Here is a 60,948-nt window from a genome sequence, read left to right on the forward strand (position 1 = left end):
TTTAAATGATCATATATATCAATATATAATGAATTGAGATTTTATCTATATATCAAAAGAAAGCGCTTGAAGTATAGTTTCTAACACTTCAAACTGTTCATCATTTCGATGTTCCTATAAAAAGGTTATAGGCATTTTACTGTAGACTATCTTGTCAAAAAAAATGGGCCGCGTTTTTGGGCACACAGGGGCCCCTCCAGGTGCGAATGATAACACCAAAATAAGAAATAATTTTATATGGGAAGTTTTGGGCAATGTTGGGCGCGGACCGTGACGCTGAAGGCGTGAAGTTGAAATAAAAGAGACGAGGAGAGAGAAAATAGCCTCATTCTTTTAAGATTAAGCCTCCCCTCTTATCCTCAAGTCATCCAAGGGTTCTCATACTACCTAAGGTGAGTTTTCAATTCGATTAACATTAGAATAATACTTCCAAACATCAATTCTAACAATATTCCATCTCAAAATTGCTAGATTCTCAACAAGAACTCAAGAACAAGGTCTCTCCGCTAACCTAGAGTTTTGCGATTCAAGGTAAGTTTCGTAACCGCTTTCAACCACAATTGTTAGAAGGGTTTATGGTTGATATTTTTTCCTAGAAACTACTACAAAACTTAGATTAGCAATGAACCCTAGAAAGAGAGAAGAATCAAACCTAGGGTTTCTATATTTTGGAAATCTTGGAACTTCTAGTATTGATTTTTAAATTAACTATGTATAGATTTGTTTGGTGGGTTGAACTCATTGGATTTGAGAAAAAGAAGGTATTCAAAAGCAAGGAATCAAGGTGAGTAGAGACAATGCTTTTACTAAAGTTGTCTTCTCACAAAGATCATGACATGAGTATTTGTTGGACTGTATAGGAAGTTAATGTGGGCTCTGAATAGAACGAGTGGACTCACATTATTCATTAGAATTATAGAAAAGATCTTAGATGATTATCATGGTTAATAACTCGAGAATAGTATGTTGTTCAGTAAATCATGTCTCATGCATCCATGACTTGCATATATTTCTTTAATGTATAAACTACTGAAATTTCTTTTACATGATTTTATGGAGCTGTTTTGATGAGAACTGTGAAGATATATCATTGTTTTAAATTTTGTGATACAAGAATCACTCAGAATAATATTTTGAGAGTTTCCTTAGATCTCTGAGAATGGTTCATAGCCTATAGTAGTTTATGTTACCCTAAAACTAGTCGTACCAGAATAGGAGATTAGTGTACTGTTGGCTCAGGCACTATGATAGAAGTGCCCTGGTAAGGCACAAGAACACGAGCATGCAAGAACCTTAAACTGTGAGGCACCACAGGAATGAGGTCCAGGCAATCAGGCTGGGATCGTCCATCATACTAATCATATGGTGACATTTTCAGAATGAATGTCAGAATCAATGGAACTCCCCAGAAAAGAAAAGAAAATGCTTTAGAAAATTTACAAGGATTATTATGCAAAAGTTTACATATTTGTCTATTTGAATTTTATATTTTTTTTCCAGAAAATAAAACAAAAGAAAAAAAGAAGAAGAGAATTTTCAAGATTGACATCAAGAAGATTTTTACAATAAATATGAGTTGTCTGTTTCAACTCTTTATTAGAAGCTTTTAGAATTTTCGTATATCATGCATACATACTTCTTTTGGAGTCTCGTTCCGACTTTAGTAGGAGGATTGCTTTACTTACTGAGTACCGTAGTGATGTACTGACGTTCTCTTCATGGGAACCTACATTGACCTATGTCAATGTGGGCACAGATTTTGTAGGTAACCAGGCTGCGAGCTAGGATATTCTCCTCCCATTACCAACAGATTTGGTGTGCTCCATTTTAGTTCGTGGAGTTCGTTGATTCCAAAATTTTATCTTACTATTCAATATTTCTTAGAGGCTTCATAGACATAGTTAGAACAGAGTCATAGGCGTCCACTTTGCATTACATTTGTTTTTCAATGTATTCCAGATAACATAATGAATTTCTTTTCATACTATTATTTCGATTAAAGATTCAGAAAAGAATTTACTTTAAATCATATCGAATTGTGCTGAGATGCATTGCATAACAGAAATATAACAGAATAGAAAAGCCAAGATGGTTCGCTCGGTCAAGTTAAGGCACTGAGTGCCTACGACTTGGTTAGAAATTGGGTCGTGATAATATGTTAGTCCCTTTGCGCTTTAAGTTGGCCTTTTCGTGGGTTTGCCCTTAAAAGGACATGTAATATTGCAATCTTAAGGTGGACATTTAAATCCTTTTGTACCTTAAGCTGGTCTTGTTGCGGTTGGTACTTTTATATGTTGTTGAGAATTTGTCATTCTATATGTTGCCATGGATTTGTCCTTTTATTTGCCATATGAACCTTTTCGCCTTAAGATTAGGCCTCCGACTTTCTGGCAAGATGACAGGATGAGTATCCCTCCCTTCACACTTTGAGAGTAATCTCTCCGGTATTCGAGCGAGGATAAGTATCTATCCCTTCACACCCTAAGTTATCCCTCTGATTTTTCGGGCGAGAATGAATGTCCATCCCTTCACACCCTAAAATCACCTTTGCATAGAAGTTTAACCTTAATTGTTTGGCCAGCAAAAAATAGAGGGGAACAGTAAAAGGAAAAAAAAAAAAAAAAACCTATGTGGTGCTCGCAAATCAAACTCGAGAGTTGATACAAAGGCTGCTGTGTCTTGATATTAACAGTTGGAGAAAACGCAGCTATATATAGCGAGCAAATAGCAGTTGTCTAAGGAAGTAATGTCGATGTGGGATCAAGTGTTATAATTTATCTGCTAGAAGGACTTTGACTCTCAAGGCGGCAAGTATTTCCTAGTTACATGCAAACTGGAAATTGCTTACGAGATAAAACGAAAGGGAGAATAGTAGAAGGCTCTGTTGGAGACTTGGAGTCAAAAAGGGAGAAGTCATTCGTGGGTCCCGCATACGTGCATATATTCTTGGAAGATAATATTCTCATTTTAGCCAACTATCAAAATTGTTGCCTCCACCTAGATTTACAATGTCAGGCCATTTGTCTTTAGCTAAAAAGATTTTCTATCTTGGCATAAATGGTCAAAGGTGTGTAGTACTATATATATGCTGCCGGGCAAAACAAGTACTCTACGTGAGTAATTTTTGTGTGAGTACACTCGGAAAGATATGATAATTATATGGCGTTTCTTTTGTGATAAATGTTGCAAAACCGTACTTCGTTAAAATGCAGGCAACTAAACCAAATGTGAATTTCAAGTGATTGTTTTATGATACTTCAAGCCTTTGTCACGGATAATCGATAATTCAATACTCCGATAAGTCTTGAAGTAGGGGGTATTTGTAGGCATTTAAATTATATTTTAATTCAAGACAAATTAGTCCAAATATATATTATGGGCTAATATAATTGAATTAAATATATAAGTTTAATATACATGGATTGAATAAACAAGTCCAAATTCATTAGGCTAGCCCATTTAATTGGGTTGCGAATGATTAGCTACTTTGTCAAGCCCAAGAAGTCATCTTATTCTAGAGGCTCAGTTTGGTGCCACAAGTCAAATGATATGGCACGTCAAGTCAAACGGAACAACCGATGGGATCATGCCATGTGTCAAAATGACAAGGCATGCCAATACAAATTAAATGGCTAGTGAAACTATGCCACATGTGCAAGTGACATGTTCTAACCAATCAAATGTGGTCTTGTCACGCTTCAATCTGATTGGTCGGAAAGAGTTTGTTTTCATCACAACTCTTCTCTTCTACAACTATAAATATGGGTCTTCATAACTCAGAAAAGACACCAGAAGTTATAACAAGAAGCAAGTGAGAGCTCGTGGATCAAACGCCACAAATTTCTCTACAAGTTTCAAGCTTTAAGCAATCAAGTTCAATAATTCAAGTTCAAGCACAAGAACGAATAACAAATTAAGGTTCAAGGAGTACAAGTTCAAATCAAAGTTCGTGCTAGTTGAATTAAAGATCACCGTTCGTGGCAACAAACATAGATTCAAGATCAAGCTCAAATGCCCTTGAATTTATTTACTATTGGAAAGAAGAATCAGAGGAATCATAGAGACTGTAACAGTCAAATTATTTGAAATAAAATACTACGATTATTGCAATATTTTTTGGTCTCGATTATTTTTCTTGACGCAAATTTATTGTCTACATAAAGCTTAGATCATTGTGCTCGGTGAAGGTTGCAGAACAAGAAGTGAATATAACAATTGGTTATTTTTTTATTGAATAAAATAGTTCTATGGTTTTGCTTTCAATCAAACTATAAATAACACAATCTCTTGTATTTCATGCCAAAAACACAGGTTGAGTAGTACCTGTTACAACCCTATTTAAAATTTAATTTTTGAAATTTATTTTAAATTAACTTCAGACTGAACCTTCTCATCTTTGCTTCCTCTTCTTCTTAAAATTCTTTGATTTAAGGCCTTGTTTGGATGGTTGTTACCTATTGTATTATTTTGTATTGTATTGTTACTTTAAATACAATGTTTGTTTGATTGTTACTTACCTTTTATTTTATCATATCGTTAAATTCATCGTTACATAACAAGAAAAAGTGCAACTTTATGGAACGATGAATTTGGTGTGTTGGTGTCGTTTCCTTGCTTTTTTCTCTCATTTTTCCCTTCTTTATTATTAAATAATTATATTTTATCATTTATCCTTTTTTGTATATAATAATTCTACTGTTTGACCAAAAAATATACACTTTTGATTAAACTAATTAATATTGTATGACGAAGGGCTAAACATAGTTAATGATAATAACTTCAGATCTATAATCGATTAACACCAATCACGCAAAAGCAGTGTTGAGAGAAGATTAAATGTGATGTACATTCAATGTTTCAAGATCATTAATGATGGGGGGAATATCAAGCAATAAATAATGATAAATGACATTAAAGTAAATAAGGAGAATGATTCACCCAATATTAAATGAGGTGGATGATTCTTCTTTCTGACAATGATAAATGATAGACAAATACTAGAATGTTGGGACCCTTCTTGGATCTAATGGAAAAAGTGTGGAATAGTAGACAATCTAATATCTTTAGAAAGGTAGTGATTGTCTTTAATCTAGAGAGAAAGTCTACTTTTCAAAGAATGTTCTTATCATAGAATACTACATATATCTCTTTTTATATTTATATGGGACATTCCTCAGTCAACCCTAAAAGTATAGACACCAAGAATATTCAATAGAATATTCAATAGAATATTTTCCTGAATATTCTATTACAAAAACTAGTTGTTAGTACTCGACCTCGGCCGTTATTGACTACTCGGCTACGAGCCCCGTTATCTACTAATTGACCTCAACCATATCACTTTCTACGATACCGCTTCGTGTCAAATCTTAATGAAAGCAGATTTTGACCCATACAGTTAGTCCATCCGCTTATTGATGTCGGCCCTGGACGACCTCGATGAGCGGACTCTGTCTGTCAAGCTTGAGAAGTTTTATGCGAGCATGTCGAGTAATAGCGCTTTATACAGGATGGAAACATGGCCTTTTGTGATCCACAACCTAGGGGCACATCGTTTCATCGTGACGTTATGTCATCATGCATCATTATTATGCATTTTCCCGATACCCTGTGTCGTTTCCTGTGTCTTTGCCGCTTCGATATTTGAGCTGGGTAACTGTGGTTTGCTTCCTCGATATTGATGCCCTAACTCTTATAAATGGGGATATTAAGTTCTTATGTTCACTCTTTGCTTTCTAAAAATCGGATTTTCATACCCCCTTCTTCCTTAATCAGAATCTCTGCTTCCTTGATTTTACTTCATACTTATGCCTTCACCGATTTCGGTGGTTCTTTCTACTCGACTCTTCTACATTTGCACCCTCTCTATTCATAAACAAAAATGGTTAATGTGTCTTCTAATTTTGGGGGGATACCTAATCCTGCTCCTTTGGCAGTGTACATGGCTCCCAATGACCGTGGGGCTGCCATTGCCGTAGAAGATGAAAGCTTTCCTATGGTGGAGGAAATAATTCCCCATAGTGATAAGGCTAGAACTGACTTCTCAAAGCTACCCGAGGATGACCCTGAGGCCATAGAGTTCGAGATGGACGGGCTGCCCTTGCTAATTTCAGGGCGAAGTTCAAAATTCCAGTCCACATCGATCTGGTCCCAGCTGGACGTGATGTGGTGCATATTCATCGCCCTGGATATTGCGCGTTCTATGCATATCCATTCTACGTGGGATATTCTTTCCCATTCTCCCATTGGCAGAGAAGTTCTGTCGCTACTACGGTGTCTGCCCGACTCAGCTTTCTCCTTATATCTACAAGCTCATCCTCATGCTGTCAAAGTATGCGGAATTGGATGGCTGTGGGGTCTCTCTTTGCCACCTGATGTACCTTTTCACGCTGAGTTTTTATAGAGGGATGATGTTGCACCTTCATCACCGTAGAGGCAAAAGTTTGGTAGTAAAGATGGACGATAAAGCGAATCGTCGATTCTGGTTTAATTACTTCTTTGTCAAGACTGAGGACGTGGTGGCGAACGCGAACGGATTTCCTGAGGCATGGAATTACGCTCGTAAGTGTTTTCACTAAGTGCTCATTTTGCTTATTCTGGTCGCAGTCTAACCATTCTGTCTTTTTCTCCGTCAGTTGAGACCAAGCCCCCTCCATTGGTCTCAAATATTCATGAATGGGTTAGCCAGATCTTGCCCCACACAGTGGGGAATCGTGGGTGGCCGGCCTTTTTCCTGAAGTTCGGGCCGAAGCTTTTAGCGACTGTTGAGTTTGTCCATTCATATAGTGACTTTTTACTTATACCATTCTGGCCTTGTGGTCGCGAGTTCATCATGGCTTTGATAGTTGTCGTTCTAATAACTTTTGCAGGAGGGTCTTCGAAGAGGCGAAAAGCTCCTGCTCCGGCATTCCGTAAGAGGAAAGCCATTTCTGTTGCGGTGAGACCTGCTCGGTCGTCGACTACTGCAATGGGTGTCTCAACTTTGCCTCTACTTCATCTAGTTGATGAGGACGATGAGGAAGGATCGTCGCCGACTGATGATAATCTGCTTCGCCACAAGAGGCGATCTGTCGGTATCGGCGAAGAAAGTGCCTGTGTGGGAAGTTAAGTGATGGATAGTTTTGTCATCAGAGAAACGACGACTGTAGATCTCAGAGTTGGTGCTGAGCAGACGTCCACGATCCCGCCGCAGTCAGGGGCCGAGGGATGTACTTTTCTCTTTGAGGTCAGAATGGCTTTTGAAGGATCGTCGACGCGGATACCCGACGCCTTACAATGGGGTGAGGCATCAATCTCTTTACCGACAGAGGGCCCTTCCTCTCGAGTTGACAACAAGGGCAAAAGTTTTGCCGAAGAGGATTATGAGACGGGCTCCGATATGGACGCTGAGGAAGTTAGGATGATGGGGGAAGGACTTACCCGGCTTGAGGTGAGGTTGGAAGGGAGCACGCGGACCATTGCGATCCCTTTGGACCGGGACCTAGTAGTTGATACAAAGGACGTGGTCCCTTCTCTTGGTCCACTCTGTTCCAATATGGAGGGTAAGACCCTTGAGAAGTTGAAGGATTCCACTTTGTCGAAGAGCATAGCCGGCCTTGCTCTTAGGGTATGTTTGATATTCTGTTTCCTAATTCGTTTTTATGTTGATTTTGACTTTGTTCTTACCCGCTATGGCTTTCTTTTCAGACCGTGATCTTGGAGATTGAAAGTTCCCGCCGAGAGGAGAGGCGTAAGGCTATCTTCCAAAAGATAGAGCGGAAATATCGCGAATATCGTGATAAGCACCATCAGTTTTGCCTGGGAGTTGGTGGTAGTAGCATCTTTCGGGCCTTCCAAAGTGAGCTAAAGGAGAAGGATGACGAATTGGTGAAGGTCATTGGAAAATGTAGTGAGCTCGAGGGGGCGTTGAAGGACAAAGAGGAGGAGCTCGAAATGAGTAGGGTGGTTGAGGCCCAATGCGCCGACCTTCAGTCCCGAGGGGTTTCGCTGCGTGCCGAGCTGGAGGAGTGTTAACTTCGAGCGGCCGTTTTTAGTGGCAAGGTTGCCAAGAAGGTAGCGGATTTGGAGAGGGCAGACTCAGCCCAGTTATCAGCTGTGCGTAGAGCTGCAGCTTTAGAGGACGCAATCCGTGTTATTCATTCTGAAATGAATTGCGCCATGGAGACGGCTAGGCTCAGAGAGGAGCGGCTTGATGAGCGGATTGGGGAGTTAGAAAAAGAGACTGTGGACCTTAGTGATCGAGTTATTACCCTCGAGGCCGAGAAGGCCTAGTTATTAGTGCATTCGTCCTCCTCCTGTACTGTTTTTCCTGATGTTCCTCGGGATCTGTATGAGGAATGGATTCACACCGAGGCCCAGCTGGAAATATACAAGGATATGATGGGGACGGGGCTGTTTCGGAAGCCAACTTAGCGAATGCACGTGCTAAGGAACGTGAAGCTTGGTTTGCTTGTGGCTATGACCCTGCCACACCACAAGCTGGTGATGCTGAGGAAGATGTGGAAAGGATTGAGCAGGATGTCTGGTACGATGATGAGTATCCCGACGATGAAGATGGAGAAATGGGTGGAGATGATGCTGCTGAGTTAGGTAGCACGTAGTTGTTTTTCTTTCTTTTGCTTGTAATTCTTGTACATACTTTTGCTGGCATCTGTTTTAGCTTTTATAAGGAATATATTTGAAATAAGAAATGTCGTTTTAATCATAAATATTAGGATTGGGCCATGGTCGTGGATTAGCAGGTGTTAATTGGAACGAGGCCGAACGTAACCTGTATTGAGTTGGTTTGAGCGAGGTCGAATGTGAGTCGATTCGAACAAGGTCGAATGCGAGTTAGTTCGAACGAGGTCGAATGCGAGTTAATTCGAACGAGATCGAATGTAAGTTAGTTCGAACGAGGTCTAATGCGAGTTAATTCGAATGAGGTCGAATGTAAGCTAATTCGAACAAGGTCGAATGTAGTTTAATTCGAATGAGGTCGAATGTGAGTTAATTCGAACGAGGTCGAAAGTAGTTTAATTCGAACGAGGTCAAATGTGAGTTAATTCGAACGAGGTCGAATATAAGTTAATTCGAACGAGGTCGAATGTAGTTTAATTCGAACGAGGTCAAATGTAATTTACTTAATTATGGCCGAGGGCCGGGTTGATATTGAGACGATTTTGTTCTAGCGAGAACATGGGCGGACTTCATACATTTGTGTTTTGCTCATACTTGGAGAAATTTACATGTTTTTTGGGCTGGCATTCCAGTCCCAGTCTATCTAGTCCCTTTATTGGGTGACCTGGAGACGTGTTGAGAGGTTGGGCAATGAACTAACCGTCCGGTGTCTCTTTCCGTTCGCATTTTGACTTGGAAGTGTGCCCTTTGTCGCCTCGTTAAAAACCTCCTCGAGAAAACCCGATTGGGACAAAACTCAAGTGAGGGAAAAAGAGTGCGACTTGAAGGACGCTTTTTCATAAAAGTTGAAATACTTGAGGTGGGTGACATTCCAGTTGTTTGGAAGTATTTTTCCTTCCATTGTTTCTAGTTGAAATGACCCTTTATTTGCTGATGTCATGATTTTGTATGGGCCGTCCCAATTTGTCCCTAGTTTGCTTTCCCGCGAGTCTTTACTTGCTTGTGTTTTGGCCTTAAGCACGTAGTCCCCGACCTTGAGTGGTCTAATCTTGGCTTTTTTGTTATAATAGTGTTCTGCCTGCTGTTTTTGGGCGACCATCCTTATGTAGGCCATATCTCTCCGTTTTTCGACTTCATCGAGCTTTTGCCTTCTGCTTTCATCGTTTCTCGGCCCGCTCTGATGGGAGTATCGCGAACTGGGCTCTCCGACTTCAAATGTTATTACCGCATCAGTTGCATAGACTAAAGAGTAGGGTGTCCCTTTTGTACTCGTCTTTGGCGTTGTGCGATAGGCCCAAAGCACTTCTGGTAACAGCTCCAGCCATAATCCCTTAGCGTCCTCAAACTTTTTCTTCATGATTTTCAGTATTGATTTATTGGAGGATTTTGCTTGCCCGTTGCCAATGTGGTGGTATGGTGTGGAGAGTATTCTTTTGATATGCCACTTCTCGAAAAGTTTGGCGACCTTTTTTCCAGTAAATTGGGGTCCGTTGCCACGACTGATCTCTTTGGGGAGGCCAAAGCGGCACACAATGTTTTTCTATATGAAGAAGGTCACTTCCTATTCGTGTATTTGGGCGAATGCTCCTACTTCTACCCATTTTGAAAAATAGTCAGTTAAAACCAAAAGAAATCGTACGTTACCTCGCCCCGCAGGGAGGGGACCGACGATGTCCATTCCCCATTTGATGAAAGGCCAAGGGGAGGTGACCGAGTGGAGATACTCGCCCGCTTGATGGATCATTGGGGCGTATTTTTGGCATTGATAGGGCATGATACGTGAATCACTAAGAAGATGACAACTGGAGTGTAATAATTAAAAGATGCACGAGTTACATGAGGTACGAACAAATCACTCACGAGATGAAAGGATGCAGTTGCTCGCGCCTAAATTGTTCAATGAAGAGACACGAATGAAATGAGTTAAGACAATAAAAAGGGAAGATTCACGAACCTCCAATTAATGAGAAAGAAGAATCGGAACTGTTACAGAATCTTCATGGACAGTTACGATCGCCAATTATAACGGTTCATTTAATGTCATTAATGCTCATAATGACTCAGACATAAAAGGAATGAAATGTTATATTAGTAAACCTCTATATAAGGGAAGAGAATTTCACTTGTAAAGGCACGTTCTGATTCTTACTGGAATACAATTACTTTCTTTTGTTTTCAATCAATTATTTCCATATTTCTTGTCACGTTTATTTCCTTTCATATAATTGAGAAAGTATGTAATTTCTTGGTTATCAGTAACTCGAGTTCTTCTAAAAATAGGCTTTGACCGAGAATCTTATTTTTTGGTTAAACCAGTAACGACACCCTCACGACCATTATGAGAAAAATGGAAGAAATGGAAAATGAAAACAAAATGCTTCGGTATCAAATGAGAGAACACTAAGAAAGAGTCGACAAAATACCAGGTGTCCCAAAACTCTTACCAAAAAGAGACGCTAGTCGGTTCGTCGAACAACCCTACAGTGATGAAGCCACCTCACATGCCATACCCAAGACGTTCAAGATGCCGCCTTATCTGAAAATTTATGACGGTACGACCGACCCCAAAAATCATGTAACTCACTATGTCACTGTGGTAAAGGGCAATGATCTCGCCAAAGAACAAGTCTCCTCCATCTTGTTGAAAACGTTCGGTGAGACCCTTACCGGGGGAGCATTGACTTGGTATTCACAGCTGCCCGCACGCTCCATTGAAATATTCGAAGAGATGGCCGACAAGTTCGTAACTGCCCATGCTGGGTCTTAAAAGGCGGAGGCAAGAATGAACAATATATTTGCCATCAAACAATCACCCGGAGAGGGATTGAGGGACTTCCTCGCTGGATTCAACAGAGTAAGGATGACCTTACCAAATGTATCAGAAGGAATGGCTGTAGCAGCTTTCCAGAATGGGCTGAACAGGAATGGCTCGAGGGTGACCAGAAAACTATTAAACCGACTTATGAAATATCCTCCAACCACTTAGGATGAAATACATAACGCCTACTGTGCCGAGGTCCATGCCGACGAAGATGACCTGAATGGGCCAACTCATCGATTGACCTCAGTACAAGCCGAAACCAGGAAGGATTGAAGAAATGATGCCAAGAGAGATCTTGCAGCTCCACAATCCAACCGAGAAAGGCATCAACCATATGTCAGAAACGATATCATTCCCCTCTCCTGCCACGAAGAGATCCCATCTAGGCCAGGGACAGGGACTCACTGGAACGAGAGAGGTATGCCCCCTTTACTATCCGCTCACAATTTTTGTGTGTCACCCTCAGAAATAGTCTATGCATTGGAGAAGCTAGGACCAAAAGTAAAGTGGCCACAAAAGATGAGGTCAGATCCAAGCACTAGAAAATCAGATGCCCTCTGCGAGTTCCACCAAGAGTGAGGTCACAAAACTGAGGACTGCATCGCCCTAAGACAGGAGGTCGTGAACATGCTTCATCAAGGACACCTCAAAGAATTGTTGAGCAACCGAGGAAGGACCAACTTTTCCCGAGGATGTGAACAACACCAGGGACCTCCGAAACAACCCTCACTGACTCACACCATTCAAATAATCATCGGGGGCGACGACGATGTTTCGATCAACAGCGTAAAGTTTGCCACAACCCACAAGCTCAAACGATCAATCACTCATGAACGGTACGACGAACTCGAAGAAAGTATCATCTTCGATAAGTTAGATACCCACGGTTTGGTTTTCCCTCACTATGATGCCCTCGTTATCACTTTACGAATATTAGATACAGATGTAAGATGCATTATGGTGGACGATGGGAGCGGCGCGTGCATTGTCCATCCTCGAGTACTTGCACAAATGAAACTCGAGGATAAGATAGTACCGCACTGCATCATGCTAACGGGTTTTAACAATGCAGTTCAATGAATATCCGGGGAAATCACACTCTCTCTCCTGGCCAGCAGCGTCATTCTCAAAACCATATTCCACATCATGGACCAGGATACGACGTACAACGCCGTAATAGGTCAACCCTGGATACACGCCATGAGGGCTATCCCTTCCAGCTTGTACCAAGTTATCAAATTTCCAGCCCCGTGGGGAGTATTCAGCATACGAGGAGAGCATCGCACATCCCGAGAATGTTATCGCATTGCCCAGGATTGTACATAGACCCAACAAATGAAGGGAAAAATAGAGGATGCATAGCAATTAATTGTGTCGAGGTCGAGCTGTGATGATAAGGCGGACGTCATCAGAGATCCCGAAATAATAGACCACACGGGATCAACCATAGAAGACCTCGACCCCGTCCAACTTGATGAAAACAACCACAGCAAGAAAGCCTACGTCGGACGCAAGCTTCAAGAACCAGGTAAATTCCGTCAATTCTTAACTGCTAACGCGGACTTGTTTGCTTTTTCCTATGCAGACATGCCAGGTATCCCAAAGGAGGTCGCCATACATAAGTTGAACATAGACCCGTTCTACCCCCCGGTAAGGCAAGTTAGGCGAATGTTCAATTCCGCAATAAACGATGCAATCCGCAAGGAGGTCGAAAAATTGTTAGAAAACGGCTCCATCGGGGAATCAAAATATCCCCAGTGGGTCGCCAATGTGGTCATGGTAAAAAAGAACGGAATGTGGCTGATGTGTGCAGACTTCACGGATTTAAACAAAGCATGTCCCAAAGATTCATTCCCGCTACCTCACATTGACCAGCTCATTGACGCAACGGCCGGGCATGAACTGCTGAGATTCTTAGATGCCTACTCGGGCTACAATCAGATCCTTATGGAAGATGAGGACCAGGAGAAGACCACCTTCATCACCCACCAAGGAACGTACTGCTACAGGGTGATGCCCTTCAGACTGAAAAACGCTGGGGCGACATACCAAAGGTAAGTGACCAAAATGTTCAAAGACCAACTTGGCAAGACCATGGAAGTCTACATAGACGACATGTTGGTCAAGTCCAAAAAGAAAGAATATCACATCGACCACCTGATAGAGGCCTTCGACATACTCATGCGATTTGGGATGAAACTAAACCTTGAGAAATATGCGTTCAGCGTAACTTCAGGAAAGTTCCTGGGTTTCCTAGTATCACAAAGAGGCATCGAGGTCAATCCCGACCAAATCAAAGCCATTGAGGAAATACCAGAACACTTAACCAGCAAAAAACAAGTTCAAAAGCTGACCGGCCACATCGCCGCCTTGTCGAGATTCATACCACGATCATATGATAGATGTCACAAGTTTTTCGGCATGCTCAAGAAGGATAACGGCCTCCTATGGACATCCGAGTGCGTTCAAGCCCTGAAGGAGTTAAAAGCCTACCTATCATCTCCACCGTTGCTTGCAAAAGCAGAACCAGGGGAACGTCTGCTCGTCTACCTCGCCGTATCCGAAGTAGCGGTGAGTGCAGTCCTAGTTCGAGAAAATAAAGGCATGCAATATCCTATCTATTATATTAGCAAAACCCTAGTCGACGCCAAGACGAGGTATCCCCACCTCAAAAAACTGGCCTTGGCCTTGGTCATAGCTTCATGAAAGCTTAGACCCTACTTCCAATGCCATCTGATCTCGGTAATCACAACTTTCCCTTCGAGAAGCATCTTGCATAAGCCAGAGCTATCGGGAAGATTAGCTAAGTGGGCCATAGAATTGAGAGAGCATGATATTACATATTAATCGCGGACGACGATAAAATCACAAGTCCTCGCCGACTTCAGCACAAAAATAATGCTCGAAGTCGAAAAAGAAGTCGCCCACATTCTCTCCAAACACAAGATCTATGGATTTTGTACACCGACGACGCCTCCAATGCATCAGGGGTCGGACTGGGACTTGCACTCGAAGTCTCGACAGGCGAAGTGGTTCGCCAGTCCATAAGGTGCCCAGACATGAGTAACAACGAGGTCGAGTATGAGGCCGTGATTGCAAAGTTAAGGCTAGCACTCAAGTACGAGGAGAGGCGGGCCATCCTACGCTACGACTCTCAACTCGTCATCAACCAAGTCACAGGGTCTTTCCCGATCAAAGAGCAAAGGATACAAAAATACCAGGCCAAAATATGCAGACTATTGCCCGAGTTCGACGAGTGCCAGTTCGACCAAATCCCTCGAGCAATAAATATCGAAGCAGACGACCTCGCCAAATTAGCGGCATCAACTAAAAGCATAACTAGAGAAGGAAACGTGGTCACCCTCCTCCACTCATCAATAGATCAAATCTAGGTAAGGACAATAAATCTAACATGGTACTGGCGCAACCGTATTGTTACATTCTTGTAGGACGACGTACTCCCAGATGATAAAAAGGAAGCCACGATGCTCCGGATGCAAGCGGCCAGTTACAACATCATTCACAACGACCTATACAAAAGGATGTATGGTGCCCCTAGCGAAATGCTTAGGCCTGAATCAGACACGGCGCGTACTGGAAGATGTCCACGAAGGCCACTGCGGAGCTCACTCAAGCAATCGAGCTCGGTCAGATGTCTCATACGGGCAGGTTACTACTGCCTACCATGAAAAAAGAGGTCGCAGACTTCATAAAAAATGCGAACAGCCACATATAATTCCACGTGTATTATTTATTTTCTACCAATACAGATAGTCCCCCCCACTTGTCGAATATTCTGCAATTGAATATTTGGGAAGTGGTACGTATTTATGGCGGGAATCTTTTGCCACCATTTCCTATGTATCATTATGTCTTCTTTAGAACTAACACATCGCATGTCACTTCCATTTAATGTATGTGCCATGTGGCCTTCGTCGATTGGGTCTGCGACTCTTCAACGGTTTTTAGAGCTTTCTTGCGGTTGCGTCAGTCACAAAGTGATTGTTTCATTATGACGTTTCCATCATGACTTACTTTACATGACAGTTGCTTTTTCTTATAAATACCTTATGTGCTTTTAGTTTCACGAAACCTTCAATCTACAGTGTTTTTCTTCTTTAATCGTTCTTGTTCTTCATCACACATTATTTTCTTGTATAACCATGTCTTCATCAAACCTCGATCCTCGTAGAGTAGTAATTGTAGATGAACTTCCCCCTTCAACTACTCATGTTAGGAGAAGAAGAGGTGGTAGATTATGTAGTTTAGGATATGTATCTATTCGTGGTTCTACTTCCCAAACCAACATTGTTACTCCTTCTTCTTCTAGGACTAGGGCTTCTTCAATCCATAGATCTTCTGCCAGAAATAGGGAATCAAGTGAACCCATTCGAGAACCAACGGTTGATGAAATCGTTCCTCAAGAATTTTCTTTCTCTACTGATCGTGAATCGATTAGGAACCAAGTTACTTCTATGACTTCCCATGATCGTGCAGATGTCTATCCTTCCTAGATTACTAATGGATTGATTTCTCTTGTGCGAAGAGAATGCCACTAGAAATCTGATTTTCCAGTTTTAGTTCCTGGCTCAAACCAAAGGATAACTTCGTACCATGCTGGTTATTCTTTTGTTTACATATATCCTTTTACCTTAGGTTTCAGACCACCTATTGACCCAGCACTCATAGAATTTTGTCATTTCTTTAACGTTTGCTTAGGATAGATTGGTCATATTGTATGGAGAGATGTTGCATGTCTACGATACCTATCTAATTTGGCTTCCTTACCCTTTACCTTTCAACACTTGCTTCATCTTTATCCCCCTAAGTTGTTTCGTTCAGGGGTCTTTACTCTCGTGACCAGAAGCAAAAGGGTTTTGGTTAGCCCTGAAGATGATAGAGATCGTGGCTGGTATGCCCGTTTCGTTGCTACTCCTACAAGTGGTTTGGTGGGTTAGGAGAACATGCATTTTCCAGAAAAGTGGAATTTTGCGCGTAAGTATCTCTCTTCTTCTTTTATGAGGGAAGAAGAAACTTACGATCTCGTGGATTTTTTTCTTTTCTTTTTAGCAACCATGAAAGTTTTTGAAGAAATACCAAACTTCCGTGCTTGGGTAGAGAAATTGTTGTCAGTTTCTCCTATGGAAGGAAGGTCTTGGAAATACCTTTCTCATAGGTTTGATTGGAAAGTCAAGACTTATGGTATCATTCTCTTTAATTTTCCTCCTTTCTTTTGTATTTACTTGGAGGTTACTAACTTTTTCCTCTACTAGGGTTTCCCATTCGAGGTGTCAGTGCCGCATCTATTACTTCATCAAGACTCTTTTTTTCCCTTGCTCAAGAGATGATTTTAAATTCTTCATCAAAGAGAAAAGCGGAGGGAGCTCGTGGCTCGGAGGGTGAAGAGTAAAAAGAAGAGGGTCCTTTAGTGCGCAGGCCTCGGGCTAGGAGGCGCATTATTTCGGATGATGAAACCACCCCTCCTCTAAGTTCAGTTCCTGTGAATGAGCCTGAAAGTGCTACTTTAGTGAGTTCTGATGAAGAGAAGAATGTTGCCCCTCGTGACTCTACCGATCAATTGTTTTCCCGTGGTTTTGATAGTGAATATCTTGGTCCTGTTTCCGAAGAAGTACCCCTTGCCTCTTTTCCAATGTCAGTTCCTATTAATTCTCAAATTTTCGCACCTGTTGTTGCTGCTACTGCTCCTCCCATGGTTGTTTTAACTTCCTCAACTGTCCCTATTGCTACCACTTCTCATGTTGAAGTTGGTACTTCCAGTAACAATAGGATGATGAAAAAGATTACCATAGAAGTCCCCGAGGACGGTAATCTTTTGAAAAAATCCGGTCAAGCCGACGTATGGCTAAAACCTCTACTTGGCCCAGTTGAGAAGTCGAAGTTGGAAAGCCACAGTTCCTTGACGTGGATGAATGATATTGTTCATTCATCTTTGAAGGTACAAGTCTTAGCTCTTTCCTTTATCATCCTCGTGATTTTTATCTTTGTTTGATAATCACTTCTTCTTCTTCTTCTTTTGTAGATCAACTTGATAGGCACAGAGCTTATGAAGATAATTGCCCACACTGAACAACTAGTCAACGATTATCGTACGGAGTCGGACAACTGGAAGGAATAATACGAGGGTTTTCAGTTGGAGAAAGAAGTTTTAAATGAGGAGAAGTGTGCTTTGGAACAACAAGTAAGAGTGATGGCGGCAGAATTGGCAATTGAAAAAGCCTTTTCCAGTCAAGTTGGAAAAAGATAAAGACATCCTTGAGTCTTCATTTGCAGATCAACTTTCCAAAGCTACCGAAGAGATTAGGGGTTTGAAAGAACTCCTTAATCAGAAGGAGACCTATGTCGGGGAGCTTGTTCAAACACTCACTCAGGCTCAAGAAGACCTCCGTGCCTCTACTGATAAAGTCCAGTTCTTGGAGAGATCTCTCGTCCCTTGAAGGCTTCTTATGATGCCTCTTTGACTGAAAGAGAAGAGTTGAAGGCTGAAATTGAGCAATGGGAGAAGGACTACGAGGCTCTCGAAGATAAATCAACTCTTGACGTAAGCTGTGCTTTTCTGAATACGCGCCTCGAGACTTTGATGGAGGCTAGCCAGGAAGGCTTTGACTTGAATGTTGAGATTGCAAAGGCTAAGGAAACTATTGAAAAAATTCAGCAAAGTCAGAACTTTTCCTCACCTGAGGTTGGAGTTCCCGAAGGTGATGAACTTACTCCTGGTGAAGTTGGTGTTCAAGCCTCTTCTGCTCAAGTCGAATCTTCTCCCGCTGCCGATGATGCCATATTGGATTCTGCCTCTCCCGATGCTGATAGTGTTACATTGGATTTTGCCCCATAGCGTTCTTAGTTTGTTTCTTGAACTTTTGATGGGAAGTTTGTTTTTTTTTTTTTTTGAATGATTGGCTAGTTTTTACCCCTGGTCTGTTTTGGGGTTTGTAATCAAACTAATACCTTGGTTTTAACTAAGTTTATACTTAGTTTTAGCCAGGTTTATTATATAATATTTCGTTTGAGTTTATGTTTTACTCTTTGACTTGCATTTTAAGAATGCTTTAGTATTTCATTATTTTGGTATAGACACGAATTTTATAAAATAGGGCCCTTCTATAAAAGACACTAATGAAGAAGACGTTTCAGCTTCATATTGGTGTAAGTATATGAATAGAAGTAGGAAAATACATGTTTCGAAGAGATTTCTTGAATAATTTGAGGAAATTTCATATTTTGAACTTTCAAATTATATAACACTTTACGTGTATTCAAGTAACTTTTTGTACAACATCTACAACTCTTTCATAACTGTTTTCCTTATAACATATTTCATAAAATTCTAGGGTATATTTTGTAACCCATGACTAATCATTGCCCTTAACCTAAGTACTTGTAGGATCTTATAATTTACATCCGCGAGTTTACACTTTATCAAAGCTTATTATAAAGGTTTTTGAATCAGGCTTATTTTTTGGCTCTTGATTAGCTCTTGATTTTTTATTTTGGGGTTGATCCAGGCTGGACTTGAATTCTGACTCTTTTAGTCTTCTTTTGTCTTCTTTGACTTTCAGTCTTCTTTGCCTTCCATAGTCCCCCAAGTGTTAGAGCTTTGAAGTATGAAATCTCGAGCACTTGATTATTCCTTCCATGTGATCCATTTCCTGAAAAGGAAAATACATACGGGACTCAGAGGTATATTTTTAGATGATGACTGCTTAACCCTTTTTATTTCCATCAGAAAGGTTGTAACCCAGACCGAAAATAATTTTGTATCCCGCATGTCTTTCAGGTCTAATATCATCATTTGGTGGGGGCTAGCTTTTTGCCTATCATCTAAAATTATTAGTATAATTTTACTGAACAAAACAAAATCGTAGTTAAGTGATACCTAACCGTGGAAATTTCCCTTGCTTAGAAATAATATTTCTTCAAATGAACAACATTCCAATTCGAAGGTAACACCTTGTTTTCTATGGTTTCTAATTCATAAGCACCTTTCCCAATGATACCTCGAACTTTATAAGGACCTTCCCAATTTGGGTTCAACTTTCCTGCTCCAACTATTTTTGTTGATTGAAAAACCTTTTTGAGAACGAAGTCCCCAATCTTGAAGTATCTGAGATGAGCCTTCATGTTGTAGTATCGTTCAATGGTTTGCTTCTGTGCTGCCATCCTTATTAGAGCCGCTTCTCTTCTTTGCTCGAGTAAATCCAAGATCGTTCTTAACTCTTCATCATTTGATTTTTCTGTTGCTTGTGTGAATCTCGTACTTGGCTCTCCTATTTCAACTAGGATTAAGGCTTCTGAACCATAAACAAGTGAAAATGGTGTTTCTCTCGTGCCTGTCTTTGCTGTTGTTTGATAAGCCAATAATACTCCCGGTAACACCTCGGGCCAATTGCCCTTTGATTCTTCTAATCTTTTCTTCAAATTATTAATAATAATCTTGTTTGTTGACTCATCTTACCCATTTGCCACGGGATGATAAGGTGAGGAAGTTATTCGTTTGATTTGCCAACTTTGAAAAATTTCTGTGACTTTCGAGCCTATAAACTGTGGGCCATTATCACATACGATTTCTTTTGGCACTCTGAATCGGCATATAACATTCCGCCAAATAAAATCCATTACTTCCTTTTCTCGCACTTGTTTGAAAGCTCCTTCCTCTACCCATTTGAAAAAATAATCCGTTAATACTAACAAAAATCGTACCTTTCCTTTAGCTTGTGGCAAAGGACCCACTATATCCATTCCCCACTTCATGAATGGCCACGAAAAAATAACCGTGTGTAATAATTCTGCTGGGCGATGCATATTATTTCCATATCGTTGGCATCTATCACACTTTGCTATAAAATGTTCTGCATCTTCCTCCATTTTAGGCCAGTAGTATCTTGCTCTAATTAGAGTTTTTACCAAAGATCTACCTCCTGTGTGATTTCCACAATGCCTCTCATGCACTTCTTTCATCACATATTTTGTTTGAGCAGGTCCAAGGCATCTTGCTAAAGGTCCACCGAACATTTTTCGATATAGATTTCCTCGAATTAAATAGTAACAAGCAGCTTTTCATCGAAGAGACTAAGACTCTTTTTTGCCTCCAGGTACGGTTCCATACTGCAAAAAATTAACAAGCTCGTTTCTCCAATCCTAAGTCAGATTATTGAAACTTACTTCATTTTTATCCTGGTCCAGTGCTGAATGAGCTAAATGTATTACGATAGCATTTTCTGCACTTGTTATTTCCGCAACTGATGCAAGATTAGCTAGTGCATCTGCTTCTGTATTTTCTTCCCTGTGTATTTGCACAATCTTCCATGATTGGAATTGCCTTATCAATTCTCGTGCCTTTTCTAAATATTGTTGCATCCATGCCTCTCTAGCTATGTAAGTCCCCTGCATTTGATTGACTACCAGCTGAGAATCACTTTTAATCACGATTAGCTCTATGGAGAGTTCTCGTACCAGTTCTAACCCTGCAATTACAACTTTGCACTCTGCTTCATTGTTAGTAATAAGGTAATATTTAATTGCTTGTCTTATACTTTCTCCCGAAGGTGGAATTAAAACAATACCCAAACCTGCTCCTTTAATATTTGAGGAGCCATCAGTAAATAGAGTCCACATACCTGGATTATATCCGGTGAATATTTGTAATTCCTTTTCTACTTCAGGAACTATTTTTGTGCTAAAATCTGCTACAAAATCTGCTAAAACTTGTGATTTTATTGCAGTTCTAGGTTGGTACATGATATCATATTCACTGAGTTCTATTGCCCACTTGGCTAATCTACCTGACAATTCTTGTTTATGCAAAATATTCCTTAAATGATAAGCAGTTATTACAGAAATAGGGTGACATTGAAAGTAAGGTCTCAACTTTCTAGATGCCATAACTAATGCTAAAGCAAGTTTTTCTAAATGAGGATATCTAGTCTCAACATCCAATAAAGATTTACTGACATAATAAATTGGAGATTTTTTACCTTTGTCTTCTCGTATCAAAACTGCACTTACAGCCATTTCTGAAACTGCGAGATAAACGAACAGCCTATCACCATCTTTTGGTTTAGCCAGCAAAGGAGGATTTGATAAGTATGCCTTCAAATTTTTGAGGGCTTGCTAGCATTCTTCAGTCCAATCGAACTGATTTTGCTTTTTTAGCACTGAAAAGAATTTGAAACTTTTCTCCGAAGACTTAGAAATAAATCTTCCCAGAGCTGTTATCCTTCGTGTCAATCTTTGTGCCTCTTTTTTGCTCGTGAGTATATCAGAAATTTCTTCAATAGCTTTGATCTGTGCAGGGTTTACTTCAATACCTCTATTAGATACAAGAAAACCTAAGAACTTACCTGAAGCTACGCCGAAGTCACACTTTTCTAGGTTCAATTTCATATTATAGCCGCGGAGGATCTCGAAGGTATTTGAAATATTTTGAAAATGATCTTCCGCTCGTGCAGATTTGACTAGCATATCATCAATATATACTTCCATAGTCTTTCCGAGGTGTTCTTGAAACATCTTGGTCACCAACCTTTGATATGTGGCTCCAGCGTTTTTCAAACCAAAAGGCATGACTTTATAACAATAAGTCCCCTTGTCCGTAATAAATGAAGTTTTTTCTTCATCCAAAGGGTCCATTTTTATTTGATTATAACCTGAATACGCATCTAAAAAACTCAATAGCTCATGACCTGCGGTAGAATCAATCAATTGATCTATATGCAGTAAAGGGAATGAATCTTTTGGACAAGCTTTATTTAGATCAGTATAATCTACGCAAACTCGCCATTTTACCGTTCTTTTTTGGAACTACCATAATATTAGCTAACCATTTAGGATATTTTACCTCACGTATTGAACCGATCTTTAAGAGGTTTTGTACCTCATCATGAATCACTTGATTTTTGAATGAACCTTGCTTCCTCTTCTTTTGCTTGGCAAGTACGTATGATGGATCTTCATTCAATTTATGAGTCATCACCTTCGGAGGTATACCTGTCATATCCAAATGCGACCAAGCAAAACAATCTGCGTTAGATTTTGAAAATTCAACTAACTTACCTCTCATTCCTGGGCTCAGCTTTGCTCCAATATAAACTTTTCGATCTGGCCATTGTTCGAATAGCACAACAGCTTCGAGCTCCTCAATTGTTGTTTTGATGTTTTCATTCTCCTCTGGTTCTTGAATTACATCCGATATCGAATCCATATCAGTTTGCTTTGATACATTTTCATATAAGATTTGATTTACTACGTCTTCCACGAAATCCTCATTTGTATCAATGCTTTCCTTGTGTGACTGCACCACTGAGTTAATATTCTTAGAAGTTTGTTGATCTCCTCAAATTTGTTGAATTCCCCATTTTGAAGGAAACTTAATAACTTGATGTAACGTAGACGGCACAACATCCATGTCATGAAGCCATGGCCTCCTAAGAATCATATTATAGGCCATGTCCGTGTATATTACTTGAAATTTCGTCTCTTTGATGACTCATTCCGCGAATTTAGTTAACATTATCTCACCCTTCGTAATAACGGTTGAATTGTTGAATCCAGATAAGGAATGTGCTTTTGGTATCATCTGGTCGCCAATTTGCATTTCGTTCACCACTCGCAATAAGATAATATTCACGGAGCTACCTGGATCAATCAAAACTCGTTTTACATTAGTATCATGTATAAGTAAAGATATTACTAGTGCATCATTGTGAGGAATCATTAAGCCATCCTCATCTACATCATCAAATGGTATACTATCTTCTTCCGAGGTTTGTCGAACTCGCTTTCTGTGGGTTACTGTGAATTTCGCCGTCTTTTTCGCAGTTGTGTATGTTACACCGTTGACTTCTTCTCCCCCGCTTATCACGTTCACTGTTCTCTTTGGAGATGGAGGTTTTGGAGGTTCTTGTATATTTTTCATGTAAGATTGTTTACCTTTCTTGCTGAACAGGTCTGACAAGTATCCCTGCTTCAACAAATATTCTACCTCACCTTGTAACAGTTTGTAATCTGATGTTCTATAGCTGTGGTCATTATGAAACTCGCACCAAAATCTGGATTTCTTCTGTTTGGGTTTGATCTCATTTCCTTTGGCCATCGCACCTTATCTCCCATACTCCTTAAAACAGCTACCAACTCAGAAGTACTGATATTGAAACTATAGTCTCCAATCCTTGCATTTGCGTTGGTATCCCCATCACGCACATATCGATCTTTTCTGAACCTAGATGATGATGAACCTGAATCTCTGTTCCTCAATCTATGGTCAGATCGTACATTTTCTGGCTTGGAATGTGCGTCTCGCCCTAAGGGTCCTATATAAGGCTCGTACCTATTTTTACCGGACCTCTTTTCAGATTCTGACTATCTCGATCCTGTTCTCTCATCAACCTTTGACTGAGCAACGATGTCTTCTTCAATCCGTAGCTTGGTACTATACCTGTTATATACGTCATTCTATGTTGTGGCAGGGAATTCTCGTAAGCTTTCTTTGAGCCTCATCGTGGCTTCTAAATTTTTTTCGTTTAGATTACTCGCGAATGCCATGGTTGCCCAATTATCATGTACTCTTGGTAGCATCATTCTTTCACGCTGGAATCAATCTACAAATTCTCTGAGCAATTCTGTATCTCCTTGCTTCACTTTGAAGATATCTTCCATTCTTTTTTCAACTTTTTGAGCCCCCGAGTATGCTTTTACAAATAAATCTGCAAGCTCAGCAAAAGAGTCAATAAAATTTTCAGGTAAAAGAGAATACCATGTTAACACCCCTTTCGTGAGTATTTCTCCAAACTTTTTGACCAACACTGACTCAACTTCCTGCTTGGTTAAATCATTGCCTTTTACTTCTGTGGTGAATGCAGTGACATGATTACGTAGATCGATTGTTCCATCATATTTTCGGATGTCATGCATTTTGAACTTCTTGGGAATGGGCAATGGAGTCGCGCTTGGTTTCCAGGGTTGATGCGAATATTTGTCGATATCCACTCCGTTAATCACAGGTGGTACGCCAGGTATTTGCTCGATGCGGTCGTTTTGTTCTTTTACCTATTTCTGCAAAGTTAGTAGTAAAGTTTATAAATCAGGTCTATTTGGTGTACCTAGTCTCCCATCACGTGACTCATTAGGAGTTCCCCCGTTTCCTGAATTAGCAAGCCATGAGCGTGGAATTTCCATAGTTGCAGTATTATTTGGGGTAAGAGTTGGTGGTACAGTTAACAGTCCCCTCACGAAAGCTTGGAGAGCATTATTCACGTGCTCAACGATCAACTGGTTCACAGCATCCTGCTCAACGGTCTGCTCATCTCCATGTTGTTCATTCGTGTGAGTAGCAGATCTTTCAGGTGTTCCTTTTCGAGAAGTGCGTGGAGATCCCTGAGGTAATAGAACTGGAGTTCCTTCTACCTATTGGTTGTTGTCATTGATAGTTGACATGATTTGGTTGTGAGAGAGAAAGATTTGGAAAGTAAAAAGATTATCAGATTCCCGGCAACGGAACCAATTTGTTTAACCAAAAAATAAGATTCTCGGTCAAAGCCTATTTTTAGAAGAACTCGAGTTACTGATAACCAAGAAATTCCGTACTTTCTCAATTATATGAAAGGAAATAAACGTGACAAGAAATATGGAAATAATTGATTGAAAACAAAATAAAGTAATTGTATTCCAGTAAGAATCAGAACGTGCCTTTACAAGTGAAATTCTCTTCCCTTATATAGAGGTTTACAAATATAACGTTTCATTCCTTTTATGTCTGAGTCATTATGAGAATTAATGACATTAAATGAACTATTATAATTGGCGATCGTAACTGGCCATGAAGATTCTGTAACGGTTCCGATTCTTCTTCCTCATTAATTGGAGGTTCGTGAATCTGCCCTTTTTATTGTCTTGATTCATTTCATCTGTGTCTCTTCATTGAACAATTTAGGCTCGAGAAACTGCGTCCTTTCATCTCGTGAGTGATTTGTTCGTACCTCTTGTAACTCGTGCATCTTTTAATTATTACACTCAAGTTGTCATCTTCTTAGTTATCCATGTATCATGCCCTGTCAGCCACATATAATTCCATGTGTATTATTTATTTTCTACCAAATACAGTTACCTGCAATATTAATATTGTGAGTGATACCTGTTACTGAAGGGGGGGGGGGGTCGTGATGCTTGACCGTTGCTGGTGCAATGCAAGTCCTTGCATTTTCTCTAACTGCCTCCATAGTGGGCTTGTTGAGGATACCGGTCAGCGTATTTGTCAGCCAAGCTTCGAGTAGCTTCTTCACCGCTGGTGGCGCCTCTTCCGCTATGGACGTGGAAGCTCCTTTACCGCAGGATGCTGTGATACTGCCATGAGGGAGGGGTTATCCACTTCGTCGGGGAGATGTGTTAGGCGTTACGCCTTCGCCTTCTGTTTCGGAGACCTCATTGATGGTGTTTAAGAGATTGGTAGTGAGATCGGCCACTGCCCTCATCCTTTCTTCTCCCTTACCTGCCATGTCAGATCTGAGTGTACAAGGAAGTAGGATTTTTTTTTTTGTGAACTGTGTCAGTTATAGATCTAGAAGAAACTAAATTTTAACTAGGTATCCCCACAGACGGCGCCAAATTGTTTGACAAACAAATGTAGACTTTTGATTAAACTAATTAATATTGTATGACGACGGGCTAAACCTAGTCAATAATAATAATTTCAGATCTATAATCGGTTAACACCAACCACGCAAGAGCAGTGTTGGGATAAGATTAAATGTGATGTATATTCAATGTTTCAAGATCATTAATGATGGGGGAATATCAAGCAATAAATAATGATAAATAGCATTAAAGTAAATAAGAAGAATGATTCACCCAATATTGAATGAGGTGGATGATTCTTCTTTCTGACAATGATGAATGCTACACAAATACTAGAATGTTGGGACCCTTCCTGGATCTAATGGAAAAAGTGTGGAATAGTAGACAATCTAATATCTTTAGAAAGGTAGTGATTGTCTTTAATCTAGAGAGAAAGTCTGTTTTTCAAAGAATGTTCTTATGAGAGAATACTACATATATCTCTCCCCTATCTCTTTTTCTATTTATATGGGACATTCCCCAGTCAACCCTAAAAGTACAGACACCAAGAATATTCAACCTGAATATTCTATTACAAAAATTAGTTGTTAGCACTCGACCTCGACTGTTATTGACTACTCGGCTACGAGCCCCGTTATCTACTAATTGATCTCGACCATATCGCTTTCTATGATATCGCTTCGTGTCAAATCTTAATGAAAGCAGATTTTGACCCATACATTTACTCCGTATCCTAAAGTTGCACTCTGCCAATTTAACTTCATAGCTGAAGCTATGATGTTTCAAAGGCCAAAGTTTAAATTTCAAAACTTCGAATCTGAAGTTAGGCTCTACCAAAACTAACTTTATATTCCAGGTAGTGGTGTATATCGATTGGTTGGTTCAGATTTCTTAATTCAACTCATAGCAACTGTGTCGAGTTTTTAAATCTACCTAAACAAAATCAACAAAGTCGGGTTTTTCAATCTAGTTTTTTCAAATATTTTTCTTATAAAGTCTTCATAGCACAAAATATATAACTTGTGCTCTAAATATTTCTTTAATCCTAGTAGAATATCACAATATAAGGTGTTCTCAAGCAAATAACACAAAATAATATGAGATAAGTGGTGGCATTATACTAAAATATTCAGCAATAAAGATAATAAAATTGTATAAAATAAATATTGCTAAGCTATAATAAAAATGAACATAATCTAAAAGTACTAAGTCATGCTAATATAAGTCGACTAATAAGTATTAGTACTAATTACATGACTAAACACTAAAAAAAACATTTAAATTATGTATTTTTACTGTCTAAACTAATACAAAGCTTAAATAAAAATATCTAACATTGTTGCCATTCCTAGTATTGAATTTAAAACTTTTTGTTAGCATTAGTATCGATTTGGTTTAGGTTTAGGTTATGTTTGAATTGCTAATATTTATGGTATATAAAATATATTGGACCATTCAAAAATTCTAAGTCCAAACTTGAAATAACATGTTAAAAGATAAAAACTATGAAAAAATTTAAGAAATATTTATGAATTATACAATAAATATTTTAATTTTTTGCGAGATCTTCCAATCTTTTCACAGAGGGTTTGGTATTGTGTCCGCTCTTTTAAAGAGCAGTGATTTACATGTAATGTCGGGTTATTTTGGTTTCGATTTGACTTTTTTTAGTTACAATCAAATTAATATGGTCGTGTTTTTTAAAACCAAATCAAATCAAATTGAATCATAGTCATTTTTTTTTCCGATTTGACTTGTATTATCAATTTGATACGGTTTATTCATTTTTTTTGTACACCCCTAGACCCATGTGTGAATTTGAACTTTGTTGGCTGAACTCAACAGTCTGAATTTGGAAAGTTTAGACCTGCGATTATTTTCAGACTAAACATTAAAATCTTGATTATGAGGTTGATTTAAGGCGGCAAAACATTAAAATCTTATATTTCGTCCAACTTTAAATAGGGCACTAGAAATGGCTATTTGTGCACTTCACCCCAGGTGTAAATCATCTGGTTATATCCGACCCATAGAACCATGTCGGTGACCCATACACTCCATACTATGACCCGACCCACTAAGCCGTTCTCTATAAATCACCAAACGAAAACTTCTCAGCATTACTATACCCTCTCTCTCTCTCTCTCTCTCTGTTTGCAGTCTCTAACCAACCACTGAGTTCGCAATGGCATTTCCTTACTTGGAAGCAGTTCTCGGTACGCCATCCTTTTTCTATCTTTCTACACCTTTTACTTATTCGCGTTATAGTGCCTCAGGTATTTAATGGGTATTGCACTTTCTGAACGGCTTTACTGTTTTTGAATCATTACTGATATCTATGCAATCTTTTTCTCGTTTCATGTTTCCATTTTTACTGGGTTACATTATTGCCTCTTCTTTCTTGGTATATATGTTTCGAAAATTTTAGGCCCTTGATCAAATATTTGTGGTATCTCTGTTCGACGTCTGTTTTGAAATAAATAGGCATTATAGGTTTTATTAGATTCTTTAACTTAATAATTTTCTTGAATTCGGTTAAAGGACGGTTGTTGCTTTCTTAGTCTACAAATTTGGTGCTTTATTAAATATTTGTAGTCTTTCTTAGTGTGCTTTAGAAAGAAATATACATGTAGGGGTTTTGGGTATCTCTAACTTAATATATTTCCTGAAGAAAATATCGGAATCTGTAAAAGTCTTGACATGTTTGATTCATTATTTGGTCAAACGATCCTTGCTTTTCTTATTCTAGGAGTTCAAAATCTCTGGGTTCTTGATTGAATACTTGTAACTCTCTTTTGGTTGCCTATTTAGAGAGAAATAGGCTTTTAGGGTTTTTTTTTTTTTTTGAAACTAATGTATTTTTTGAAGAAAGCATCTAGTCTGTAGAATTCTTGATTGTTTTCTATGCATGTATATGTGTACCTTTTTTTTATTTTTTATTTTTATCTCGGGGACAATTAATTAGCTATGATTCTTTCGTCTTTCTTAGTGTAGAAGTTCAGTTTCTATTGTAGGTTTTTGTAGCACCTCTGTTGTCTGTCTGTTTAAAAAGAAATTGGCATTTTGGGGTTTTGGTTATCTTGAACTCAATCTATTTCTACAAGATAGTATTGTAATTGGTAAAAGTCTTGACGTTTTCTATGCATGTATGTACGTACATTGTTCTGTCTTCGATTAGGTCAGGTCTTTGCTGGGAGGTTTTTCAGTTTGGTTAAAGATTTATATGTCAATATAAGGTTAAATGCGATATAGAGAATTTTTAGTTTTGGACCTTGTCTTAAAATTTGGGTATTAGAATGAAATAGTCCCAGATGAAGTAGAGCTGGATATGGACCACATAACTGACCCTTATAACTGACCCACCTCTTTTGGGATTAAGTTGTTGTTCTAAAGAGTCCTTTGTTTCTACCAATACTTAGAGTTTCTAATGGGTAAGCCTTTGTTTGAATATTTGTCGGGTGCTATGAAGATATTGATATACTTCTGTGAAAAGGTATGTTAATCTTCTTGGTATTAAATATGGGGAAAGGAAGGATACAGAGAAAACAATGCGGATGATAACCTCCCATTCAATCTTTGGGCTCCATTGGTTAATCTGGACTCTGGTTGTATACTAGCTCAAGGTCACGCTTCGAGCCTCAAAAACAACTTTCTCTTTTTTGTACTTCTTATTTTATTTTTGCACTTTTTAAATATTTTTTACCTTTTATTTTATTTTGTTTTAATTTTTTATAATTTTGGCCCAAGATGAATTAAATGGACTAACAGGAAGATTGAAACAACAAAGTTGTCAAATAATGCTAACATCAACATATCAGATTGCATCGAGTCCTGCTTCATTTGGCTAAAAAGTAAAAATAAAGTATTAATGTGCTCTGACTTGGGAAATGTGCCATCCTTATTTTTCTCTTTCTGACTCTCTCTCTCCGGCGACTCCTTTCTCCGGTATCTCTTCTTTTTATTATGGGAGGGAAAACCTTTTTCATTTAAGGGGATAAGTCATTTGAAATAGTTGAAGAAAAGTGAGGGTCCAGACAGATGGTTCCTTTGGATAGAACGTGGCCGGAGATTCACAAGCCAAATCAAAATCGACTAAGAAAATTTGAGATGGGTATGCGAGCAAATGCAACAAGCATCACGAGGTCAGGGGAAGTTATACAGAAGATGGGGGAGGAAGATTCAAGCCTTTATCTACAGGGTTTATAACTACAACAACTATGGCAGATATCTCAGAATCGAAACATGGGTCGGGGAAAGGAAAAAAGCTATCATCATGCCAGAGTCCAACTACAACTGGGGATGGGAAGATATAGCTGGGAAGATTTTACATTACTTGTTGGAAGCCACCAACTACAAATTCAGGAAATTTACAGATCTGCAAAGTAAATCTTTCTTGAATGCTGCAGAAATTTCACAATGGTCCATTTAGAAAGAAGGGAAAGATGCTAGAGTCTCATGCAATGTAACTAGTGATAGTTATCTCTCAAAGTGCCTGATCGGATGTTTCAATGACCTCTTCAGCTCCAGCCCGAATTCAGAAGTCATCCAAAAATAGTTCCTCTCTAGATGGCAAGTGACAACAAGTCTCAGAGTCACTCCTGTAGCCCACAACAAATTTCTATTCGAGCTTCCATCTAGGCAAGAAGCTCTTAGAGTTAAAGCGGGTGACTTGGTTTCGGGAACGGAAGGCATTTATCCTTGGAATGGTGGTCGCCGGAATCTGGGTCTTCTCCGGCGAAGAATAAAGCAGAGCAGAAATGGGTTAAAACTTTTGGTGTTCCACTGCATGGGTGGACAATGGACTCTTTCCGTCAAATTGGGGACTCGTGTGGTGGTTTTATTGATATAGATGATGACACGAAGAACAAATCTCACTTTTTCTGGGCCCGGATCTATGTAAAAAGCAAAGTTAAAGATCCACCAAAGGAGTTGGAATTAGGGATTGCTGAAACAAGATATAAAATCACGATCTTGGAAGATCAGATAACCCAAATAATCCCTAATGAAGGCGACACAACAACTGGTGAAGAAAAGAAGACGATAGAGGTCAAAACAGTTGCTCTGTCGGAGATTGCCTCCTCGAGTCACACAATAGAGACCAAGGAAAATCCACTGGTCCATAACACGGGAACCTGAGCCACTTTAATTCAAAATTGACTAAGAAGACCCAAGTCAAATCAGGTAACCCGTCTCGTACTAATGCCCCAATTGACACTTTTAGACATGGTAAAAAAGCTGGTTGCAATTTGGGCCAACAATTGGTCCAGTCTTACTATACAAAAGGCCCAAAGCATAAGCTCCACAAAAAGGCTAAAGTTGCAAAGCATAAGTGGCAAGCCATTGGGCCTTTCCTTGACCCATGCTCTAGCAAAAATAGCTCCTTTCTCCACGACAATTATTTTGACCCTCTCTGTGTCGAAATAGAAGCTGCAAAAGGATATAGAAACGAGCAGCAACTGCCGAACTCCGTATGTGAATCAGAAGCAGACGATGAAGCTGAGCCAATGACTATGATTATCCCCAGACCAATTTTGATGAACCCCATTGAAGCTGTAAGTAGTTCAGAAGCAGAATTTTCCTCATGCGATACTCTCTGTCGTCCATGGTACGATCCAGGTTCATCGAGTTCACAAACAATCAACTCGCCAGCAGTTATTGAGACCTCGAGGTGGACCATGATGAGGGCTTGCAAGGTATTTGGGCTAAATGTCGCGGGATTTGAACATGAGATTCTTGGCATGATCCTGCGTATGGAACAAAAGAGACAAGAACAAATCCAGTTACATAAATCCTCAATCAAAGGCAACAAAAATGGGAAGAAGAAGCTGACTTTGGAGTTAGAAAGACTAAAGTGGGGTATGAATTCTGATGGCAAGAAGGCAGGGGATAGGGATAGGTTCTCTAAAGCCTTTTCCGAACGAAGATCAAAATTTTAAGTTGGAATGTACAGGGCCTCAATGAGGCAGATAAAAGAAGCACAATAAAGTGACTAATTCACTAATGGAAAGCTGATATAGTTTGCAAGAAACAAAAGTTGAAGAATAGTCCCCATATTGGATTAGACAAGTTTGGGATAGTAGATGGGTTGAATGGGTGGAGTTAAATTCAATTGGGAGAAGTGGAGGTATCCTGGTACTTTGGGACAAAAGGTTGTGGATCAACAGGGGAGTCCAACAAGGGAGTCAAACAAGGGTCATACACTATTTCTTGCATGTTGGAAAGCACACAAGAAGATTTCAGATAGTGTTTCGCAGGGGTATATGGCCACATACAAACCCTGAAAGAGAGATTCTTTGGCATGAACTAGCAACTATCCGAGGTATTTGGGATGAGCAGTGGGTTATTGGGGGAGATTTCAATGTCTGCAGATTTGAAAGTGAGAGGTACAATTGTATTAGAAGGTCCAGGGCTATGAAGTCTTTCACTGATATTATACAAGATCTGGAAATCATAGATTTACCACTCCAAGGGGCACAATACACTTGGTTCAGAGGGGAAGACTCTTTGCAAGCTTCCAGAATTGATAGGTTCTTAATATCCACCGAATGGAATGACAATTTCAAAGCAATCAAGCAATTAGCCCTCCCAAGAGTTGTCTCTGATCATAGACCTTTGCTATTGGAATGTGGTGATTGGGGGGGAGCCAACCCCTCCTATTTCAAGTTTGAAAACATGTGGCTAGAAATAGATGGTTTCATTGAGAAAATCAAAGGATGGTGGCAAAGTTATACAATTAGGGGCAATCCAGAATTCATTTTAATGCAAAAATTGAGAAGATTGAAGGACATTTCAGATTGGAACAGGGAAACCTTTGGCCAATTGGAAGCACAGAAGAATAAGTTGCTTGAAGACCTAGCCTTACTGGAGCAAGCAACTGAGAATAGAATGATGACTTGGGTAGAAAAAGAGAAATCTTTGCAACTGATGCTGGATATACAACAAATGGCAAAGGTTGAAGAGATATCATGGAGACAACAATCAAGATGCCTGTGGCTCAAAGAAGGAGATAGGAACACCAAGTTCTTTCAGAAAATGGCAAATTCTCATAGAAAGAACAACTGCATAGACAAGTTGTTAATTGGGGAAGAAATCAGTGAAGACAAAGATGAAATCAAAGCAGAAATCCTAAGGTTTTATCAAGATCCGTACACTGAAAATGAGCAATGGATGCCTAGTGCTCTCTTTGAAAACCTGGCTAGCATAACAACAACTGAGAAAGTATGGTTAGAGAGAACATTTGAATAAGATGAGGTCTTGGCAGCAATTAATTCATGTGCACCAGATCAAAGCCCTGGCCCGGATGGCTACACAATGGCATTCTTTCAAAGAGCATGGGAGTTCATCAAAGCAGAAATTATGGGAGCTCTGAATTACTTTCATCAACATTGCTACATGGTCAGGTCTAGTAATGCTTCATTTATTGCATTGATCCCTAAAAAGAAAGGTGCAATAGAACTTAGAGACTTCGGACCCATAAGTCTCATTGGAAATGTTTACAAGATATTGGCCAAACATCTAGCTGAAAGATTGAAGACAGTCATCGGAGTTTAGTATCAGGAGAGCAAGATGCATTCCTAAAGAACAGACAAATCACAGATGCATCACTAGTAGCAAATGAGTTGCTAGATGGGAGGTTAAAGAGTGGGATTCCTGGCATTTTATACAAGCTGGATGTAGAGAAAGCTTTTGACAAAGTTAACTGGTCTTATTTACTAGCAATGCTGAAGGATATGAGTTTTGGTGACAAATGGATCAAATGGATTAGATTCAGTCTCACTACAGTTAAATACTCTATCTTAGTGAACAGGACTCCAGTTGGATTTTTCTCTCCACAGAAAGGGATAAGACAAAGAGATCCACTCTCTCCTTTTCTTTTCATCTTAGCCATGGATGGTTTGAGTAAAATGTTGGACAAAGCCAAGCAAATGCAGTGGATTGAAGGGTTTAGAGTGGGCAACAATGTAGCTAACTCAGTCACAGTGTCACACTTGCTATATGCTGATGACACATTAATTTTCTGTGGGGCAGACAAAATGCAGGTGCAATATCTAAACCTGACACTTCTCCTCTTTGAGGCTATCTCAGGGCTGCACATAAATATGCTGGAGAGTATGATCTATCCTGATAATTTGGTGGAAAATTTGGAAGAATTGGCTGATATTATGGGCTATGACATTGGCTCCTTTCCAATAACATACTTAGGTCTTCCGCTGGGAGCTAATTACAAAGTTGCTGAAGTTTGGAGTTATTGAGAATGTGGAGAAAAGGCTGGCTACATGGCAAATGCAATATCTGTCTATGGGTGGAGGCTGACACTAATTAATAGTGTTTTGGATAATCTCCCAACATACATTATGTCACTCTTCCCTATGCCAATTAAGATACAAAAGCAACTAGATAAGATAAGGAGATCATTCTTGTGGGAAGGCAACTGTGAAGGGCACAGATGAAAAATTTCATCTGGTGAAGTGGTCCAAAGTAATCATGCCAAAGAAGCAAGGTGGTTTGGGCATAAGAGATTTAGATAAACACAACAAAAGTCTGCTTATGAAGTGGTGGTGGAGGTATGGTCAGAGAACGACATGCTTATGGAAGGAGGTAGTTAATGCTAAATATGGTAAACAAGATCATTGGAGAACCAAGCAGAGTAGAGCACCACATGGAGTCGGTCCCTGGAAGCATATCAACAACCTGAAAAATGAATTCTTTCAAGAGGTGTCCTTCAAGATTAGGAATGACAATACTATAAAATTTTGGAAGGATAAATGCCTTCATAATGTACCCCTCAAAACATCTCACTCTAGCCTTTACCAAATAGTTAGTGAACCCAACTCCACAATAGCACAGAACAGAGCAGGAAACATATATTCACTTCAGGCGGAACATACATGACTGAGAACTTGGTGAACTCTTCGACCTGTATAGTATACTGGAAGGCTTCACAATAGGTACCAGACAGCCTCAGGTGGGGCAACTCCAGTAAAGGCATATATTCAGTGAAGTCAGGATATAACAAACTGTGTTCAGCTAATGAAGTGATTGAGCATTAGCCTTGGAAGCTGATATGGAAATCAAAACTCCCTACAAAAGTAATGTGTTTTGCTTGGACAACTATTAAAGATGCTATTTTGACCCAAGATAATCTATGCAGAAGGAACTTTCAGATGGTGAATAGATGCTACATGTGCAAACAAAGCTCAGAATCAGTAAATCATCTTTTCTTACAATGCCAGTGGCAGCAAATATATGGCATATATTCCTATCAGTTTTTGGATTAGCTGGGCAACTCCACAGAAATATAAAGGTAGTAGTGGAAAGTTGGAACTCTTGAAAAGTTAACAGGGCCATCAAGAAGATCTGGCAAATGATCCCAGCATGTATTTTTTGATGTATATGGACAGAGAGAAATAATAGATGTTTTGATGGCATTTCAACTCCCAACTGCACCCTGAAATCTAAGTGTTTGATGAATCTGTTCAGTTGGAGTAATCTAGCCCTTGTTAATGATGTAATTTCCATGTTAGATTTTATTAGCTCTCACTATGGCTTAAAAGCCAGTTTTTTGGTTTTGGTTTTGCTCCAAGCTCTGACCTAGATTTTTTGTATTAAAAGCAAACTGAACTTCTTTCTTGTACTCTTTGCATATTCTTGATGCCTTTAATGCTGAATCTTACTTCGTAAAAAAAATAAAAAATTTGGCGATTTGTTAGAGTTTGCTAAGAAACTAAGCTAGAATTCAATTTAGCTAGAGCCTACAACAACAACAAAAAAAACCCAGTATAGTCTCACAAGTGGAGTCTGAGGAGAGTAGTGTGCACGCAGACCTTACCTCTACCTTTAAGAAGGCAGAGAGGCTGTTTCCGATAGACCCTCGGCTCATAAAAGATAAAGGGAAGGGGCAATGACAAGCAAACCAATAAGAAAACCAAGTGAAAACACAAAACTAACATTAGGTAGTGCAATTAGAAAACCTATTACAATTAGAAAACCGAAACGAAGGCAACAACAAGTAATAATAGAAGTCTAGGAATACGAAAATACACGAAAGACACTAAGTGATGTACTAAAGCTACTGTAACAAATAAGGACATCGCTCAGCTACCTAACCTTCTACCTTAATTTCAGTGTTTTGGATAGCGAGGCCCCGCTTCACTGAAGCGAGAGGCGCGCAGCGATGCGCTCGCCTTTTTGATGTGAAGCGACAATTTATACAAAACATAAAATATTATATATATATATATATATATATATATAAAACTAAAAACTCAATAACTATAATATATTAATAAATATATCAATTCAAAAATTAAAAACTCAATAGATTGTCATAGTAGATTCATAAACTAAAGTCTAAAAGTCTAAAACAAGCAACATCTATTCTTCTTCAAGATTTTCAAATTCTAAAACTTCGTGAATGCTAGCATTATATTGGCTATCATCTTCTTCATCCTCGGAGTCTTCATCAATTAGGGACCGGCTTGAACTTGCTACTCCCTTTCCCTTGTAATTTGAACTTGAAGAACTCTCTCTAAGACCATAGATATTCTCCTCAACTCCAGCCGCCATAGAAACAATACCCCAATCAAGATCATCTCCTACATACACTTGTTCATCTTCATGATGTTGGGGGGCTCCAGTTAACCATTCATTTGCCTCGTCAATGTTATCCAACAAAATTGGATCAATGGTATCGCGAGCTTCATAACGTCGCCTCAATGTTCTATTGTATTTAATATACACTAGATCATTGAGACGCGATAGCTCAAGCCTATTCCTTTTCTTGGAGTGAATCTGCGCATAAATTGTTTAGATTAATTAATAGATACTAATAATAATACAATATAGAATATATTAATATAATAAATGTGCTTCTTACATGTTCAAGTACGCTCCAATTTCTCTCGCATCCAGATGCACTACAAGTTAGGCTTAGTACTTTGATGGCAAACTTTTGCAAGTTTGAAGTTTGATATCCAAATTGCATCTACCATTCAATTATAGAAAAATATTTTAAAATTTAATAAGTATAAATCAAATAAATTAAATTAAAGCTATAAGGATATCTATATTAAAGTTAGTTACCCGGCGACCTTATGTCTCTGGCTCTAATGGCCGCCCAGTGTTTTGGATAGCGTGCGGCGACAAATAGCGACGAGGGCCCGCTTCACCGAGGCGAGAGGCGCGCAGCGAAGCGCTCACCTTTTTGATGTGAAGCGACAATTTATATAAAAATATAAAATATTATATACATATAACTAAAAACTCAATAACAATAAGAGGCAACAGAACTCAAAAACCACCTAAAATGGGCAAGAATTAAAGTGAGAGGTGATGGAACCTTGATTCCTAATACAGTGAAAATAGAGGCTGAAGGTATCTTGTTCGAAATCCAAATCTGGGTTGAAGCTTCAGTGAGAACCAGAGCAGAGAGGAGACACGAAGATGATGGGAACAACCAGTGGGTAAAAGAAAGAGACTTTAACCAGCGGGTAAAGAGTGATAACCTAATAAAAGTGGGTGGGGCTCGAGATTATAAAATATTAAAAGGGCACGTGGGTTGTTCTGACCTAGCACAAGACCGGTCATGTGAGTCTTTTAAAAAGTCTGTGCAGAATTTCACTTTGGGCCCAGACTTTATGGCCCAAATAATTATTGAAGAAAAGAAACTTTCCAAGCCCAACCCGGTCCACAGATCAGATCCTATTAGAGACGAAATAACAGCGCTACATAGTGGCTATCTCAACAAAAAACAGAGCACTTCTCTGGCGAAGGAAACCTAGAAACAAAATACCAGCCACGATGAGAAAACAGAAGAAGAAGAGAAAGAAAAGAAGGAAGAGGAAGGAGAAGAAGGAAGGCAACAAGAAAGACAGCTAGTAGAGAAAGCCATTACAATTGTTTCGGATAATGACAATGAGGATGAAAACTCAGAGAACTATGACAATCTGCAAATGCATGCAACAGAAATTGACAAGCCCATGGAATGGGTAATTGAAGAAGCAGAACCCCTCAACCAGCAGGTCTTAGAGGAAGATGAAGATTTGGAGTTCGAAGTATCAATTTGGGTACATCAGAACATTATAAAATTGAGCAAGGAATTTGGGGTGGACTTCAGTGGATGTGAGCGAGAAGCACTGGAGTTGTTTACAAAAATAGACAGCAGAAGGCGGGCCAACAAAGGGAAAGCAGTATCACAGGTTCTACAGACACCAAAGAAAAAGGGAGCAAAGGAGCTAAAAGCTTTGGAAATTGGCAGTTATTTCAAAAGCAATGGGACTAGAAGTGGGGGGGGGGGGATCCACATTGATTAATTTTAATGATTGTCAACATCTTATCATGGAATGTTAGGGGGTTGAATAGAGTTAGGAAAATGAGACTGATTAAAAGCTTGTTACTTAGTTGGAAAGCAGGGATTGTATGCCTTCAAGAATCAAAGTTAGCGGGGGATATCAGGGAGTTAGTGAAGGAGTTGTGGGACAGCAGATGGGTGAAATTTGCCCAGTTAGAGGCTAGTGGGACCAGAGGGGGAATTATAATAATGTGGGATGGTAGAGTTTGGGAGGGGGAGGTGGGTTACATTGGAGCCCATACTATCACTTGCAAATCCTCAGGAAAGATTCAGGAGTATTCATGGCATCTATCAGGGGTGTGTGCTCCAAATGATAGATATAAGAGGGAGGAAGTCTGGTGGGAACTGGCAGGGGTAAGAGGTCTTTTTGAGGGGCCTTGGGTAGTTTGTGGGGATTTCAACACGGTGAGGTATCCATCAGAAAAGAAAAATTGCTCCAGAACTTCAAGGGCAATGATGAATTTCTCTAGTTTCATTGAAGACATGGAGTTGGTAGATATTCAACTAGCAGGGGGGGATTATACATGGAGGAAAGGAGATAGGCATGTGGCAACAACTAGACTGGACAGATTCTTATTTTCAGCTGATTGGAATGACAACTTCAGTAACATAAAGCAACAATTGGTGCAGAGAGTGAACTCCGACCATTCCCCAATAATGCTTCAGTCAGGCTCCTGGGAACCAACTAAGGCTTACTTCAAGTTCGAGAACTGGTGGCTACAAACTGAAGGGTTCATAGACAGAATTGAGGAATGGTGGAAATCTTTCACCTGTCAAGGAAGACCAGACTTCATTCTAGCCTATAAACTAAAAGCACTAAAAGCAAAGCTTAAAGATTGGAGTAAAACAATTGAAGGCAATCTAGTTAGGCAGAAAACAAGTATCCTCAATCAACTAGCAGAAATGGAGGAAGTACAAAAGCAAAGAGGCCTGTCTGAGGAAGAAATCTTCACAAAAGCATCATTGCCTATGGAACTTGAAGAGATTGCTAACCGTGAGGAAATAGCATGGAGGCAGAGATCCAGAGCCCTGTGACTTAAAGAAGGAAATAGGAATACCAAGTTTTTTCATAGAACAGCAAATGCCCACAGGAGATATAACCACATAGACCAATTGATTGTAGAGGGAGAGACATTCCAGAGCCCGAAAGATATCAAAAGGGAGATAATCAGATTTTACAAAAACCTATACACTGAAGAAGAGGAGTGGAGACCAACAGAATCAAGCAGGAATAAACCAATGATTTCACCAGAGGACAATTCAATGCTGCAGAACCCCTTTGGAGAACAGGAAATCTGGGATAGTGTCAGGGCATGTGCAGGTGACAAAGCACCTGGACCAGATGGTTTTTCAATGGTTTTTTTTAGCAAGTGTTGGAGTGTGGTCAGGGAAGATGTAGTAGCAGCAGTACTGAATTTCCACAGCCAAGGAGTCTTTGAAAAGAGTATAAATGCCACTTTTGTGGCTTTGATTCCTAAGAAGATGGGAGCCAAAGAGTTAAGAGACTTTAGGCCTATCAGCTTGATAGGTAGTATATACAAAATCATCTCCAAGTTACTAACTGAGAGACTCAAAAAGGTGATCAACAAGCTGGTGGACTCCCAACAGATGGCATTCATTAAAGGCAGACAGATCATGGATGCAGTCCTAATAGCTAATGAGTGCATTGACACAAGGAAATCAACTAAAGAGCCTGGGATACTATGTAAGCTGGACATTGAGAAAGCATATGACCATTTGAATTGGAAATACCTTCTTGACACACTAGGAAGGATGGACTTTGGAGAAAAGTGGATCAGATGGATAAAATTCTGCATCTCTACAGTAAGTTACTCAATATTGATCAATGGAGCACCAACTGGTTTCTTTCCTTCTCAAAGGGGGCTTAGACAAGGGGATCCTCTCTCCCTTTTTCTGTTCATTATTGCCATGGAAGGATTGAATGACATGCTAAAGGTAGCTCAAACAAAGGACTGGATAAAAGGCTTTAAAGTGAGTAGCAAGGCTGATAGTCACAAGAGAATATCACACCTACAGTATGCGGATGATACTTTAGTGTTCTGTGAAGCTAAAAGAGAACAAGTAAAGGTACTTAAGGTGATTTTCATTCTTTTTGAAGCAATCTCTGGTCTTCACATTAACTGGCAGAAAAGCTACATCTACCCTGTTAATGAGGTGCTGGAAATACAAAGTGTGGCTAACATTCTGGGGGAAAGAGTAGGGGAACTTCCTACTGTATACTTGGGGATGTCTTTGGGTGCAAAAAGCAAGTCTAAAGGTATATGAAATACTGTGCTGGAAAAATGTGAGAAGAAACTAGCAAACTGGAAGAATAAATACTTATCCATGGGGGGTAGACTAGTTTTGATCAATTCAGTCCTTGATGTTGTACCTACATATATAATGTCTCTGCTCCCAATTCCAGCTTATGTAGTAAAGAGAATTGATGCTTTAAGAAGGAAATTCTTGTGGGAAGGTAATAGTGAAAAGAAGAAGTTCCATCTGGTTAGATGGAATGATCTGACAATCAGCAAAAAGGCAGGGGGATTGGGAATAAAGAACCTGAGAGTGCAAAACCAAAGTTTGATGATGAAGTGGCTATGGAAACTGGCAGCAGAAGAACAAACCTTGTTGTCAGAGGTCATTAGGGAGAAATATGGAAAGGAAGGGAACTGGACATCCAAGCCAGTGAGAAATCCATATGGAGTCAGTTTGTGGAGATCAATCAGAAACTTACGGCCAAAAATGATCAACAAGTCAAAGTTCAAAGTGGGCGATGGTAGCAAAATATCACTATGGTATGACAATTCGCTAGGACAAGAAACCTTGAAGGAGCTATTCCCTGACATCCATGATCTGAATCAACAAAAAGAAGCAACTATAGAAGAGGTATGGACAACTCAGGGGTGGGACCTCACCTTCAGAAGAATGCTAAATGATTGGGAGATCGATAGAGTAATTGAATTCTATAGGACCTTGGAACAGTTCAGTGGTACCAGTGCTAGCCAAGATCTTATCATATGGCAAGGGAATGAATAGGGGAAGTACTCAGTAAAGAGTGCCTACAAGGAATACAATCTAACCAACAATCAGATTGGATGCTGGCCATGGAAGATGATATGGAAAGTTAAAGTTCCATACAAGGTTGCTTGTTTTACTTGGCTATTAGCTAAAGAAGCAGTCCTAACACATGACAACCTAACAAGAAGAGGATTCCAGATGTGCTTTAAGTGTTACTTATGTGGTGAGAAGGCAGAGACAATTAGTCATCTCTTTTTGCATTGCAGCTTCACTATACAGATATGTAGGATTTTTATCGGTCTAAGGGGAATTCCATGGGCAATGCCGGGAAGAATCCTTGATATTCTAGCTAGCTGGAATAAAGAGGGCTCACTTTCGAGAGACAAAAGAGAAATGGAGAATTGTCCCAGCTTGTATATGGTGGACAGTCTGGGAAGAGAGAAGCCAAAGATGCTTTGAAGAGAAATCCAACAACATTCAGAAGATAAAGATGAAATGTTTAACTCTTTTTTATTTCTGGTGTAAAGGAAAACTTTTGGAGGATAGTGTATCCATTTTAGATGCCTTAGACTCATTGTAAGAGAACAAGGCAGAAAAGAGCCTTTTTTGTATAGTTTTGTATGGGCACTTATATTGTAATTATGGGTGACTTCACAATTTTAGTGAAGTCTTTATATAAATATACAAATATGTTACCTTTTCAAAAAAATAAAAATAACAATAATATATTAATAAATATCATTCAAAAATTAAAGACTCAATAGATAGTCATAGACTCATAGTTGATAGTAGATTCATAAACTAAAGTCTAATAGTCTAAAACAAGCAACAAATAAATAAAGCTACTGCCTGAAAAAACAGAGCAACAAATAAATAAAGCTACTGCCTCTGCTCGGTTTTGAAAAACAGAGCAACAAAAAAAAATGAAGCTACTGCCTGACTGCCTCTGCTCGATTTTGAAAAACAGAGCAACAAAAAAAATTACAGCTACTGCCTCTGCTCGATTTTGAAAAACAGAGCAACAAATTGAAAAATAAGAGCTGAAAGAGATGATGGAAGAAATAGAGCAAAGAAAGAAAGAAAGAATAAGAAAAATAGAGCTTAAAGAGATGATGGAAAAAAGAAAAACAGAGCTGGGCTGAAAGAGAAGAAAAACAGCGATCACTGAAGAAAGAAGAAAGAAGAAAGAAGAAGAAAAAGAAAAAAGAAGACCAGCAATGGTGGTTGACCAGAAGAAGAAGAAAGTAGAAGAAGAAAGGAGAAGAAGAAGAAAAGAAAAGAAAGAAACATACCTAGTGAAGAAGGGGTCGCTGATGGCTGACGATGGAAGAAGAAGAAGATGTGAACCCAAGCCCTAATTTTGTCGCTGAAGGAGAACTGGAGAAGAAGGGTCGCTGCTCGTAAGAAGTGATTTCACCCAAGCCCTAATTGCGACTTAAGTGCCTTTTTTTTTTTTTTTTTAAATAGTGACGCTACGCTCGCTTCTCGCCACACTGTCGCCTCTCGCTACACAAGCAGAGGCGACCGCTATTTTGAATCGCAACGCAACAGGCCCTCTGTAGCGACACACGCTCGCCTCGCTACATGCTTTTAGTGCTGTAGCGAGCGCTATTTATAACACTGTGGCCGCCTGTAAACCAAATAGGCCATCTGGTTGTGAGTACCTACCAAACTCCTCTCCTATTTGATCTACCATCGCTGAATCGGGGACCAACTTCTCAAGACATTGATGGTATCCAACCCACACCTTTGAATCCAAAGTGTCATCTCTAGTGTTCTTGTAAAATAATCCTCGGTTCAGAAGATGGCCTGCTGCATGCAAAGGTCGATGGAGTTGATTCGACCACCTGCTATCAATAATCTCAAAAACTTTCTTATATTTCCTAACATCTCCCTTAAATGACGCTTTAATGGTCTCTTTGGCTCTATCCATAGCTTCATAAAGATAGCCCATTGGTGGTTTTCTCTCCCCATCCACCATACGAAACACCCTAATCAAAGGACCACCAACTTTAAGAGCCCGAACGATATCATTCCAGAATGATGGAGAAATAAGAACTTTGACAGTTTCTTTCCCCGCAGCTTCCTTTGCATATCTATTATCTTTCCATTCATTTGAAAGAACTAGCTTTCTCAAGTTTTTCTTTTGCAAGTAAAAACTATGCAAAGTCAAGAAAGCCGTTGCAAGTCTAGTCTTGGCCGGTCTCACCAAATTTCTTTCATTTGTGAATTTCCTCATCAAATTCAACAACAACAGTCTCTGACTGATGTAAGAATATATCTTGATGGCCTTAGTGAAAACTGTAAAAGTAACAATAACAATTTTATAGTTAATACTTAATAGGACATAAGTATAAATAAAGTTAAAGCTTTAAAGATAACTATATTACAGTTACCTGAAACATATGGGTTTTCCTTGAATATGTCACCAAACATCAAGTTGATACAATGGGCAGCACATAGAGTCCAATAAATGTGTGGATACATAGCTTCCATCATCTTATCCGCACTAACATTCTCACTAGCATTATCGGTAACAACTTGTACAATATTTTCCTTTCCAATTTTATCAATAGTCTTTCTAAACAAGCTGTACATTTTGCTTCCATCCGTAGAAGAGTTGCTAGCATCGTAAGATTCAAGAAAAACACTCCTTCTTGGAGAGTTCACCAACACATTTATGATCATTTATCCGTTCCGTTCTGTCCATTTATCCATCATAATGGAACATCCAAACTTGTTCCATTCCACTTTATGCTCCTCAATAATTGTCTATCTTTTTCACGTTTTTTTTAAGATGAGTTACTCTAACTTCATGATAGCTAGGAGGCTTCATTCCTGGGCCATATTGTCCTACGACCTCAATGAATTTATCAAAAGTTTTGTAGTTAACACATTTGAAAGGAAGCCCTGCATCGTACATCCATGCTGCAAAGGCACTTACGGCGCGATCCCTCAAAATCTTCTTGGCTTCTAAACCTGAACCAGAATAACGTTTTCCCTTTTCTTGTTGTTTTGCCGAGAAATAAAGATTGAGAGGACCTTTTGTCACCGTATGTGCCGTGGATGACCCACTAGAACTTTTTGAAGATATCTTTTGAGTTTTGTGGTGGTGTGGGGGGGGAGGTCCCATTTCATCATCTTCATCAATTAGATTCACCGATGCTTCATAATTCATTTGAGTTCTTGTCACATTTTTCTTCCCAACAAATGCTTTTACTTCCTCCCTAACCTCAGGCGGACAAAGAGGACATTGTACTACATTTTTAAATCCACCTATCAAATATTGCTTGTGGCGAGTTATTCTACCATGATATATTTTTTCACAAAACACACATTTAATTGCGGATCTTGATGAGCCTTGTATAGCATAATTCCAAGCTATATCATTTCATTTATTACTATCGGATGACGCCATTTCAATGCTGTTTTATAGAAAAAAAATTATCAAGTCAATATGCAATTAATTCTACTCTATAAGACTATAAGTCTATAACTGAAAAAACAGAGCCTAAAAAGAGACTCTACTGCCTCTGCTCTGCCTCTGCTGCTGGTCGAAAAACAGAGCCAAAAAAATATAAGAGAAGAAGAAAGAGGAAGGGAAGAAAGAGCCTTTGCCTCTGCTGCTGGTCGAAAAACAGAACACAAAAAAAAAAGACAAGAAAAAGGAAGAGCTGATCACCGAAGAAAGAAAGAAGAAAGAGCTGATCACCGAAGAAAGAAGAAGAAAAAGAAAAAAGGCTGATCACTGAAGAAAGAAAGAAGAAAGAGCTGACCACTGAAGTAACAAGAAAGAAGAAAGAAGAAGAAAAAGAAAAAAGAAGAAGACAGCAATGGTCGAAGTCGAACTGTCGAAGAAAAAAAGAAAAAGACAGCTGAAATAGAAGAAAAAGAAAGTAGAAGAAGAAAGGAGAATAAGAAGAAAAGAAAAGAAAGTAACATACCTGGGTTACTGTGCTGATGGCTGATGATGGAAGACGATGAATCCCAAGCCCTAATTTTTCTGTTGCGGAGAAACGGTCGCTGAAGGAGAAGAAGTGAAAACCCAAGCCCTAATTTTGTATTTTAATCTCTGTCGCTGCCTTTTCTTCCTTTTTTTTCAAATAGCGTCGCTTCACAGCGCCTCTTGCTACACAGGCAGAGGCGCGCGCCTTTTCTGACTCGCAACGCAACAGAGCAAAATAGCGATACTACCTCGCGTCGCCACACGCTATTAGCGACGTAGCGCTCGCTATTTACAACACTAGCTAGAGCCTATCTACTGATAATTCTGAGGTCGTAATATGATGGTTCTAACTTTTAAAAGGCTGTGAAAGTTTCTTAGCCTTCTTTCTTCAGAGTTTCGGGGATCCATTGGACAATGCCATCAACCACTTCTAATGCTAGGTTGGCACAGAAAAGGTCTGAACAGGAACGAGAAGATCATGTTGTTCCTTGCTGCCATTTGGTGGACAGTTTGGTTAGAAAGGAATCATAGAATTTTTGAAGGCAAAAAGGGAAATGTACTTAGCCTTAAACATCATAGGTCTATACTTTTGCTGTCTTTTTGGTGCATGCAGTCTATTGTAATATGATGTAAATGCTCTGTTAGATATGCTTAGTCTCCTGCACAACCTGTAAACAACTGTAGCACTTTCTTAATTCTTTTTGTTCATCAACAGTACCTTATCTGATATAAAAAGAAGTCTTCAATACCTGAATGAGGCTGTGTTGAAATCGTTTAGAAATCCATGATTTCAATTGGAACTTCCCATTACAATCTTTTTCGTATATTTTTAATCTACTTACACTTTAGATGCTTGTTAGGCATGTTTTTGGTTCTGGATTTGTAAGGCTTGATCATGATAGTTTCAAAATTTTAATAAAAACATGTATTGATGCGCTGGCCCTCAGTGTTGTTACTGAGGTAACTGAAGCTATTGTTTTGTATTCATTTCAAACTTTGTGCAAGATGCTTCCTCTGATGTGGTTAAACCCTATTTGAGGTTACACATGTTACTGTTCTTTAGTTTCTCGCTGTAATACCTTTTATTGTGCTGCTTTATTTTATGTGCGTCTTCGCGTGCTGATAAGCTTCAAACTGTTAGGTCCTTTTTCTTGTTGTTGTAATCAACCAAAAGGATAAGACTAATAGATCCATTGGTGTCTGCCTTTTGGATTTCTGGAAGAAATGTGATAGAACTGGAGGACCTTTAGATTTTCCAATTAGTGAAGTTCATGTCTAAGTGCTTGAATGCCTAGCTCCTCCTCCTTTGCTCTCCCTCCCACCGTGCCTAAATTAAGGACCTCTCTCATTGTTGTCACCTCAAGGAGTGGTGCATTTTTGTTTATATGGACTATATAGAAGGCAAGGAACTATAGATGCTTTGAAGGAGAAGTTTACCCTACTTTTCATTGAAGTCAGTGTCTGGTAAATCGTTTTTGCTGGAGCAAACTGTGTAGTGTATATCGTATAATGAGTTTTTGGATTTTGTTGGTCCTGTAAGTTCTATATAGGAACATTTTTGTTCTTACTCTGCATCAACTGGCTGCTCATTGTAACATTTACACTACCCTGTTAGAAAAGGAGTGATGCGTTATTGGCATTTGGAGGGCTTTAATTGCAGGATCACGTTGGAAATGCCTTTCATTCTGTGTATTTTAATTTGTTCTGGCAACTTTCTTCGTGAGTGGACAAAAAAAGTAAAATCCATATGAAGCTTGGTTGGATGCCCATTAATAATATTTTTGCATTGCCTTACCAAAAGGGGTAATGTGTTATTGGTATTTGGAGGGATTTTATTGGAGGAGCATGCTGTAAATGCCTTTTATTCTGCGTGCTTTAATTTTTTCTGGCAACTTCATAAGTTATTCGAAAAATATGATTCTTGGTTAAGCATTTGTGTTATACAGAATAATTGCTGTAACACTATTATCATTCACTGTTGGACTTCAATAATTTGCAGTGCCATGCCCATTACAGTTTATGAAGAGATTCATTACATCTCAATTCTATCTGGGCCCCATTTTTTCTTCTTTTGTGTTCTTAAATGTGAAACCAATGGATGTCGACTGTTGAATGGTTCTGTAGGTGCAGAAAATATGCTCAAATTGACTGACACCTTGACTCTCCCTCCATGAGTTTTTAAAAAAAATGGATTCTCCCTCCATGAGTTAATTGTTTTTTTTCCCATTTTGTTTGAGCATTGACTGCTAATGCAGTATGTTTTTCACATAATACCTTAAGCGATGATTTCTTAGCTTTTGACATCATTCAGTTGATAAGTAAGGACTGCTAATGTCGGTGGGGGATGCACTCATACTATCATACACAATATCCACAATTTGTGTATAGTTTATGGACTGGGACAGGCAAGAAAAAACTGAAAATATCCTTTCTGTTAATCTATGGAATTTTTGTTGTCATCTGATGTATGATTTGGTGGTCTCCTCTATTATTTTCACTCTTAATTTGGGCTGATATATAGTTCAACTAGCCAGTAGACAACATTGTTAAAATGATGATGCAAGGAGATGAAATGATGGAATTTCCTCCAACTAGCATTGTTTGCCTTTAGACTTTAGGGATGTTGTGTCATCCTTGAATGATTGTAAAAGGTCTGCTTTGGTTCACTTTGAGACGTGTTTTGTGTGTTAATGCTTTTCACCTCTGTATAATTTGGTTTGTTCCTTGTTTCTCTCGGTAGTTGGCTTGCTGTTTGCTTCAGATTTTATCTTGGACTTGCCTCCTTGATTTTATTCATTGCCGTCTTTTCTAGGGTGTTGTATTAACCTCCCTTCTTATTGTGCTTTTGGCTCTAATTTTGCTGTTGAATTTCAGGTTTCATGATATTAATGTACATATTTGAGACATACCTTGATGTACGACAGCATGCTGCTCATAAATTGCCAACACTTCCGAAAACTTTGGTAGGAGTTATCAGCCAGGAAAAATTTAAGAAGTCCCGTGCGTATAGTCTAGACAAAAGGTTTATCTCCCACTTGCTTTTGTCTTTTTTCTTTTCTTCAGGTGATACCATCCAAATTGTTCTATTTTGTTTGATATTCTTTTGTCTCCTTTTTTTTCAGTTACTTCCATTTTATCCACGAGTTTGTTACCATACTTATGGACTCTTCCATCTTGTACTTCCGGATATTGCCCTGGTTTTGGAAGGTGAATGGTTCAGCTTTTTTCTTAAAATGTCCTCTCTTGCCACTCTAGCAAGTCATTGACTTTGTGTTCTATTTTCTGGCAGATATCAGGAGAATCTTTACTATACCTTGGTCTCAACACAGAGAATGAAATATTTCACACTCTTTCATTTTTAGCAGGAGTAATGGTTTGGTCACAGGTGCATACGAGTATCCCTTTGGTTTCAGCACTCTCCAGGGTTTTTATTTTAATAATTTTTGCACCCCTTTACGTGAATACGGTATGATTCGTGATCCGGGCTGCCTTTTTTTGCTTATAAAGGGACTTGAGGAGTTATCACTTTGTGAATATGACTTCAAATGCTCATACTCTCCTGTCTTGGGAGTGGATTGTGTTTCTACTTGATTTGGTTGCTTAAGGCTGGTCATTGTGAGCTCAGCTTGCATCCGAATTTTAAACTGTGAAACGTAAATGAAAAATGCCTCTGTGATGGTGTGATCCTATGTCAAGTGAATGTTAGCTGGGGAGGTTGTTGACTTGTAATCTGAGTTTGATTTTGGAATAACTTTTTTTCCTTATTTGATGATTTTGTGTCAGTTCTTGTCAGGGAACTTGTCTTTTGCTCATTTACTAAGGTACTTTACTCCAACTATATATGAATTCTAGGATTTGTTGCCAAAGGTTTAGGTGAATAGTTGTTTCTCCGGGGATGAGAAAATCTTTTTGTGCATAAACGCTTTCCTTATGTCCTAAAGGGTGCTCTGTACAGCCTCAAGCGATGTAGTCTGGTTCACATTGGCTAAATTAACCACAAACCATATATGCAGTCCTGGTCTTTCCTATTCTTTTCCTTATTAGATTGAAGATAGCTTCAGATCTGATTTAATCATCTTTATCTTCTTTAATTGTGGTGTTGGACGAGGAATCATGCTTTAAGTAGACCTGTTTGTTGAACTCAGAGGGTGAATTTTGTCAAACATGGTGCATTTGTTCCTGGTTCCCTTAGTGTGTGATGCGGCATCTTATTTTATGCTTTGCCCTTGCAATGACCAGCAAGTTTAATAGGTAGTTTTTAGTTTTTGGTGTTTCAGAGTTCGATGCATCTTTTTATAATTTAAGTTCTTAGTTTGAAAACTATTGTGAAATACTTCTATTTGGCACAAGACTACTTCTCATGGTGAATTTGTTGTTGGTTGGTTCCTCTTTTGAATTTGCTAGTGTTTAGTGTGGTGATATCCTGGTCCAAGGACATCTTCAAGTATTCTGGATTGCTTCAAAAAGTTATAGCTTCCCTAATCTTCATAATCTGGTACCAATACTAAATCTTCAAATACTTCTACAGATCACCGATTTGCCATTTTCATTGTATTCAACCTTTGTGATTGAGACCCGCCATGGTTTCAACAAGGTATCATGGAATAAATGTAATTCTTTCTTTCATTATGCATCTGTCTTCCCTTGGTGGCTAACATGTCTGTTTGGAATTTGAATCGTCTTTGTGATGCAGCAAACAGTATGGTTATTCTTTAGGGACATGATAAAAGGAATTGCTTTAGCTATTGTGATTGGTCCTCCCATTGTGGCTGCCATCATTGTTATAGTACAGGTACTGTCACATGGGTTATGGTAAATTCAAGATTTTATCATGATTTAGCCGCTCACTTGTTCATCTCATTTGACATCAACTTTTTCTTGGATCTTCATCACATAATTTTAATTGGGGTGTGTGGATGCTTCTTTCTCGTTCATTCTGCAAAATATCATTTTGTGCACTCCCCTAACAGCGAAAATCTATTCTCGATTTGCAGAAAGGAGGTCCTTACTTGGCAATTTACTTGTGGGGGTTTATGCTGATTTTATCTCTTGCTATGATGACTATCTACCCTGTACTAATTGCTCCACTTTTCAACAAGTTCACTCCGGTAAGTAGTACATCAACACCCTTTTCCCCTCAAGAAGAGGAAAAGCAAAAACAGATTTCCTGCAGCTCTATTGTGGTGATTAGTTTTTTTTTCTTCATGAGTAGCTTCCACAGGGAGAGCTTAGGTTGAATATTGAGAATCTTGCGTCCTCACTCAAGTTTCCCCTAAAGAAATTATTCGTCGTTGATGGGTCCACACGGTCAAGCCATAGCAATGTGAGTGATTATTATACTGATCTTTGTGTAGTGGTTATACATGAAACTTTACTCATTGCATGCAAATTCATTTTATGCTCTATAATTTCATAGATTTTGTGGTCCAAGTTGTGCTAGTAGATTTTGAGATGATATTTGACTCTTTAAATTAGGTTAGTTTTGTTTGGTTTCCAGCTTGAATTTTTTTTAATCCTCTCGGTAGTCTATGATAGCTTTTTGTCGGAACAAGCAATCAGAGTTCGGATGGTTTTTAGAGTTCCTCTCTGAATTCTGGCTTTGCTTAATTGCTTCAATATTTTAGCTTCAACTGAAGCAGATTTGCAGTATACCCCCGATCTCTTATTTGCTTTATTTTTCTTTCGTAATTGATTACCTTTCAAATCTTCTCATACATTTTGGAGATGACGTGTGTGTTTTGTTTGCTCTATGGTTTGCAAAAGGTAGAGTAAGGTGTTCCGCTTACTCGTTGAACAAATCAACATGATAAAGAGCTAAGGATGTAAAACTAACTTGGAGAGGTCTCTCTTCGTTTTTTCATTATGGACTTAGTTTGAGACATCCTGTTGGATCTCTTGGTTTTAATTGGACGATGGAGTATTCACACTTGTGCTGAGTGACAAATGGGCATGTGATACTATTGCTTTTTATGTGTCATCTGCCTATTTACTGAAGGGTGGAGCCAATTCTTTTTGAGGGTGGGGCAAGAATATTTTTCACAACAATTGAGGATAAAAGAATAAATATATATTCTCTCAGAGTGTAATTGATAACAAGAAGATTTCAGCTTCTCTTACCCCCACCAAAAACAAGAAGATTTCTAAATATATGAAAGTGTCTATGAGCTCTAGCTCTAATATTCCTTTCAGAACTTTATTCTACGTTCAGAACAAATACATAAAACAAATTCTGTCTGCTTTTCTTTTTTCCCTTAATTTTTTGCTACAGTGATAAGAGCTTGGAGGGGATTTAGTGTTATCTTCTCTATCAGAGTACGGGGCTGTGCGTCAAATCTGTCTAGTCATTGGTAGTTAGTTATCTTTCAGCTTGAAAATTGTATTCAATTTCATATAGTGCGCGTGAGTCATAAACAATGGTTGATCAAGTCTTTATTGTTCCTGCATTTATATATGGTGAATGTAATGGTATAATACAATTATATGTCCTACAGAGAAACTATTGATAAAACTAAGTTGAGTGAATTGGTTGCAAGTCATGTGTGCTTCTGGGAAAACAAAAATACATATGAAGAATTTTTACCATCTGTTGCCTTTTGAAGTTATTTTGCTTTCAGTTTTGCGTTTGCTGTTGGAGTCTAATATAGTTTTCTGATACTTACTTTGGTTTCATTATAAAGTTCAATGGATACGATAATCGTATACGTGATAGCTTTATGGTCCTTATCCCTTCTACAATAACCACATTACGTTATCGGATGTGTTGCTGGATAGTGTTCTTACAGAGGTGCGTGTAAAAGTGTGTCTACACTTCCCTGGTGCATGTTTTGTAGATTTAAAGCAGCAGTCATGGCTTCCGGTTCCAGTAGTCATAGCCAACTAATTCTTACTCCGTATAAAAAGCTGAGCCATTTTATTGTATTAGATCTACCATATTGTAGCTTCTGGTGGAAAGGGATATGAAATTTGCATTGGGAATCTCTTTGCTCAGTCATTTGTTGGAATTATGTCGTGTGACACGGTGAAATATTAATGGTCACAGAGGGTATAATATTATCCTGATGTTTACCCCTAGTTACTTATTTCTGTCTTGTCTCCCGTATACCTAGTTATCTATTTCTCTATTATCTCCTCTCTTAATTCATGGGCTGATCTTGTGTCTGCAAATTTTGCTAGGCATACATGTATGGGTTCTTCAAGAACAAGCGCATTGTCCTCTATGATACACTCATCCAGCAGGTGTGGTGCCTATCTTGTTTAAGTGGTTTAAGTGTTCATTATCTTGTTTTTCCCCTGGTCTTCTGTTCATTGCCATTAGTTGATGAAGTTGTGAACATTTAATGATTCCTCGAAACTGTTTTGTTGGTAAAAAGGTCGTTCTAACATGATCTTGACAAGAAGTAAAATAGCAAATGTACGGGTTATGAGTTTACATGCAGATTCTACCATTTTACTATTGCATAACAGTAGAACTGTAACTCTGTTGGCTTCTTCGAAGAAGGGTCACCATAACAGATATTCCCTCCGTTTCAATTTATGTATCTTTACTTTCCCTTTTAGTTTGTATCATAAAGAATGTCACATTTCTGTATTTAGTAAGTTTTAGTTCCAAGTAACTCCAATTCATGTTTTAAAGTCTATGTTTACTCAATCTTTTTGCTTGCTGTAATCACTATAATGTAAATAATCCCCTCTTATTTTTGGATTTTGTAAGCTCTTTGAGTTTAGATAGGAGTCAAAAGAATGTACGGGAGCTAACAACTTTTCTGCTTAGTAAATGAAGTTTCACTTTACCTGATAAAAAGGGTTTTAATTCCAACATTCCCATTTTACCCTTAATGATACTCCCTTATAGGTATGATATTGCATGTTTAAGACCACAACATTCGAAGGGTATTTTTCAGTGTGTTTTACACACTTTTAGTTTGAGACCACAAGCTGCAAAAGTCTTCTTTACATGGAAAATTTTGTGCCCCGTCAAACTAAGACACCAAAACTGAAATGGAGGGAATGTCTGTGTGATGCAGGAGTCTATGCCGTGATACTGTGAAAATTGAAGATGGTAAAATTTGTTTACTGTGATCATTTTTGTTAAACCAATTCTATGTTTCTTTGAGTGGACAGTATTCTAATGACTGCTAGTTCATTGAAAACAATTTCTGCCATTTGGTTGCTCAAGTGTTGAATGTCCTCGAGGAGATAGAGGCTAATTTACCGTATTTGAGAGCTGTAGCCAGCTTAAGATGGAGTAATATCTTGAGGAATGACTATATAGGTCCATTTTCTCATTATATGTTCAGGCTCTTCATTTACTTTCTTACCAATTAAAATATGATATTCCTGTTTCTTTGAACTGATTGGATGTGAGAAAGCTGTCTTTACTGCATGAAATCATATGACATCATCACTTCTTATGTGTGGTATCAGTGTAGCTAGAATTCTGAAACCCCCCCAAACCCCGGAATGATTTCTTCTTCTCCTTTTATTATTATATTTGGCTTTTAAAATCCTTTAAAATGTTTTCTTTGTAGTTTGTATTTTGGGAGTTAATTTCACTTGTTGGTGCTCTGTAGTGCAAGAATGATGAGGAAATAGTAGCTGTTATTGCACATGAACTGGGTCATTGGAAACTTAATCACACAATGTACTCCTTCATTGCGGTCCAGGTAAGCCAATTAATTCCTGAAGCCCATGCCTTCAGTCTCATTCATATTTCAAGTCTGTTATTGTTTTATAATTTATTTGAGGGGAGGGGGGAAGGAAGCAGGAGGGATTAGCTGGCCAAGAAGGTTAATGAGGTTGCTGCTGTACTGAAGTTAAAGACTTCTCACTCAAATCAGTTCTTTTTTTTCTCGATAGCTCTCCCTCTAATCAATTATGTTTTTTGTTTTTTCCCTAGGTTAAGCATATATTTGCTTCATCCATTTTTATGTGATTTACTTTGTGTTGGCACATAGATTCTAGGGGTTAGTCTGTTTTACATCTTTGATTTTTGTCGCAGAAGATTATATCAAAAAGTTAAAAATAAAAGAGATGCTTTTATGGAAGAAAATAATGCTAAACTTTGATGGAGTTCTTGAAACAGGTGAATCCTAAACGACATAAATATTATTGCCATTGTAAAGAAATGTGTCAAAAACTTAGAGCACACCCACCTTGTCACAGAAATGTGTGCAAGGAAATTTTTAGATCAAGCCACCCAATGATGTTGGCCTAGTGGTCAATAAAGTGGGAGGTGAACCATGAGGTGTCTTAGGTTCAAAATCCTAGCATAGGCAAAAATTAGTAGGTGATTTCTTCCCATTTGCATAAGCCTTGTGGACAGAGTTATAAGCAGGCACCCACCCAGTTGAATAGTCGAGCAGTTGAATAGTCGAGGTGCACATAAGCTGACTCGGACACCAGGATCATTTAAAAAAAGGGAAATTGTTAGATCAAGTATATTCTTGTTTACCAGCTGCATGCACCTGCCTATTTATCATTTTGTCTGCTCTATTTCATAAATAATTTATCATTTTGTCTGTTGGTTGGCTTTCACCTGGTTATAGTGAATGGTAATTGTTGGCTGGTTTAAATTTCGGTTTTTGCTGTAACGATTCATGAATGTGGTATAGCATTAAGCAGCAAAAAGAAGTTGCATATGGAGTTGAAATAACTCTAATAGTTATTGGATACTGATTACGATAAAAGAAAATTTTATTTTTAGATTTTATGTGGTTTGATCAGTGAAGTACTCAGGGTCATCAGTTTCTAAATTAGTTGGGGTCCTTTTGGCACATCTTCAGTTCTTATGATGTATTTTATATTTCAAACATGTTTGCTTATCTTTTGATAATAACCATAAGACATTTCCTACCTAGGGAAAGAACATCTTTATGCATTTGCATCCTTAGGTGATTACATGTTTTTGAAAAATAGGAAGATACCACAGTAAATATTGAAGAACGAGCACCTGAGTCCGATATATAAGAACAAAAGAGATATTTAAATTGGGCGAAGAAGGCCTACAATTTGGTAAAATTGAGCACTTTGCTTAAAAGCAAGAGGGATGGAGATTTGAGAATCAGAAATTTGAGCCAACATAACAAGAGTTTACTTATGAAGTGGCTATGGAGATTTTCTCTGGAGGATCAAGCTTTATGGAGGAAGGTTATCTATGAAAAATATGGGGCAGATGGGAGGTGGTGTACAGCAGGAGCTTCTGGATCCTATGGTGCATGTGTATGGAAGTCAATTAGAAATTTATGGCCAGGATTTATCAGCAATGTCAGTATCAAAGTGGGGAATGGCAATAAAACTTCTTTCTGGAATGATGGTTGGATTGGAAATGGACCTCTTAAAGAGGCTTTTCCAGATTTGTTCACTATAGTGCAGCAACCCCAAGCTACTGTGGCTGAGGTACGGAGTATGCAGGGGTGGAATGCTACGTTCAGAAGGTTCCTCAATGACTGGGAGGTTACCAGAGTGATTGAATTCTACACATTGTTGGATGGTTTTAAGGGCATCACAGAAGAAGAGGACAAACTTATATGGGAAAGAAACGGTGGAGGAGTATATTATGTAATGTCAGCATATGGAATCTTGAATAGCTCTGGTCACATGAACAATGGGACATGGCACTGGAAGCACATCTGTAAGGTGAAAATCCCTTTTAAAGTGGCTTGCTTTTGTTGGCTTGTCGTCAAAGAGGCTGTCCTAACTCATGATGAGGAGAGGAATGCTTATGTGTTCCAAATGTTTCTTGTGTGGAAAAGAGATTGAAACAAACAGTCACATCTTTTTACATTGCAAAGTAACTAGCAGGCTGTTGTATCTTCTAATGAGTAAGAAAGGTGCGAAATGGGCAATACCTAGGACAATTGCAGAAATGTTAGCTTGCTGGAATGACCCAGGTATTCTACTGAAGCAAAAGCAATGGCGGAGGTTGATCCCAGCATTTATTTGGTTGTCAATATGGTTGGAGAGAAATTCAAGGTGCTTTGAAGATAGAGCTAACACTGAACAAAAAATCAAGACGAATTGTATATTTTTGTTTCACTTTTGGTGTAAAGAAGCTCTGGCAGAGGATGTAGAGTCTATAGTAGATATTATTGGGTCTTTGTAACTACCACAAGTCTTGGTTTGCGTTTTGCTCTTTTTTGGGGTCTTGTAAGTTGTAACTATCTTTAACCTTAGCATAATCTTCATGCTAAAGGTTTTTCTACTTAATTTATAAAACTTGTTACCTTCTCAAAAAAAAAAAATGTGCGAACTATCATGAGATTAAACCTATGAGTCATATATTGGAACTTTAGGAAAGGGTGATAACACGTCAACTTAGATATAACATAGGGGCACAAGGTGGGGGATAAGGTCTGCGTACACACCACCCTCCCCAGATCCCACGTGTGGGAATATATTGGGTTTGTTGTCGTTGTTGACAACTTCCATAGCATGTCAAGCAATATTCTTGGTGAATAATTTGATTGCTCAAAGCTTTCTATTTTTTCTGAGTTCCATTTGCTCCCTTTCTAACTGGTGATTTTGTACAAAATACGAGCTTCTTAAGTGGCCGCTTGAAGCAGTGCAGAAAAGGGCCTCAGTGAAACAAATCTTAAAGGGTGACAAGAATACTGTCGTCAGTAATGCGTAGAGTCATCATTGTCAACAACTGTTTCTTTCCCTTCTCAATTTCGGATTGGGATAACTTAGTGCCATATTTTCTATAAGGCCCAATATTCTCCAACTGCCAAACAATACAAAGTGTATCTTTTTGGAATCAAAGTTGTAAATTGCTACTGAAGTTATTGTTTATGGACATCACCATTGTAATCTTCTAGAATTAAAATGCTGGCAAAATGTATTAACTTTCCTTGATAGCATTCAATTGGACAGGCTGCATTTGTTTTATTTCAGGTGCATGATTTGTCTGACTTTGGGGCATGACATTTAGATCTCGCTTCGTTCTTCTTTACTTGATTGGTGCAATGCCTTGTGCTCACATACACACTTAACCATGTGGTGCATGCATGCATATAGTGTTGTTATTTTTTTCAGTCCAACTTTATATTCATGTTTATCTTTTTCTGACTCTAGTATTTTTTCCCTGCAGATTCTCACATTGTTGCAGTTTGGAGGATACACTCTTGTTAGGAATTCTAAGGATTTGTTTCAGAGTTTTGGGTTTGATACACAACCAGTCCTTATTGGACTCATCATTTTCCAGGTAATACTAGAAATCTGGTCAGGAGGTTTGGCTGTTAGGAGGGTTAAATACACTCTTGTTAGGAATTCTAAGGATTTGTTTCAGAGTTTTGGGTTTGATACACAACCAGTCCTTATTGGACTCATCATTTTCCAGGTAATACTAGAAATCTGGTCAGGAGGTTTGGCTGCTAGGAGGGTTAAATATGAAAACTTAATTTTGAAATGTGCAATCCCATTCAAGTGCATCTTTTGGGTCCCAATTACCAATTTTAGGATCAAACATTAATATATTATTAATTGAGATCAAGTGCTCCTTCAAAAGTTAGAAAGAGATGACAGCTTTTTACTCCTCTTTCTTAATTGAATCTCCATTTTCCTTTTCTAGCACAGATCGAAAATAATGGCCACTTTTCTAAAGAGGGAACCTTGGAAACCTATGGCATAAACCAATGAGACCTGCATTTACTTTTCTCAATGCAATTTTTCTCTGTTTTATTATAAAAGGACAAACCAAGTACTCCTTTTCTGAACCACTTCTTTTGCTTATATAAGTAAACAATTCATTTTCTTGAACTCACAATTTAATTTCATTAAAAATTAAACCAAGACGTTAAATTTGAAACGGTCTTCTCACTTATAAAGTCAAGTTGTATGACATAACTTGCGAGTCTGTGACAAAGGTGCTATATATAGTAGTGATTGATTTGGGTGCCGTGTGAGTAATTAATCAGCATTGTGTCATCACGATGTTTTACTTTGTGACGGTCAATAATTTTGTGTAGGCAACCAGGTTGAACTTCACTACTGTGTTGTACTGTTGTCTGAAAAACTGCAAGAACACAAAGATTATTATTTTTAGTTAAAATCAAATATTATTTTTTCTAATTTATTCAATATAAACTTTATTGATGCAGCAAACTGTGATACCTCTCCAGCACCTAGTAAGCTTTGGCCTTAATCTTGTAAGCCGCGCCTTTGAGTTCCAGGTATATTTTGCTTTTCAGATTTTTTTAAACTGTCTTTAAATTTTGAATCTTTACCCCCACGCCCAACGCTAAAACGCATTTACTTAAACTTAATCTTGTTTTCTTTTTCTAGGCTGATGCATTTGCAAAGAAGTTGGGTTATGCTGCACCTCTTCGAGCTGGTCTTGTGAAACTGCAGGTTAACTGTGTCTTCTTTCACGAGCATCTCTTTAATAGAATTTGATTATTAGAATGTGCATGTGTTGTCCTCTTGCATATTTTTTCTACTACTTTGCATGGTACTAGATGTGTATAACCATTTGTCTGGTGTTTTCCAGGAAGAAAACTTGTCAGCTATGAACGCAGATCCTTGGTATTCAGCCTATCATTACTCTCACCCTCCCCTAGTTGAAAGACTCGCTGCCATTGATGAACCTGAGAAGAAGACGGACTAACAAATACGTGGGAGTTTCACCATTCGACTTACAACAATGATCTTTTGTAGATGTTGCCTCAATTTTTCTAGAACACCAAAATTTGAAGCATAAAAATAATTATCTTTTACCAATAGACAAATTATAGTCCGTAAGTGTGCATATTCCACTTCGGGAACAATTTTGTTTTCGTTGTTTTGGCTCTTCATAGTCCGCTTTTTGTTTGAGGAGTTCGTAGGATAATGAAAATGGTTTTAAAGAGCAGGCCAGTACAGTCAGTTTGATAAATAAGCGAATGCAAGTTCACCATGTCAAGTAATTTTTCTATCCAAAGTCTATATCTATCCATCTTCTATATAATAAAAGGAGATGCAAAGTTACCAAATTAAGCCAAGTGTCATAATCATAAGATGACAAGTGTATATTTTTAGAACAAAGCTTCAATAAAAATAAACTAATTATTTTAAAATTAAAAAAAATTCCAACTTGAAACTACTCCCCAATTTGAATTGGTAGTTTTTTTTTTTAAAATTTTTTTTTTATAAAACTCCAATCAAACCTAGTGAATATCAAGCGATAGCGTAAAAATATTTATACTAATAAAATTTCTCATGTAGGAAATTTTAGTTAATAAAATAGAACTCATAACTCCATAATGAAAAATACAAAATTATAAAGATATTGTTAGGTGTTATAAAATAAAAACGGTAAAGTAAAGACAAGTATATAGAGAAACTGATATATTATTCAACTTTCAAACTTATGTTCATAATGAATCGAAAACTCCTCTATTTATAGAAGAAAGGAAGCAGCTGCGAGGCTTTTCAGGAAGCAGCTGCAAGACTTTTCTTTAACTGTTTGTAAGCTGTCTGCATGAGCTGCTTGCAACCTGTCTGCATGAGCTGCTTGCAACCTGCCTGTTTAATAAGAAGTTGCTGCAAATCATTTCATTGAGTTGCTTGCAACCTGCCTGCATCAGCTGCTTGTAGATAAACTTCAACAGAGTACTAAATGGATAATCTTCTTCAGGAAGATTATCTATAGCGGAGTAATGAATGGACATCCACAATATAATATTTTCATAATACTCCCCCTTAGACGTTCATTAAAAGATAATGTGTCTCGTTAAAATCTTACTAGGAAAAATTCAGTGGGAAAAATTCTAGTAAAGGAAAAAGAGTACACATATTTAGTAATACGCATTTTAGATGCCTCATTTAAAACCTTACAAGAAAAACCCTATGGAAAAAAGCTTAGTAAGGAAAAAAGAGTACATCGCGTATTTCACCCCCCTGATAAAAACCTTGTTTCAAATATTTGAATCTCCGCATTCCAATCTTGTATACCATCTTCTCAAAAGTTGAAGTTGGTAAAGATTTAATGAACAAATCTGCTGGATTGTCACTTGAACGGATTTGTTGCACATCGATGTCACCATTTTTCTGAAGATCATGTGTGTAGAATAATTTTGGTGAAATGTGTTTCGTTCTATCTCCTTTTATAAATTCTCCCTTTAATTGGGCTATGCATGCAGTATTGTCTTCGTATAAAATTGTGGATCTTTTATCACATTTCAAACCACATTTTTCTTGAATAATTGAATCATTGATCTCAACCATTCGTATTCCCTACTTGCTTCATGAATAGCTATTATCTCAGCATGATTTGAAGAAGTAGCAACAATTGATTGCTTTGTGGAGTGCCATGATATGACAGTACCTCCACATATAAACACGTACCCGGTTTGAGCTCGAGCTTTAAGGAGATCAGATAAATAACCTATATCTGCATAACCAACAAGATCTGCATTACCTTTGTTAGCATAAAACAAACCCATATCAAGAGTTCCCTTTAAATATCGCAAAATATGCTTAATCCCATTCCAATGTCTCCGTGTAGGAGAAGAGCTATATCTTGCTAGTAAATTAACAGAAAATGCTATGTCAGGCCTTGTAGCATTAGCAAGATACATAAGTGCACCAATTGTACTGAGATAGGGTGTTTCAGGACCAAGGAGTTCCTCA

The 60,948-nt window shown here is 38.6% G+C and overlaps 1 protein-coding gene across 1 annotated transcript; it reads left to right on the forward strand.

The window, feature by feature from the left end:
- Positions 1-28,108: 28,108 nt before the first annotated feature.
- Positions 28,109-59,064, forward strand: LOC107803241 (CAAX prenyl protease 1 homolog). Its single transcript, XM_075238355.1, has 14 exons — positions 28,109-28,242; positions 48,217-48,364; positions 48,465-48,549; positions 48,632-48,727; positions 49,871-49,936; positions 50,036-50,134; positions 50,337-50,450; positions 50,555-50,665; positions 52,516-52,578; positions 53,913-54,005; positions 57,431-57,679; positions 58,440-58,511; positions 58,624-58,689; positions 58,829-59,064. The coding sequence occupies exons 1-14, from the start codon at positions 28,212-28,214 to the stop codon at positions 58,943-58,945; spliced, it is 1,410 nt and encodes a 469-aa protein (XP_075094456.1). The 5' UTR covers positions 28,109-28,211; the 3' UTR covers positions 58,946-59,064.
- The last annotated feature ends 1,884 nt before the right edge of the window (positions 59,065-60,948 follow it).

Source organism: Nicotiana tabacum, chromosome 19 (genome assembly GCF_000715075.1).
Source record: "Nicotiana tabacum cultivar K326 chromosome 19, ASM71507v2, whole genome shotgun sequence".
Lineage (NCBI taxonomy): Eukaryota > Viridiplantae > Streptophyta > Magnoliopsida > Solanales > Solanaceae > Nicotiana > Nicotiana tabacum.

Bases quoted from the DNA above. Each gene is read 5' to 3' on its own strand.
- LOC107803241 (XM_075238355.1), top strand. From the start codon at position 28,212: ATGGCATTTCCTTACTTGGAAGCAGTTCTCG. The intron at 50,135-50,336 runs GTACTGTCACAT...CTCGATTTGCAG, and splicing joins CCATCATTGTTATAGTACAG to AAAGGAGGTCCTTACTTGGC. The intron at 58,690-58,828 runs GTTAACTGTGTC...GGTGTTTTCCAG, and splicing joins CTGGTCTTGTGAAACTGCAG to GAAGAAAACTTGTCAGCTAT.